Consider the following 72,089-nt stretch of genomic DNA (forward strand, 5'->3'; position numbering starts at 1 on the left):
TCCATTTCCTGCCTTTTGTATAATGCTTAATTCACTTGATGATGAGAAACCTGTCCATCTCAACTCTGAACAGCCCAGCCTCATCAGCAATTTCAAAGATTCATTAGACTTGGAGAGGAACACATTCCAGGTCCAGTTTGACAGTCTGTGTGAAGGTGCACTTAAGCATTCTCTTAATGTCAGTGCATCCTGCAATGCAGGCCTGTGCTTCCTAAGCATACTCCAAGTGGATCAGAGGAGTGCCATGATGTCATGAAAATATCAGAAGACAATGCATATGGACAAGGGATGCAAGAAGCTGATGCCTGGAGATCATGCCCGGAGATGCTGTTTGGTGCTGAACAACAGGGCAGACATTTGCAACCAGCGATGACATGAATTCGTTAGGTCACCACTCTGACATCCATGTTGAGAACTCTAGGTGTTGAACTTCATGGAATACTTACAGAATGGAAAAAGGCCCTTTGACCCAACAAGTCCATACCGACCCTCCAAAGAGTATCTCATGCAAATCTATTCCCCTATCCAAACGCCACCCCTTCAGGTGGTATCATCATGATATTATCACTCAATTAGTAATCCAGAGACCCAACCCAATTCTCTAGTGACATGCATTAAAATCCGACCATGAAAAAGCAATCCTTCGTGCGAGTCCAGACCCACTGATTTGGTTGACTCTTAACATCTGTCTAAATGGCCGAGCCAGGCAGTACAAAGGCAGTTAGGGATGAGCAACAAATGCTTACCTTGCAAGTGTTGGCAACATTGCATGCAAAAATATTTTAAGAAATCCTCTCATTAAATCTGCCACACATCAATCCATTTCACCAACTTATGTCGGCTTGAGCAGAAGCATTATCTTCTTCATAGTGCACAATGCTTCCAATTGTAAATGTGGAAATTGTGTTCAGTACACCCAATTTGTAGTCATTAACATATAAGAAAAACATCTGTCCTTGTACTGATCAATGGGGAATCCACTTGTATACTTTGCTTCCATCAAAAAATGGCCATTTACCGCACTCCGTTTCCTGATGAGGAAGGCTTTCTCACCCAGAGGATTATGGAAATCTGGAACTCCTTATCTGTAAGAACAGCAGAGCAGAAACCCTCATAACAATTAAGTAGTATTGATATATGCACTTGCAATAGCAAGGCATCCAAGGCTATGGGCCAAGTTTTAGAATGCAGATTGAAAATAGTTATATAGCTGTTATTGTCCAGCGAGACACAATGGGCCAAAAGGGCCTTTCTTTTGTACAGCAGACCTCTAATGACACTATGCCACTCAGGCTACGTGATGTCAGCACTACCGCATTCTACTTTATTGCAGGGGTTTCAGCTTTAGTACCAAACTGTCAGACTTGGGCAAACATATCTTGGAAATCCATATACATTTTTATAACACCATTTGCATTTCACAAGTCCATCTGGGTTTTCCTCAATGAGTATACGCTTGTCAAAATAATGGTTAATTTCATTCCAAAATTATCGTTTCTGATAACTTACTGCAGGCATGAAGGAGCAAATTACTGCAGCTGCTGGAATCTTACCAAAACCAACAATTGCTGGAGATGACAGTGGGTCAGGCAGCATCCATGGAGAGATAGCAAGCTAACATTGAGTCTAGATGACTCTTCATCAGGATTGAAGTGAAGTGTGGAGGGGCAGCATTTATGCTACTGTTGCAGGGATTGGGGGGGGGGGGTGTCACAGTGGGGATGGTGGTCTGTAGTGTTGGTGGAAAAAAAGACGCTAATAGTTCAGATTAAGTGATCAGGATGTGAGAATAGCAGAGCAATAGTGTATTGAACTGCCAAACTTGAAAGAGCAGACATTCCACAGGAGTGAGGGGAGGAGGGAGAGGACATGGTGACAGAAAATGTAACTAGTAAAGCTAAAAGGGAAAAAAAATGGGAGCTGGTTCACAATTTGAAAGTGTTGAATTCAATATGAAGTACAGAAGACAGTAAAATGCCTAGTCTGAAGATGAGATGTTGTTCCTCCAGTTTGTGCTGTGATTCATTGGAGCACTGCAGCATACTGAGAACAGACAAGTGGCCATGCAAGTAGGGCGCTGTATTAAAATGACCAGCTACAGGAAGATTGGGGTCATGCTTGCACATAGACTAGTAGTGTTCTGTAAAGTAGTCCCCAGTCTTTGTTTGGTTTCTCCAATGTAGAGTTGGCCACATTTTGTATAGGTGAGTGCTGCTTCACCTGTTCAGGCCCTTAGATGTTGAGCAGGGAGGAGGTGAAGGGGCAGGTGTTGCACCTCTGCAGTTACATGGGAAGGTGCTGTGGAGAGGGATGTTGATGTTGGTGGTCATGTAATAGACTCTGGTGTCCTGGAAGGAACAATCACTGCGAAATGCAGACGGGGGAAGTGAAGGGAAGATGCCCTTGGTGGTAGCATTTTGCCGGAATTGCCTGAAATGGTGGAGAATGATCCTTCGAATGCAGACATTGGCGAGATGAAAAGCGAGGACAAGGGGGACCTGAGTGAGTGATGGGAACGATGGGAAGGGGCAAAGGTGGAAGCACGGGTGATGGGTTAGATGTGGTTGAGGGCCCTGTCAACCACATTGGGTGGGAAATCACAGTTATAGAAGATGCAAGCCAGCTCAGTAGCACTGTTTTGGAAGGTGGCATCATCCAAACAGATGCAATGTAGTGAATGAAAGAGGAAAATTGGATGGAGTCCTTGCAGTACATGTGGTGTGAAGAGCTACAGTGAAGGTATCTATGGGAGTCAGTGGTTTTGTAGTGGATGGCAGCAGACAGTTTATTTCTCAAAACAGAGACAGAGAGGTCATGCAAAGGAAGGGAAGTGTTGGAAATGAATGATGTAAAAATTATAGACGGGTGGAATTTGGGGGCAAAATGAACAGATCTTTCAAGATCCTGGCAGGAGCATGAAACAGCACTGAAGCAGTCACTAATGTACTGGGACAAAAGAGTTGTGGGAGGGGGCCAGTGAAGGACTGAAACAAGTATTGTTCCACAGGCATGGAGCTGACAGTCCATGGAGGAATTTTTGCTCTTGGTCCTTCATAATTGTCAGGACCATTATAATACAAAAAAAACCCCACAAAACCTTCGCTTAAAGTTTCTGTCATTTATTTTTCACCCCATGATAATTTAACCTGTCTCTTCCTGTAATGGAATGACATTTATTTTCACTAATCTCTTCCTATTTACATACCTAATAAATTATTTACAATCTGTTATGATGTTGCTTGCCAGTTTTTAACTAATTTTCTTCACTTTGTGCTTAATTTTTTTCATTGTCCTTTGCTGAATTCTAAATACCTCCCAAATGTCAGGCTTACTACTCTTTTTGCCCATGTTATATTCATCTTTATTCGCTATTTTATTTAGTATCATCCCTAATAACTCTTTTTAGCCTCAATCCAATGACTTCCATGTGGGTATTATATTTTAAATTAATGCATAGTTGTTAAAAATGGTGTATTAATTCTTTCCAGGCTATGTTTATTGCCAAAACTGCTCACAGAGACATAAGTTTGCAGCCAAACTGAATCAGAGTCATGATTTGGAGATGCTGGTGATGGACTGGGGTGTACAAAGTTAAAAATCACAACACCAGGTTATAGTCCAACAGGTTTAATGGGAAGCACTAGCTTTCGGAGCACCGTTCCTTCACAGGTGGTTGTGGAGGACATAATTGTAAGACACAGAATTTATAGCAAAAGTTTGCAGTGTGATGTAATTGAAATTAGATATTGAAAAATACCTTGATTGTTGAGTCTTTCATCTGTTCGAATACCATGATAATTTCACTTCTTTCAGATGTGAATCACAATTTTTTTTTGAAGTTACTAATTGTTACAGTTAACCTGAGAATCTGTCAGCCGGATAATATAAGACCATAAGACATAGGAGTGGAAGTAAGGCCATTCGGCCCATCGAGTCCACTCCGCCATTCAATCATGGCTGATGGGCATTTCAACTCCACTTACCCGCATTCTCCCCGTAGCCCTTAATTCCTTGTGACATCAAGAATTTATCAATCTCTGCCTTGAAGACATTTAGCGTCCCGGCCTCCACTGCACTCTGCGGCAATGAATTCAACAGGCCCACCACTCCCTGGCTGAAGAAATGTCTCTGCATTTCCGTTCTGAATTTACCCCCTCTAATTCTAAGGCTGTGTCACGGGTCCTAGTCTCCTCGCCTAACTGAAACAATTTCCCAGCAGCCACCCTTTCCAAGCCATGTATTATCTTGTAAGTTTCTATTAGATCTCCCCTTAATCTTCTAAACTCCAATGAATACAATCCCAGGATCCTCAGCCGTTCCTCATATGTTGAAGGTCTTAGCTCCCTGTGTTTCCTGTCTGTGCCATAATGTTTAGACCTTTTCTAATCTAAAAAAAAGTGAGTAAACAGCCTTACATGGATTCATACAGTTTTTGAGCTAAGTACATGTGTGCGTGTGTGCGCGCGCACACGTGCGCACTCGCGAGTGTAGGAGTGCGAGTGTCTGTGTGCGTGGCTGTGTCTGTGTATATAGGAATGCCTGTGCGCATGTGTGTGTGTGTTCTGTGTGCACGCGTGTGTATAGTGCAATGGTAGTCACCTGTATTGTGACATGAACCCAAGGTCCCAGTTGTGGCCCTCCCTATGGGTACCGAACTTAGCGCGCAGCCTATGCTTGGCTACTTTTCACTGCTGCCTGTCCAGAAGTCCGCCTTGGAGGATGGTCATCCAAAGGTCTGAGGTCAAATGTTCTGGAGTGCTGAAGCGTTCCCCAACTGGGAGGGAACACTCCTGTCAGTTGATTGTTGTGCAGTGCCCATTCACCTGTTGCAGTAGCCTACAACAATCAACAGTCAGGAGTGTTCCCTCCCAGTTGGAGAACACTTCAGTGGTCCAGGAAATTCAACCTCTGACCTTCAGGTGATCATTCTCCAAGGCGGACTTCAGGGCAGGCAGCAGGGAAAAGTGGCCGAGCAAAGGCTGATAGCTACATTCCATACCCACAGGGAGGGCCTCAACCAGGACCTTAGGTGACCACCATTGCACCACACACACACACACACACACACACACACACACACACACACACACACACACACACACACACACACACACACTCACTCTCACAGACACTCATAACCCTTCATCCCAGACACACACTCCTACATGCACCCTTTCTCAGACTTAGACACTCTACACTCACAATTTGGAGATGCCAGTGTTGGACTGAGGTGTACAAAGTTAAAAATCATACAACACCAGGTTATAGTCCACTACTTTTCGGAGCGACGCTCCTTCATCAGGTGATAGTGGAGGGCTCGATCGTAACACACAGAATTTAGAGCAAAAATTTGCAGTGTGATGTAACTGAAATTATACATTGAAAAATTGATTGTAAGTTAAGCCTTTCATCTGTTAGAATACAGTGATAGTTTCACTTCTTTCATATGTAAATCACAAAACCCTTTTTTTAAAAAAGTTGCATTCTTGGGTTAGCTGTTAACAATGGTGATAGCTAGACAATATGTTGAAGGTGTTAGCCCCCTGTGTTCTCTATCTATGACCTGATGTTTAGATTGATTCTAATCTAAAAAGTGAGATAACAGAGTTTTACATAAATTCATGCAGTTTTTGAGCTTAGAGTTCCACATGAATGCATGCAGTTTTTGAGCAAAGTGCAATGTAACTCTGCAAGTACAAATTCACCCGACAATATATATATGTGTGTGTGTCTGTCTGTCTGGAGTGTGAGAGAGACAGAGACAGAGACAGAGACAGAGTGTGAGAGAGACACAGAGACAGAGAGTGAGTGTGAGTGTGCAGAGTGTCTTAAGTCTGTGAGGGGGTGCACGTGCGAGTGTGGGAGTGTGTCTGTCTATAAGGGTGTGTGTGGGTGTCTGTGTGCGCCTGCGTCCATGTGTGTGTGTGTGTAGTGCAATGGTGATCACCTGTATTGTGACATGAAACCAAGGTTTTGGTTGAGGCTCTCCCTATGGGTACCGAACTTAGCTACCAACCTCTGCTCGGCCACATTCCTCTGCTCCTGTCCCGAAGTCCACCTTGGAGGATGGTCACCTGAAGGTCCGAGGCTGAATGTCCTGGACCACTGAAGTGTTCCCCAACTGGGAGGGAACCCTCCTGTCTGTTGATTGTTGTGCGGTGCCCATTCATCCGTTGCCGTAGCCTTTGCTCGGTTTCCCCAATGTACCATGCCTCCGGGCATCCTTGCCTGCAACGTATAAGATAGACAATGTTGGCTGAGTCACATGAGTACCTGCCATGTACAAGGTGCCTATTTACCCGATCCATGCCCCTCAATTTTGTAAACCTCTATAGGGTCACCCCTCAGCTTCCAACGCTTCAGGGAAACAGCCGCAGCCTGTTCAGCCTCTCCCTATAGCTCAAATCCTCCAACCCTGGCAACATCCTTGTAAATCTTTTCTGAACCCTTTCATATTTCACAACATCTTTCCACTAGGAAGGAGACCAGAATTGCATGCAGCATTCCAACAGTGGCCGAACCAATGTCCTGTACAGCTGCAACATGACCTCCCAACTCCTGTCCTCAATACTCTGACCAATAAAGGAAAGCATACTAAACATTAGATTAGACTTACAGTGTGGACACCTTCTTCACGATTCTTATCTGCCTGCAACTCGACTTTCAAGGAGCTATGAACCTGCGCTCAAGGTCTTTGTTCAGCAACACTCCCTAGGACCTTACCATTAAGTGTATAAGTCCTGCTAAGATTTGCTTTCCCAAAATGCAGCACCTCGCATTTATCTGAATTGAACTCCATCTGCCACTTCTCAGCCCATTGGTCGACCTGGTCAAGATCCTGTTGTAATCTGAGGTAATCCTCTTCGCTGTCCGCTACATAGAACATAGAAAAATACAACGCAGTACAGGCCCTTCGGCCCTCGATGTTGCGTCGATCCAAGCCCACCTAACCTACACTAGCCCACTATCCTCCATATGCCTATCCAATGCCAGTTTAAATGCCCATAAAGAGGGAGAGTCCACCACTGTTACCGGTAGGGCATTCCATGAACTCACGACTCGCTGAGTAAAGAATCTACCCCTAACATCTGTCCTATACCAACCACCCCTTAATTTAAAGCTATGCCCCTGCATAATATCTGACTCCATACGTGGAAAAAGGATCTCATGGTCAACCCTATCTAAACCCCAATCATCTTGTACACCTCTATCAAGTCACCCCTAAACCTTCTTTTCTCCAATGAAAACAGCCCCAAGTGCCTCAGCCTTTCCTCATATGATCTTCCTATCATATCAGGCAACATCCTCGTAAACCTCCTTTGCACCTGTTCCAGTGCCTCCACATCCTTCCTATACTATAGCGACCAAAACTGCACACAATACTCCAGATGCGGCCGCACCAGAGTCTTATACAATGGCAACATGACCCCAGGACTCCGGAACTCAATTCCTCTACCAATAAAAGCCAGTACGCCATATGCCTTCTTCACAGCACTATTTACCTCGATGGCAACTTTCAGAGATCTGTGTACATGGACACCAAGATCCCTCTGCTCATCCACACTACCAAGTATCCGACCATTAGCCCAGTACTCCATCTTCTTGTTACTCTTACCAAAGTGAATCACTTCACACTTAGCTACATTGAACTCCATTTGCCACCTTTGTGCCCAGCTCTGCAGCTTATCTATATCCCGCTGTAACCTGCCTCATCCTTCCTCACTGTCAACAACTCCACCGACTTTCGTATCATCCGCAAACTTGCTCACCCAACCTTCTAGCCCCTCCTCCAGGTCATTTATAAAAATGACAAACAGCAATGGTCCCAAAACAAATCCTTGCAGAATACCGCTGGTAACTGCACTCCAAGATGAACCTTTACCATCAACTACTACCCTCTGTCTTCTTCCAGCCAGCCAATTCCTAATCCAAACCTCTAACGCACCCTCAATGCCATACCTCCGTATTTTTTGCAGTAGCCTACCATGGGAAACCTTATCAAATGCCTTACTAAAATCCATATACACCACATCTACCGATTTACCCTCATCCACCTCCTTAGTCACCTTCTCAAAGAATTCAATAAGGTTTGTGAGGCACGATCTGCCCTTCATAAAACCATGCTGACTATCCTTGATCACATTATTCCTATCCAGATGTTCATAAATCCTATCCCTTACAATTCTCTCTAAGACTTTGCCCACAACAAAGTGAGACTCACCGGCCCCTAGTTACTAGGGTTATCCCTACTCCCTTCTTGAACAAGGGAAGCACATTTGCTATCCTCCAGTCTTCTGGCACTGTTCCTGTAGAAAACGGGGACATAAAAATCAAGGCCAATGGATCTGCAATCTCCTCCCTTGCTTCCCAGAGAATCCTAGGATAAATGCCATCAGGCCCAGGGGACTTATCTATTTTCACCCTTTCCAGAATTTCCAACACCTCTTTCCTACATACCTCAAAGCCATCCATTCTAATTAATTGTGACTCAATATTCACCGGCAACAATGTCCTGTTCCTGAGTGAATACTGATGAAAAGTATTCATTCAGTGTCTCCCCAATTTCTTCTGCCTCCACACGCAACCTCCCACTACTATCCTTGACTGGACCTATTCCTACCCTAGCCATTCTTTTATTCCCGACATACCTATAGAAAGCCTTTGGGTTTTCCCTAATCCTACCAACCAAGGACTTTTCATGTCACCTCCTTGCTGCTCTTAGCTCTCTCTTTAGATGCTTCCTGGCTACACATCCAATTTTGGGTGTCATCTGCAAGCTTACTAAATGTACCTCTTATACTCACATCCAAATCACTTATGTAAATGACAAAAAGTAGAGGACCCAGCATCAATCATTGTGGCACAGGCCTCCAGTCTGAAAAACAACCCATCAACACCACCCTCTGTCTTCTACCTTTGAGCCAGTTCTGTATCCAAATGGCTATTCCTCCTTGTATTCCATGAGATCTATCCCTGCTAATCAGTCTCCCACGGGGAACCTTGTCGAATGCCTTACTGAAGTCCATATAGATCACATCTACCGCTATGCCCTCATCAATCCTCTTTGTTACTTCTTCAAAAAGCTCAATCAAGTTTGTGAGACATGATGTCCCACGCACAAAGCCATTTTGACTATCCCTAATCAGTCCTTGCCTTTCCAAATACAAGTGCATCCTGTCCTTCAGGATTCCCTCCAACAACTTGCCCACCACTGAGGTCAGGCTCACTGATCTATAGTTCCCTGCCTTGTCCTTACTACCATTCTTAAACATGGCACCACGTTTGCCAACCTTCAATCTTCCGGCACCTCACCTGCGACTATCGATGATACAAATATCTCAGCAAGAGGCCCAGCAATCACTTCTCCAGCTTGCCAGAGAGTTACCAGGTACACCTGATCAGGTCCTGGGGATTTATCCACTTTTATGCGTTTCAAGACATCCAGCACTTTTTCCTCTGTAATCTGGATATTTTGTAAGATATCACCATTTATTTCCCTACAGTCTATATCTTTCATATCTTTTTCCACCGTAAATACTGATGCAAAATACTCATTTAGTATTTCTCCCATTTTCTGCAGCTCCACACAAAGGCTGATCTTTGAGGGGGCCCTATTCTCTCCCTAGTACCCTTTTGTCCTCAAATGTATTTGTAAAAACCCTTTGGATTCTCCTTAACCCTATTTACCAAAGCTATCCCATGTCCCCTTTTTGCCCTCCTGACTTCCCTCTTAAGTATACTCCTACTTTCTTTATATTCCAAGGATTCACTTGATCCATCCTGTCTATACCTGACATATGCTTCCTTCTTTTTCTTCACCAAACCCTCAATTTCTTTAGTCATCCAGCATTCCCTGTACCTACCAGCCTTTCCTTTCACCCTGACAGGAATATACTTTTTCTGGATTCTCGTGATTTTTATCTGAATCAGAGTCAGCTCAGTGAAATCAATGTAATAGATGAAGTCAGCAGGATGGGTGCAGGCATGAGCAAGGTCAGGGAGGGGTCAGCAGTGGGAGTTAACAGGACAAGAGCAAAGGATGGGAGTGGCCTGTAGCAGAAAGGGGAGAAGCTTGCAGCAGGGGGAGGGAGTGACCAAAAGCAGGAGGAGGAAAGCAGCCAGCAACAGGAGAGAGGATGGGCGAATGCAGTGTGGCAGCAGTTAGTGGAATGGTCAATGGTGTGGGCGAACAGAAGGCTGTGTCACATAATTGCTGCCCCTGTGCATGTGCAGGTGGTCAATGGCCACCTTTTTCAGTCATTTTGATGACCGCAGCACATACTCTATTTTTTACATGTTAGCCATTGCTTGTCAACCTTAGCCAACTGATAGCTACATTGGCTGCTTTGCCCAGATTGTACAATTTAGTGTCAGACTTAACAAGATCACTTCCAATCTCAGCAGAAAGTTCCATCATTCACTGGGTACAAATAGAGTGACTGGAATGAGATCTGGTGGAATGCTGCGCACTACCATTTCCAATAGCTGTTGGGAAGTTTTCATTTCCTAACACGTTGCATCATTTGTATTCTTTTTAAAAAACTGGGGCATGTAAAACTTTGTTGCACATCCTGGATCAGTTTTTTTTTGCACTGGGGAGAATACACGCACCATGTTATGCTAGATGGTGACTGGCGATAGCTTTTATTATTGCAGTAGCTTTTGTTGTCCCACAGAGAATCTATTTTGCAATGTTCACATTGGGAGACTCTAGCTTTATATGTTTTGTGAAGCAATCAGCAAATTGAATCAGTTATCCATGCTCTGCAATTGCTTGACTAAAAAATAATTCAGCATTTATTACTGTGAAATCTCAAGTCTCCTCTGGTGGGCCAACAAAATGCGTTATTGGCTGTTGCTGTCACAAAGCAAAACCATACATACACATTTCTTTTAACAATGTTTTTTTTCTGACCATGGAGTTTATCTCTATGCCTGGGAAACAACCTATCCTGAAAAATAGTTATTTTGTTATTACGTTTGTCTCTGTGTTTTTGTGAATGGGTCTGAAAAATCAATGTTTTGGGTTTAAAGCATAAACATTGATAGGACAGCATTGTGGTACAATGGTTGGCACTGCTGCTTCATGGTGCCAGGGACCTGGGTTTACTTCCAGCCATGAGTGACAGTGTGGCATTTGCACATTCTCCCTGTTTCAGTTTGGGTTTTCGCTGGGTTCTCTGGTTTTGTCCTACAGTCCAAAAACATGCATGTCATGTGGATTTGCCAGGCCAAATTGCCCTATTGTAGTCCAGGGTTGTCAGGCTAGGTGGATTAGCCATGATAAATGCGGGGCTAAGGAGGTGGGGGGTGGTCTTCAAAGGATTGGTACAGACTCTATTGTTTTCAAATAGCAGCTTCCTGCAATGTAGGGATTCCTTGATTAAGCAGTTTATCCTATAGCTTACTTTATTCTGTACTGAAGTTATTGTATGCTTAATAAATTGGTAGGTCGTTTGTTTAAGATACAAAACCAATATCTTTTATTCAAAAAAAAAGTCTGTGATTGGTTATTCAAAAGACTGATTAGGAACTATTAGTGTTCAAAGTTTGGGAAAAGATTTGTAGCTCGGGTGCTTTTTGTTGTGGTACTCTTCGCCGAGCTGGGAATTTGTGTTGCAGACGTTTCGTCTCCTGTCTAGGTGACATCCTCAGTGCTTGGGAGCCTCCTATGAAGCACTTCTGTGATGTTTCCTCTGGCATTTATAGTGATTTGTATCTGCCGCTTCCGGTTGTCAGTTCCAGCTGTCCGCTGCAGTGACTGGTATATTGGGTCCAGGTCGATGTGCTTGTTGATTGAATCAGTGGATAAGTGCCTTGCCGCTAGGAATTGCCTGGCTGTTCTGTTTAGTTTGTCCTATAATAGTAGTGTTGTCCCAGTCGAATTCAATAGACAATAGGTGCAGGAGTAGGTCATTCAGCCCTTCAAGCCTGCACCGCCATACAATATGATCATGGCTGATCATTCCTAATTAGTATCCTCTTCCAGCCTTATCTCCATAACCCTTGATTCCACTATCTTTGAGAGCTCTATCCAACTCTTTCTTAAATGAATCCAGAGACTGGACCTCCACTGCCCTCTGGGGCAGAGCATTCCACACAGCCACCACTACATTGGTTTTGCTCATGCTGGGTATCTGGTCCTTCGTCCTGGGTTTTTTGTGTGTGCTGGGGTGGTTGCTTTCATAGTTTAGGACTTGGTCTGTGTGTGTGACTTTCCTGTATACCTTTGTGGTGAATTCTCCGTTCGGTATTCCTCACCGAAGTTGCATCAAAACACTGTTCAAAAAGGGCCACAACACACTGCAGCACACCAGAACTGCAAAAAGAGGAAGAAGAACACCTATACAACGTATTCGCCAAAAACGGATACCCGCGCAATTTCATCAACAGATGCCTAAGGGAAAGACAACGGAACGAGGACATGCCGCAACCCAAAGGACTAGCCACACTACCATACATCAAAAACATTTCTGAACTGACAGCCAGACTACTGCGACCACTAGGACTCATAACAGCACACAAACTAACAGCCACTCTCAGATAAAAACTCACCAGGATGAAGAACCCGATACCCAGCATGAGCAAAACCAATGTTGTGTACAAAATCCCATGCAAGGACTGCACAAAACACTACATCGGACAAACAGAAAGACAGCTAACGATCCACATCCATGAATACCAAACAGCCACGAAACGACATGACCAGATATCCTTAGTAGCCACACACTCAGATGACAAGCAACATGAGTTCGACTGGGACAACACTACTATCATAGGACAAGCCAAACAGAGAACAGCCAGGGAATTCCTAGAGGCATGGCACTCATCCACTGATTCAAATCAACAAGCACATCGATCTGGACCTAATATACCGGCTACTGCAGCGGACAGCTGGAACTGACAACCAGAAGCAGCAGATACAAATCACTATAAATGCCGGAGGAAACATCACATAAGCGCTTCACAGAAGGCTCCCAAGCACTGAGGATGTCACCTAGACAGGGGACGAAACGTCTGCAACACAAATTCCCAGCTCGGCGAACAGAACCACAACACGGAACCATTGAAGTAACAATTGAGGGTCTTCAGTGTCTTAAATTTTATTGAGTTGAGAATACAAAGGTAGAAAAGCTGATTTGGTTTGGCTGTCTGTCTTGGTGTGGCAAGTTAAGAAATGACTGACTTCTTTCACTCAATCCACATAGGATGACCTAGCTGAGTAACTGTGCCCTTCCTGTCCCTTTCCTTCACTAACATGGAAAACAGTCACTCCACTTTAGCCCTTGATATCATCGCCTTTCACTAATGATCTTAGAGAGAGCCTAAGACTAGATCTGAGGCAATTCTTTTTTAGGAGTCTAATCTCCTACTTCCTCGACTACCATTTCTATGAAACTGCTGTCCATCAAGTTCTGATTCTGTCTCTTGTTAACTGAGATGCTAAGTAGCACTTTCACCTCAGATATTCTCACACTCTTTATGATTTCATGACTTTAAGAATGTAACCTTTAGTTTTAGAATTTTAAATTTTTCTAGCTGAGATAAATGAGAACTCCTCATCTGATCAGCCAGTTGCACCTCTGAATAGGAGTTCCATGGTTGCAGCTTTTAATGTAGTCTAATCGAGGAACCCTGGTTGACAGATATAAAGAGGAGTGTCCAAAGTTCTGTTTACTGAGAACTGGCTCTGAGGGAGCTGCATCAATGTCAAGAACTCTCCACATGTAATTTAGTGGGCGGCACGGTGGCACAGTGGTTAGCACTGCTGCCTCACAGCGCCTGTAGACCCGGGTTCAATTCCCGACTCAGGCGACTGACTGTGTGGAGTTTGCACGTTCTCCCCGTGTCTGCGTGGGTTTCCTCCGGGTGCTCCGGTTTCCTCCCACAGTCCAAAGATGTGCGGGTCAGGTGAATTGGCCAAGCTAAATTGCCCGTAGTGTTAGGTAAGGGGTAAATGTAGGGGTATGGGTGGGTTGCGCTTCGGCGGGTCGGTGTGGACTTGTTGGGCCGAAGGGCCTGTTTCCACACTGTAAGTCTAATCTAATCTAAATAAAGGGTGACTTGCTGACAGAATACTGGCCTCGGTGGAGTTAATTCTGTGGCGACAAGAAAAAAGTATGCTCCTGAAGAAATTCACTCAACAGCCATCTTTGAGGTGGATAAACATTTCTGGCATCATGCTATTATTTAAGAAGCTTGACTCATTAGTAATTATCATCAAAGACTAGGCCCAGTGGGTGGAAAGGATGTGTTTTTTTTTTCCCAGGCAAATGACATTGGGATAGATGAAAAGGAATGAGTAATTCTCCTTATGGTTTGTGGATCCAGAGCTTGTTCGGTTATTTGGAACCTAACTATCCCTTAGACACCTGCTCCTGAAACCTTTCAACAATTGATGGATTTAATTAAGGAATATTACGACCCTAAGCCTCCTCTCATTCTGAGATCCATTCAGTTTTACTCGGCAATTCAAGAATCAGGGGAGATGGTATTGGGATTTTTGACTAGGTTAGGAAAATTGGCAGAGGCATGTGACTTTGATTTACTCCTTAATAGGATGCTGAGACACCGTTTGGTATATGGGATTAATGATGTAACCATGAAAAAGTGCCTACTAGCTGAAGTCCAACTAGGCTTTAACAAGCAGTACAACTGGTTTTATCTTTGGAGCTTGCGGGAAGTGGAGCACGAGTTGTAGGATGTTCTGATAAAAGTGGACAACCTTGTCAGTCTGACTGAGCTTGGAGAATACCACTTGAGTGAAAGCAATTGCATGTCTCACTCAGAATATACCCTAAGTAAAAAATCTCGAAGTCACCCTACAGCAAATCCCCAACACAAAGTGAAGCCTCAGCCAAAACGGTTAAAAGTTTCTTCAGGATCTGGGCTAGCAAGCCATTGTAATTGCAGGCGGTATGCAGTCTTGAGACAGCAAAAGAGTCTCACTAGACCTAAGTTGAATAAGAGAACTCATCGGCCGACATCCAGAACAGTGTACATCATGGAAAGCCCACCTGCATGTGGGTTGGAACAGTTAAATTGCTCAGCAACACCCAAATCCAGACAAGTCAATATAAACACCTGGTCGTCCAGTTCTAATGGAGGTTGAGCTGGCATGGCAATTTCAGTGATCGCAGAACCACTCTTTAACAAAATTTGGTCTGAACTCTAACCCTTAAGTTTGGGTAAAAACTCAAATAGACTGAAAACCTATACAAGGGAAACTTTACAGATTCATGGTACAACTTGCATTCAGGTCTATTACTGATTAGCAATTGATCCAGTTACCCCAATTGTAATAAAAGGCTCAGGCCCAAGCTTGATGGGGTGAAACTGGTTGATAAAGATTCAGTGTTTGACTCCATATTTTTTGATTATAAAATGCCAGAGTAAAACTCTAATTAAGTGCCCAAAAGATTTAAGAAGTACTAGGGATTCACAAAGGAGCCAAAGCCACCAAGAAGCAATTGCACAATTTTGAAAGGCCTACCTAGTGCCATTTGCCTTACGAGCAAAAGTAGAGGCAGAAATCAGAAGGCTGGCAAGTGAAGGAATCATCAAACCAGTGCAATTTGTGGGATAAGCAGCAACTGTCTTACAGATTTGTGAAGCTCGATAGGTTGATTTGCCTTTCTGGGGATTTTTTAAAAAATGGCAAATCACCTTTCACGGCTGGATAAATATCCAATCCTTCACAGAGGAGAATCTACACACAAAGCTGGCAGGGAAACTGTCCTTCATGAAGCTGGACATGAGCCATGCATTACTTGTAATTGCAGTTAGATGAGGATTCCCAGAAGTATGTTACAATTAATACCCATAGTGTTGGCACCAATATATGAGACTAACTAGGATATCATTAACCTGTGCAATTTTTCAGCAGATGATGAATGACATTTTACAAGGTCTACACAAGTCATCATTTATCTAGATAGCATGCTAATAACAGAGTTCTAATACGGAGCACTTAGACATTTTGAAAATAGTGCTTAAACATTTCTCCCAGGTAGATGTACGCCTTAGAAGGGAAAAATAAGTGTTCCAGGAACCCCAAGTGACCTACTTGGGTACAGAATTGACAAGATCAGGTTACAAGAGTGATTGTCCGAAGTAAAGATCTTCCCCAGATACTGGCTGAACTCCACCAGGGTCAGCCAGGGGTTTCCAAAATGAAGGGAGTGTTGAGGTTATGTCTGCCACCAGGATTGGATGCAGCCATCGCTGTGTTTGTGGGTAGTGCTCAGAGTGCCAACGAGGGTAACAATTACCACCAGCAGCTCCTGCAAATTCATGGGAATGGCAAGGTTGACCCTGGACTCGATTACACAACAACTATGCTGGTCATTTCATCAGCGTAATGTTCTTAGTTATTGGGGATGCATACTTGGATCGGCTGGACATGCATGGAGTTCATTTGTCAAATACGGGTAAAATGATGGAAAAATTGTCCACATCTTTTGCAATACATGAATCCCCGGAAGTGCTGGTCACAGATTTGGGTCATTGTCTGTTAGCAGGGAATTTGAGTATTTCCTAAAGTCAAATGGGGAGACCATGGCCTAGTGGTATTATCGCTAAACTATTCATCCAAAGACTGATAGTAATGTTCTGGGACCTGGGTTTGGATCTTGTCATGGCAGACAGTGGAATTTGAATTCAACAAATATTTGGAATTAAGAATCTAATGATGACCATGAATCCATTGGTGATTGTTGGGGAAAAAAAACCTCATCTAATGTCCTTTAAGGGAGGAAACGGTCATTCCTACCAGATCTGGCCTACATCTGACTCCAGACCCACAGCAATGTGGTTGACTCCTAAATGCCCTCTGGTCAATTAGGGATGGACAATAAATGCTGGCTTAACCAGCAATGCCCTCATCCCATGAATCAATTTTTTAAAATTGTCATATAAGGACGGCTGGATAACATCCATCATTCAATGGTACAACAAAAAAAAGCACTTCAAACTTTGAAGATAGGCTTATAGAAACAGCTTGCAGCTTCACTAGATGCCAAATTATCCCAATTCCTGTCTGATCATATGACCACACCTCATACATTTACAGGGATAGCTCCAGCAGAGTTGCTAATGTGGAGAAGAATCCCCTCCAGGTTAAATTTGATCTTCCTGGATTGGGGTGAAGGAGAGTGATACAGCATCAGGAATGCCAATTTCAGACAAAACTCACTAAGCAAGATCAACAGTTTACTGTAGGAGATTAATTTCAGTGTGGGCACCATAGGAATGGCCCTGCAAGGGCGAGAGGCATGATTGCCGTGAGGTCAGGTCCAGTGACATATGAAGTTCAGGTAGATGCAATGGTTCTGAACAAGCATGTGAACCATAAGAAAGCTGCAAATTCATAAACAGTACAAGAGCACAACTCCTGCAGGTGCCTGGCTCCTCAACAGACTTTCTGAATGTTCCAAAACCTATGGGATCTCCCTCTTCACCAAGCATTGAAGATATTTGAGAATCTGAGATGGACATGGCAGATATCGTCACCTTGATGCCTTTACCACCTGAAGAGGAAAATAAAATTCTTCCAAGATGTTCAGGGCACAACAGGTGAGCTACTGTGCAGTATGCAGAGGCAGAGTTGGAGGAGCTTGACCCAGTGGTAAAACTCCCCAAGTTCCCTGATTGAGGCTATTAGTCTAGTTCAATTAGAGAGCCTTGGTTGACAAATTAAAACATAAGTGTCAGAGATTCTGTTCGCTCAGAGCTGGCTCTGAGAGAGCTGGATCAGTGTCAAGGACTCTCCTTGTATAAATAAAAGGTGACTTGGTGATGGGATAACAGCCTGTATGGAGTTATTTCACCCCTGTTGGGAAACCAGTAAACATACCTGAAATAATTACAATTCCTGGAATGACCTATGTTTACTTAAAGGGGTTATAATTACAGATGGGATAATAGGTCTCCTCAGTTCCATGATGCAGCCAGTCATCTGATAAGAATGCGGTTGCCCCATTAATGAAATACAGTACACATGTAATTTTCAATTAGATTTCAATTTTCAATTATCTAATAGAAGATTAGATAGCAGCTGGCAATCAAGGAAAGGTCTTAAAATATCCAAACACTTCTCACTTTTCAGACAAAAGAGTAGGTTTGAGAATTGAGTTAATGAATTGAGATTCCAATCCAGGACATGTCAGATATACCACATTGAGCTTATGTCGCAAAGTAATGTGTGTTTTATTTCTTTGGTTTACCTCTGATTTTGTAAAGAAACAAAAATACAGTAATTCCTTCATTTCCACAAGGCCTCTGAGAATCCCTGTTGATTGAGGAAATTCATAAGTGAGGAGCTCATTAAAGATAAGTTAAAAATAGATTAAAATTCTCGGATACATGAGTTTTGCCCATGGATACTGAATTTTGTTTTAGCTTATAAGTGGTGCAGACAGGTGAATTCACAATTTGTGATTTTGCACATACAGAGGATTTACTATATTCAATTGGAACCTGTAGACTAAAGAGGTAAGAAGAGAATTTTCCAGAAATGTAGATCAGAATCAGAAGGCTACCAGAAACCAAGAATGTTTTCTGTGTTAGAGTCACTAAGTTGGGTATTTTAAAAAGCATTAAAGGTAAACAAATCCCCAGGACCTGATCAAATTATTCCAGAATACGGAGAAAGACAAGGAAGGAAATTGATGGGGCTGGCATGAAATCTTTGCATCCTCTTTAGTCACAGGAGAGGTCCCAGGGGATTGAAGAATAGCTAGTATTGTTCCTTTGTTTACGAAGGGAGACAGGAATAATTTGGGAAATTATAGGGCAGCGAAATTATAGTCAGTTGTAGGGAAATTATTGGAGAAGATCTGTAGGAACAGGATTTACTCACATTAGAAAAATATGGACTTATTAGTCATCAGATTAAGTCACATGGGGGCCCATGGTGAACTGATAAGATGGATTCAGAACTAGCTTGGTCACAGAAGACAGGGAGCAGTAGTGGAAGGATGTTTTATGACTGGAGATCTGTGGCAAGTGGTGTTCTGCAGGGATCAGTACTAGGACCCCTCTTGTCTGTATAAAGGATTTGTTGGAAAATGTAGGTGGTCTGCTTAGTAAAACTGTAGGTGGTCTGCTTAGTAAAACTGTGGATAACACAAAGATTGGGGAAACTGAATAGCAAGGGTCGCCAGAGGATACTTTAGAATATAGACACTTGGAAGGAGAAATGGCAGGTGGAATTTAATGAGGTAATGTATTTTGGAAGGGTTAGTGCAGGAAGAAAGTATAAAGTAAATGGAAGAACCCTTAGAAGTATTAACATACCAAGGGATCTAGATATACAGGTCCACAGTTCCCCGAAAGTGGTGATACAAATGGATAAAATGGTCAAGACAACTTATGGCATGATCACTTTCACTGGTCAGGACAGAGTATAAATACCAGCAAGTCATGTTGCAACTGTAAAGAGATTTAGGTTGGCCATGTTTGGAATATTGCATTCAACTCTGGTCATCACATTACCAGAAGGATGTGAAGGCTTTGGAGAGGGTTCAGAAATGGTTTACCAGAATGATGCCTAGTTGGAGGAAATTAAATATATGAGGAGAGATTGGTTGTTTTCACTTAAATACTGGAGGCTGAGGGTGATCTTATAGACATTAGAAAACTCTGAGAGGCATGGACAGTCAGAGTCTTTTTTGAGTGGTAGAAATATCAATTACTAGAGGACATAGTTTTAAGATAAAAGGGGTAAGTTTTAAGGAGATGTGAGACGCAAGTTGTTTTTTTTTTACAGAGAGGGTGATTAGTACCTGGAATGCAGTGCCAGAAGAGGCAATAGAAAGAGATACAATGGTAATATTTAAAAGGCATCTTAACAGGTACATGGATAGGCAGGGAATAGAGATAAGAAGTTTGTGATTTAGAAAGATTTGTGCGTTGATGCAGGTTTGGAGCGCTCAAGGAATATTTTGTGTGCTGTACTGTTCTTTGTTCTTTCGAGTCATAGAGATGTACAGCATGGAAACAGACCCTTTGGACCAACTTGTCCATGCCGACCAGATATCCCAACCCAATCTAGTCCCACCTGCCAGCACCTGGCCCATATCCCTCCAAACCCTTCCTTTTCATATACCCTTCCAGACGCCTTTTAAATGTTGCAATTGTACTTGCCTCCACCACTTCCTCTGGCAGCCCATCCCACACACTGACCACCCTCTGCGTGAAAAAGATGCCCCCTAGGTCTCTCTCATATCTTTCCCCTTCACCCTCAACATATGCCTTCTAGTTCTGGACTCCCCCAGGGAAAAGACCTTGTCTACTTACCCTACCCATGCCCCTCAATTTTATAAATCTCTATAAGGTCACCCCTCAACATCCAATGCTCCAGGGAAAACAGCCCTGGCCTATTCAACCTCTCCCTGTAGCTCAAATCCTCCAACCCTGACAACTTCCTTGGAAATCTTTTGTGAACCCTTTCAAGTTCACAACATCCTTCCAATAGGAAGGAGGCCAGAATTGCACACAATATTCAAAAAAACTGGCCTAACCAATGTCCTGTATAGCCACAACATGACCTCCCAACTCCTGTACTCAATACACTGCCCAATAAAGGAAACCATACCAAATGCCTTCTTCATTATTCTATCTATCTGTGACTCCACTTTCAAGGAACTATGAAGCTGTACTCCAAGGTCTCTTTGTTCAGCAACAGTCCCTTAGACCTTACCTGTAAGGTGTATAAGTCCTGCTAAGATTTGTATAAGAAGAAATTTCTTCACCCAGAGAGTGGTGAGCTGTGGAATTCCTTTTTTTTTACAGAAAATGGTTGAGGTTAAATCATTGAATGCTTTCAACAAGGGGATAGATATATTTCTTAATGCTAAAGGGATCAGAGTGTGGGGATAAAATGAGAACAGGGTATTGAGCTGAATGATTAGCTGTGATCATATTGAATAGCGGTGCAAGCTCAAAAACTGCATGCCAATTTCTGCTCCTTTATTCTATGTTTCACCTGGGTGTCAAGAGATTCTTTGATAATTTGATTTCCCATTTCATACACTATTTTCTACAGTCTCTCCATGATCTTCTATCCAAATTAATCACTACATTTTACTTCACTGCCACCTGTACTCCCATTTTGCCAAATTGCCTAAACCCTTTAAACATTCTACATTATCCACTTCACTTTTCACAGAATTCAGATTGTGACTTGAAATGTTAAACCTCAATATATAATTATAAAAGGTAGTTTGTATTCCTTGAATTTAGAAGATTAAGGTATGATTTTATCAAAATGTTCAAGCTATTAACCAATACTAGAACAAAGAAATCTTGCTACAATTATACAGGTCTTAGGTAGACCACACCTGAAATATGCATTAAGTCTCCATATTTAAAGGAATGATGCATGTTTGCTGTCAGGAATAGTGAAGGGTCACTAGATCCATGTCTGGAAAGAGAGAAATATCCTGTGATGGAGGTTGAGTAACTGGAGCCTAAACTCTGAACTTTCAGACAATAAAAGGTGATCTCATTAAAATGTTCAAAATTCTGAAGGATCTTTTCTGGGTAGATACCAAGAGATTATTTCTCGAGCAGGAGAATCTAGAACACCAGAGTACATTCTCAGGATAAGGGACTTATCAGAAACGAGGAGAGATTTCTTCACTCAAAGAGCTGTGAACCTTTATAATTCCCTACTCCAATGGGTTTTGGTTGCACAATTCTTTGGTTACATTTAAGGCGGAAATAGACAGATGTTTTTAGTCCCTCAGGGAAATAAAGGAACATGGGAAGCAGGAGAGTAAGTAGAATTGAAATTGAAGGCAAGCCATTGAACAGCAGTGCTGGATTGACTAAGACTCCCGGGTCATTTCCTCTGCCCTGAAGCTCTTCAACCATGTCCTGAAACAAACTCGCTACCACAGCCACATTTGCTTCCTCAGTGCCTGCCTCCGCAACCAACTCATCCTACACGGACTCCGGACCACCTTTAAACCAGCAGAGTTTGGACCCAAACAGGACAAACAATACAGACTACAGATTCAAAAACACCAGCAACAATTCTCCCTCCGGATCCTCCGCTCCACGCTTGCAGCAATGCGCTGGCACCTAACTTCTCTACAGTCAGCCCTGCCTCAGCTGAGGGCCACACTCTCTCAGAATTGCAAAGGACCCACTCTGTACTACATCCTCAGGAGAATTCATACTCTCAACAAACACTATTTCCTGATGAAGGGCTTATGCCCGAAACGTCGAATTTCCTATTCCTTGGATGCTGACCTAACCTGCTGTGCTTTAACCAGCAACACATTTTCAGCTGTGATCTCCAGCATCTGCAGACCTCATTTTTTACCCAAACAGTATTTCAACTCCATCTCAAACATCAAAAACTGTAAGTACAACAAACTTTTATCTACCGACCTCCATTACCAGCGCTCCTCAAACATTCCAGAAGATTCCCCCGGCCTCTGGAACTACATAGATGCCATTAGCCATGCGGCTGGTGCAGCTGCCACCCCCACGATGATTGACGATGTAACTTCCACCCCCATCATGGCCACTCCCACTACTACTTCCACCCCTCAATTCCTCATGCACCACACATGACATCACTTCCGCCCTTCACATCATCACTGATGTCACACGCTCAGCTGACATGCCCCCCACAGATCCCACTGTCACCTCAGCAAGGGACTCGCCTTCATCGCCCTCCAACCATGCATCAATGAATTTAATACACGCCGTGACGTCGAACACTTCTTCCGCCGCCTCCGCCTCAGAGCTTACTTTCACAACCTGGACTCCCGCCACCTTCCCAGGACTCCTCCGCCCACCTCCAACACACTGCTTCCACCTGGACACCCGTACTGGCATATTACCCGCCCTTGACCTCTTCATTTCCAACTGCCGCCAGGACATTAACCGCCTCAACCCGTCTACCCCCTCCCCCACCCCAACCTCTCACCCTCAACGCGCAGCCCTCCAATCCCTCTGCTCCAATGCCAACCTCACCATCAAGCCAGTAGATAAAGGGGGCGCAGTGGCAGTCTGGTGCACTGACCTCTACACCGCTGAAGCCAAACGCCAACTCGAGGACACCTCTTCCTACCGGCCCCTCAACCATGACCCAGCCATCACCAAACCATCATCTCCCGGACCATACAGAACCTCATCATGGTTGGCTACGTAGAACAGTCAATCTTCCGTAATTACAACGTAACCACACCCCACCTCTTCCTCTGCTACATTGATGACTGCATGGGAGCACGAGGTGGCACCAGCAAGGAGGTTGAGCAATTCATCAACTTCACCAACACATTCCACCCTGACCTTAATCTCATTAAATATCAGAGTGGGCTCACATATCTAAATACTCCTACATTTTGATTACATTGGCCCTTTGAGCAAATTGGAAAAACCCTGACTTTTAATTCTCACAGTAAAGCAAGCTTGAGAAAGAATGGTAGCCACGATATCGAGATTCCGATGTTGGAATGGGGTGGACAAAGTCAGAAATCACATGACACCAGGTTATAATCCAACAGATTCATTTGAAATCACAAGCTTTCGGAGCATTGCTCCTTCATCGGGTGTTGTGTAATTTCTGAGAAAGAATGTCACTTACTCTTCAAAAAAAATCTGCCAATGAGACATCATTCCGTTATGCATACAAACAGGAGAAAAGAACTCGGGAAGTGACCATCAGGCCCCTAACAGTCTCCACATTCCAGTAGAATTGGGTAGAATGTCTTTGGCCACTGCCATGGATCTTGTTCCCTAATCCTCTCAATGCGAAACTGTCTAATGTGAAGCTAATTCTATTTCAGCATTGGTGTTGTGCTTGACCCAAGATGAGCTTTTGACTCCATATCTGACCCATTATCCAACACTGTCTACTGCCACTTGTGTTCTATTGACCAGCCGAAAGCCTGTTTTTGGATCATCTGCTGCTGAAACTCATTCCCATGCTTTTGTTGCCTCTGGATTTGATCAATTCAAGGCTCTATGGGTCAGACTCATATCTGTCACTATACATAAACATTTACACTTCCTTCATCTTGTATAATTTCCTCATCTCTTTCACTTTACATAAACACCATCACCTCCTTCACCTTATACAAACTTCTTCACAACATTGTCATCTTTGTTCTGAAATCTTTCGAATGTCTGCATCTTTCCCTATTTCTGTAACCTTCTCCAGCCCTATTTCACTCCATATCTTTGTAATCTCTTCCAATCCTCAAATTATTGTCTCTGTACCCTCCTTCAATTCCTACATAGTTCCTGATCGCTGTAACGTCCTCCAACCCGATTTCACTCCCTATTTTTGTGACCTCTTCCAGTCTAAACACTCCTCCCTATCTCTCTAATGTCCTTGAACTCAACAAGCATCCAATCTCTGCAACCCCTTCAGCCTTACAACCCTACCCATCCCTGCTTCCAACCCCCCAACCAAACCTTTTCAGTTCTGCATCTCTGATTTCAAACAATCCATTATTGTAGATGTCCTTTCAGATTCCAAGGAAATTTTGGAATTCCCTACAAAACTTCTTTGCTTCTTTACTTCTCTCTCATCTTTTAAGACACTGCTTAAGTCCTATCTCTTCAACCAAGCTTTTAATTATTTGTATGAATATCAATTTGTTTTTATTAATTACATTCTTATTAATTTTCTTTGGCTGTTGCACAATATTAAAAATGCTTAATAAACATTAGTTTTTGTTGCTGTAATAATCCTGTCACTTGAAAATACAAAGAAAGGGAAAGCTACCATCTTTTCAAAGAAAAACTCCCCTTCTTAACACAGCCATACAATACAGACTCATTGTTCATGAAGTATGGACAGTGTTGAGCAAATCATGCCAGAAATCAACTAAGTTGTCATTTTTATCAAGTTTCATTGACAATTTCTGTCTAAAAGGCCGACCAAGTTTTCACATACTATCATTCCAAATTCACCTCATTACCTCAGTACCATGCACCAATAGCGCCCTGCTCATCCAACTTTAAGCAGTTTCTCACTTGTCTTGGATGGAGTACACAGCAATGATGCGATATCCCAGGATTTCTGGCGTCATAATATCTATCAAAGGCTCGGAACAAATTACTGCAGATGCTGTACTGAAAACAACAAATGCTGAAGATCACAGCAGATCAGACAGCATCCGTGGAGAGAGAGCAAGCTAGTGTTTTGAGTCTAGATGATTCTTCATTAGAGTTGAAGTGAAGTGTGAAGTGGACAAAGTTTATGCTATACTTTGTTGGGGCTGGGGTAGTGAGAAGGTAGTGGGTATAGGGTTCTAATGGAGAAAATATGTTGATAGTTTAGATTAAGTGATCAAAACGTGAGAAAAATCACAACACCAGGTTATAGCCCAACAGGTTTAAATTGGAAGCACTAGCTTTCAGAGCACCGCTCCTTCATCCCACAACCACCTGATGAAGGAGCAGCACTCCGAAAGCTAATGCTTCCAATTAAACCTGTTGGATTATAACCAGGCGTTGTGTGATTTTTAACTTAATTATGTCCAGAAGGCTGTAAAGTACCTAGTCTGAAGAGAGGATGTTATTCCTCCAGTTTGCACTGTGATTCACTAGAACTCTGCAGCATGCCGAGGACAGAAATGCGGCAATGTAAGCAGGACACTTAACATGAGCAGCAACAGGAAGGTTGGGGTCCTGCTTGTGCAAAGCAGTCACCCAGTCTGCGTTCAGGTTCTTCAATGTAGAATAGGCCACATCGGATGCATCGAATGCAATACATAAGATTGGAGGTGGTTCAGGTGGATTGGTGCTTCTGTTTTGGCCCTTGGATGGTGATCAGGGAGGAGGTGAAGGAACAGGGTTGTAGGTTACATGTTAAGGTGCCATGGAAAAGGGGAATATGGCGTTAGTGGTTGTGGAATGGACAATGGTGTCCCGGAGGGAACGATACCTGTGAAATGCAGAGAGGGAGTGAGGGAAAGAGGTGTTTGGTGGTGGTGTTCTGTTAGAATTGTCTGAAATAACAGAATAATCCTTTGAATGCAGAGGCCGATGGGATGAAAAGTGAGAACAAGGGGAACTCAATCATGTTGTTATGAGTGTTGGGAAGAGGCAAGGGCAAGGGCAGAAGCACAGATGATGGGTTGAATGCTGTTAATAGCCCTGTCAACTACAATGGATAGGAAATCATGGTTATGGATAAGGCAAGCCATGTCAGCAACACTGTTTTGGAAGGTGGAATCATCCAAACAGATGCAGCATAGGTGAAGGAACTTGGAGGCAAGTGTAGTGAAGGGAGTTTTGGGAGTCAGTGGCTTTGTAGTGGATGGTAGTGGACAGTTTATTCCCCAACAAAGATGCCAAGATGACAAGACAAAGATGACTCAGCATTTTACATCTTCTGGACTTAATATGGAGTTCAACATCATTAAATTGTGAACCATTTCTTCCTTTTTTTTAAAACTTGTTATCATGTGCTTCCCTCCACCCGTCCCAGTTACTGCCCTTTCAGGTCTGGCAGGAGACACACTATTGTTCTGCCATTCTCACATTCTGATAACTTAATCTGAACAGTCAACAACTTTTCTCCACCAGCACCCTATATCCACTACCCCACACACCCCCACCCAAAGTACAGCATGAATACTGTCCCCTATACACTTCACTTCAGCTCTGATGAAGAATCATCTAGACTCAATGTTAGCTTGCTCTCTCTTCATGGATGCTGTCTGACCCACTGTGATCTGTCAAAAGCTGTTGTGCATCCAGTGCTGGCAGTCTGAAGCAGTCCTGCATGACTTAATGACATTTACCATGGACATGGCAGACAAGTGGCAATTGGTGTCTCACTTTGTAGAAGATATCAGAAATCCTTATGAATGCGTAGAACAAGATCTTTCTCTTCCCTCACAGCTAGTAGAGGGGATCACAATTCTGCCAGCCTGGTCTGAGTTCGCTACACAGGTCCATGTGGTCTCAATCATCCAAAGGGACACCTAAAACTGTGGGAAAAAAGTCAATTAGTCAAAGTAAGTGCAACCATCTTCTTTCTGATATCTCATTCTCACCTTATCCCTTGCACTCCACCTACCTCCAACAACATCAATGATCTACCATTCTGATGATGACATGCAACACCTTCCCTCACATACTTTCGCCTATCCAATTATTCTATTCTATAAAACTTCCATAGTCTCTATACTTTCTACTCACTCACCAAGGACATCTCACCTCTTTATCCCCACCTGCACATGCACCAACATTAACAGCGAAACCAGCAACTGTCATGTAACTTAGAATAAGGGAAAGGGAGGCACTAAGAAAAACAGCCCGCATTCAGATAGAAAGAAAAGTCAAGAAGAGTGCTCAACTTTTCTTTCTTGCTCTCCACAAGGAAAGGATTTTGTTCATTACCACCCAAAGTGATCAATTGACTGTGCTCAAGCCTAAGTTACCAATTTCCTGAGATGGGTCTCCTGATTGAAAGGTGTCTCCCTTGACTTGACTGAGGACCATTTCACTTAGACTGTGAGACATAGCTGTTTGTTTGAATCACATGCAGTGTGTTTGCTGTAAAATTTACTGGCACTTGGTACAGGTGTGAGACTGACATAGTATAATGGAGAAAGTGAGGACTGCAGATGCTGGAGATCAGAGCTGAAAAACGTGTTGCTGGAAAAGCGCAGCAGGTCGGCAGCATCCAAGGAGCAGGAGAATCGATGTTTCAGGCATAAGCCCTTCTTCAGGCTTATGTTCGAAACATCAATTCTCCTGCTCCTTGGATGCTGCCTGACCTGCTGCGCTTTTCCAGCAACACAATTTTCAGCTCTGACATAGCATAATGCTATTCAGGAACATGTCCATCCTCTTGTCTGTTAACTAAGGCAACTATGCCAAGCTGCCTGTTTTTCTGTCTGCACTAAAAGACAAAGCAAGACAACAGTACTGTAAGCCTGCTGGTTCTGGCCGAGGGATACACTGTAAAAAGGCAAAACATGCAAAACTAGAGTTGATGTGAGCAACTGGGGAATCACAAAGTGAATGAGTCATTGGTGCCAGAAATCACAGTCCTGCAATGCTTGAAGACTTCTTTTCAGGAAAATCAAGTGTGACAATAGGTTTTGGGTTTTTTGAGACAAACGTATGTCTTTCGTAATCACCGTTTTGAATGTGCATCTGTATGTCTGTATCTGTCAATGTGAGTGCATGGCTGGATCTATTTGCAAATACATTCTGTTGTTGAGTAATAAATAACATGCCTTTTGTTTTACAAAAAGGAAACGTTTTTGAGTGTTCCTGAGAGCTACGGCATTCACTAGTGGAAGGGGATAGGTTAAACATTTTAACTTTGAAGGCATATCTGTCAGTGGTCAGCCAAGAGTTGAAGTAAAGAGAAAACCACCCAGCAGATCCCCCTTTGAACATAAGAACTCAGAACAGCAGTACACAATTCAACCCCTCATGCCTGCTGTGCCATATGACAATCATGACTAATCTAAACCTCAACTCCCTTTTCCTCCCTGCTCTCCATAGCCATTCAGTCCATTACTAAATTAAAAATCTCTCTCCTCAAGTTTACTCAACGTTCCAGCATCCATCACAAGTTGTGGTAATTATTTGACAGATTCATAATACTTCGAGAGAAGTCATTTCTCCTTACCTCTGTTTAAAATCTCCTACTCTTATCCTAAAATTATTACCTTATATTCCAGATTTGCCAATATAAGGAAACATTCTCTTTATATCTACTTTGTCAATAGCCTTGAGCATCTTGTATGCCTCAATTAGATTTTCTCTTATTCTTCTAAACTCCAGACAATATCACCCTAAGCCAATCGTCAGTCTCTCGTCATAAAGATAAATCCCTCATCTGAGATCAATCTAGTGAACCTTCTTTGAACTTTCTCCGATACAACTAATTCCTTCCAAGGTTTGGACCAAACTTTACAAAATATCCAGGTGCAGTCAGAACTGAATGACATCACAGATTCTAAAAAGAGACATTTCCCTCCCAGATCATCTCAGCGCCTTCTATGCTCACTGTGAGCAGAATTACGGCAGAGAGTCATAGAGATGTACAGCATGGAAACAGGCCCTTCAGTCCACTTGTCCATGCCGACCAGATATCCTAACCCATCAAGTCTCACCTAGCTGTACCCAGCCAATATCCCTCTAAACCCTTCCTATTCATATACCCACCCAGATGCCTTTTAAATATTGCAATTGTACTAACCTACACTACGACCTCTGGCAGTTCATTCCATACATATACCACCCTCTGCATGAAAAAAATTGCCCCTTAGGTCTCTTTTATATCTTTCTCCTCTCACCTTAAACAATACTTTGTAGCTCTAGGTTCTGTCTGAACATTTATGATTTTAGTTGGTGTCCAGTGTCTCGGAAGCATTTTTTCAAGTTTAGATATCAAAAATTATTTTTAGCCTTTGTAATGTTAACTAAACTATAACATCTTGCATTTCTTCTCAGAACAGTTTAATTTTGTATTGTTTATCTTAAGACTTTGTTTAACTGCATCTTGTTTTCAAGTTTCTCACCTTTACACAAAGTGATAAAAACGTTCAAGCTGCTGCCACGTGGAATGGCTATCTGGAGGGTGTCAATAGCTTCATGCAAATTTGATTGACAAAAACAACCTGTCCATTAATGCTGAAATCCGCACCAGGATTGCCAACATTGCATCTCAAATTTGTGAAGTCAGGTGTGGACTATATAACGTTCCTACACACCAGGCTTGTGTACCCTCCCTTGCATAAGGGAAGGAAGGACAATTAAAGCATGCAAAGAAACAAAATTGTACAAGTTCCATCTCCAATCAGACAAAATACTGCACATTTCCTGGCAAGGCACAGTGCTGAAGTGCACCAAGGAATTCCCTCTGTAGTCAGTAATGACTCCCTTGGCTGAGCCATAGGAGCCATTCGAAAATGGCTTTATTCACAAAGTCATGCTGAATACTGAGCTTGAGACCACATCTGTGATATAATGATGTCACAAGTTAGAATCAATAATGATGGAGGCATCACTGGCCACTTGGAAAACCTCAGGGTAATGCGGAAGAGTCAGTTTGCTTTATGAAAAGGAAAATCAAGTTTAACCATGATATTGAAGGAGTAACATTCACTAAAGGTTCCTGTGCAAAGTAGGACTTCATGGCATAGGAGATACCATTTTAGCAAAGGTTCATACTAGGCCCCCTGCTTTATTCAATTTATATCAATGACTTAGTTGAGAGAAGCAAAGGCATGGTAGCTAAATTCGCAGGTGATACAAAAATAGGTAGGAAAGTATGTTGTGAAGAGGACACGAGGCTCTGGATAGATATAGATAGGTTGAACAAGTAAGCAAAAATCTGATAGATGAGTATTATGTCAAAAAATATATTCTGGTCTCCTTCCTCTCGGAAATATATTGCAAAACTTGAAAGGGTTCAGAAAAGATTTACAAGGATGTTGCCAGGGTTGGAGGATTTGAGCTACAGGGAGAGGTTGAATAGGCTGGGGCTGTTTCCCCTGGAGCATCGGAGTTTGAGGGGTGACCTTATAGAAGTTCACAAAACCATGAGTGGCATGAATAGAATAAATAGACAAAGTCTTTTCCCTGGGGTGGGGGAGTCTAGAATTAGAGTGCATAGACTTATTCCGACAAGTCCAGATGAACTTATCCCAACAGTCACTGCATCAGAGGTCAGATCAGTTTTTCTTCGCTTGAATCCAAGGAAAGCAATAGGATCAGACGGAGCACCAGGCCATACACTCAGAGCATGCGCAGATCAACTGGCAGAGTTCTTCTCGGACACCTTCAACCTCTCCCTGCAGCTGTCTTTGCCGGTTTCAAGAGGGCCAACATCATCCCTGTGCCTAAGAAGGCCCATGCAGCATGTCTCAATGACCACCCCCCAGTGGCCCTAACTTTGGTGGTCATGAAGTGCTTTGAATGGCTGGTCATGGCATTAATCAACTCCAGCCTCCCCACTATTCTTGCCCCACTCCAATTTGCCTATCGGACCAACAGATCCATGTTAGATGCCATATCACTTGTCCTTCACTCCTCCCTGGAGCATCTTGACACCAAGAACAGCTACGTAAGATTCCTACTCATTGATTACAGTTCAGCCTTCAACACTATTATCCCCTCAAGACCTATGACCCACATTAACAGTACAAAGATGTAACGGTCACAATCCGCAGGGGGAGCAATATCGCAGCAGAGTTGGAGGCAAACCTGGGGCTGATCGAAACCATTTCGGGGTATGTGAAAATCCGCCATTCGTACGCCCTGGTCTTGCTTTCCTTCTTCAAGAGTCTGCGTTACATCAATGGGGAGGATCAGCTGGAAGGGTGAGTGCCTTACTGCGGGAGGGGGTGGGGGGGGGGGTGGGGGGGGGGGGGGGGGTGGGGGGGGAAGATGCCTGCCCTTGCTCCGTCTCAGCTGCACTGACTCTGATGAGACCCCTTAAAACTAACAGCAACAGCTCCTCTCCACGTCGCCCATCCCTCAGCCCTGAGCGCCCTCTCGAAATTCTCCCCACGTTTTGAGGAATTCTGGCCTCCCTCCTGTAGGGAAGATGTTGTGAAACGCGAAAGGGTTCGGCAAAGACTTACAAGGGTGTTGCCAGGGCTAGAGGGGTTTTAGCTGTAGGGAGAGGCTGAACCTGGGGCTGTTTTCCCTGGAGCATCGGAGGCTGAGGGGTGACCTTATAGAGGTTTATAAAAGCATGAGGGACATAGAACATAGAACATAGAACATAGAAAGATACAGCGCAGTACAGGCCCTTCGGCCCTCGATGTTGCACCGACCGAATCCTACCTAACCTACACTAGCCCAATAACTTCCAAATGCCTATCCAATGCCCGCTTAAATGACCATAAAGAAGGAGAGTTCACCACTGCTACTGGCAGGGCATTCCATGAACTCACAACCCGCTGTGTAAAGAATCTACCCCTAGCATCTGTCCTATACCTACCACCCCTTAATTTAAAGCTGTGTCCCCTAGTAACACCTGACTCCATTAGCGGTAAAAGGTTCTCAGTGTCGACCCTATCTAAACCCCTAATCATCTTATACACCTCTATCAAATCTCCCCTAAACCTTCTTTTCTCCAATGAGAACAGCCCCAAATGCCTCAGCCTTTCCTCATAAGATTTTCCTACCATTCCAGGCAACATCCTGGTAAACCTCCTCTGCACTCGTTCCAATGCCTCCACATCCTTCCTATAGTATGGCGACCAAAACTGCACACAATACTCCAGATGAGGCCGCACCAGAGTCTTATACAGTTGCAACATGACCTCAGGACTCCGGAACTCAATTCCTCTACCAATAAAGCCCAGTACACCATATGCCTTCCTCACAGCACTATTTACCTGGGTGGCAACTTTCAGAGATCTGTGTACATGGACACCAAGATCCCTCTGCTCATCCACACTACCAAGTAGCCTACCATTAGCCCAGTAATCCATCTTCTTGTTACTCCTACCAAAGTGAATGACTTCACACTTAGCTACATTGAATTCCATTTGCCACATTTCTGCCCAGCTCTGCAACTTATCTATATCCCGCTGTAACCTACCACTTCCTTCCTCACTATCCACAACTCCACCGACTTTTGTGTCATCCGCAAACTTGCTTACCCAGCTTTCAAGCCCTTCCTCTAGATCATTTATAAAGATAACAAAAAGCAATGGTCCCAAAACAGATCCTTGTGGTACACCGCTAGTAACTGCACTCCAAGATGAACATAGTCCATCAACTACTACCCTCTGTCTCCTTCCAGCCAGCCAATTCCTAATCCAAACCTCTAATGTATCCTCAATGCCATACATCCGTAGTTTTAGCATTAGCCTACCATGGGGAACCTTATCGAACGCCTTACTAAAATCCATATACACAACATCTACTGCTTTACCCTCGTCCACTTCCTTAGTCACCTTCTCAAAGAACTCAATAAGGTTTGTGAGGCACGACCTGCCCTTCACAAAACCATGCTGGCTATCCTTGATCACGTTATTCCTATCCAGATGTTCATAAATCTTATCCCTTACCATTCTCTCTAAGACTTTGCCCAGCACTGAAGTCAGACTCACTGGCCTATAGTTACTAGGGCTATCCCTACTCCCTTTCTTGAACAAGGGGACCACATTCGCTATCCTCCAGTCCTCTGGTACTATTCCCATTGACAATGACGACATAAAAATCTAGGCCAATGGCTCTGCTATCTCCTCCCTAGCTTCCCATAGGATCCTAGGGTAAATTTACATGGATAGGGTAAATAGACAAAGTCTTTTCTCTGGGGTGGGAGAGTCCAGAACTAGAGGGTATGGGTTTAGGGTGCGAGGAGAAAGATTTATAAATGACCTAAGGGGTGACATTATCTTGCAGAGGGTGGTATATGTATGGAAGTGGTGGAGGCTGGTACAAATACAGCGGTTAGAAGACATCTGGATGGGTGTATGAATTGGAAGGGTTTGGAACGGTTTGGAAGGATATGGTGCTGGTAGATGGATTACATTGGGTTGGGATATCTGTTCGGCATGGACGGGTTGGACCAAAGGGTTTGTTTCAGCGCTGTGTGACTCTTTAACTTTTAAGTCTTAGTCAACATGTATCCCTCTAGCAATGTGACCAAAACTAACATGATTTGATCAGACTATCACCTTGCGTGCCATTGTAATGCAAATGGAGCTGTACAGCGCTCAACCTGTTTGGCACCTGAATGTTTTCAGCTCGTTTAGTAGGGAATTTTAATAACCACCATTGTAGTCTTAGCATAACATTACCTGTTGCAGTGACCTTGACTGGGTCCCTAAGGTAAGGCATGAACCATTCTCCAAAGCTCCCGGCCAGTAGTTCCTCCGCCCTGAACACCCTTTCAGTATTCACCTCCTAGTCATCATGGATCCCTCAAACATCTCACCCAATGATCGGTGGTTTGGTCATTTTATCACACTGCTGTGTGCAGACCTTTCCTCTCTGCAGGTTGGTGACTCTGTTTGTCTGTATATCTTAAGGGGTGGTAGGTATAGGACAGATGTTAGGGGTAGATTCTTTACTCAGCGAGTCGTGAGTTCATGAAATGCCCTGCCAGTAACAGTGGTGGACTCTCCCTCCTTATGGGCATTTAAGCAGGCATTGGATAGGCATTCAAGGTTTGTGCGAAGATTTGTAGCTCGGGTGCTCGTTGTGGTTCTGTTTGCCGAGCTGGAAGTTTTTGTTGCAAACGTTTCGTCCCCTGGCTAGGCGACATCATCAGTGCTTTGGAGCCTCCTGTGAAGCGCTTCTTTGATGTTTCTTCCGGTATTTATAGTGGTCTGTCCTTGCCGCTTCCGGTTGTCAGTTTCAGCTGTCCGCTGTAGTGGTTGGTATATTGGGTCCAGGTCGATGTGTTTGTTGATGGAGTTTGTGGATGAATGCCATGCCTCTAGGAATTCCCTGGCTGTTCTCTGTCTGGCTTGCCCTATGATAGTGGTGTTGTCCCAATCGAATTCATGTTGCTTGTTGTCTGTGTGTGTGGCTACTAGGGATAGCTGGTCGTGTCGTTTCGTGGCTAGTTGATGTTCATGTATGCGGATTGTTAGCTGTCTTCCTGTTTGTCCTATATAGTGTTTTGTGCAGTCCTTGCATGCAACAAAAACTTCCAGCTCGGCGAACAGAACCAAAACATTGGATAGGCATATGGAGGAAAGTGGGCTAGTGTAGGTTAGGTGGGCTTGGATCGGCGCAACATCGAGGGCCGAAGGGCCTGTACTGCGCTGTACTTTTCTATGTTCTATGAGTGGAGTGTGTCAAGCTCCTGGGAGTGGTCATCCACAACAAGCTTCCTTGGACTCTTCATGTGGACGCACTGGTTACAAAGGCCCAACAACCTCTCTTCTTCCTCAGGCAGCTGAGGAAATTTGGCAAGACGGTGAATACCCTTGCCAACTTTTATAGGTATGCCTTCGAGAGCATTCTGTTTGGATGTATCACTACTTGGAATGGCAACTGTACCATTCAAGATTGGAGACAGTTAGAGAGTGGGGAACTCGACCCAGACAATCACAAAAGGCCAACCTTCCATCTATAGAATCCATCTAGCAGCCCCACTGTCAAGGTAAGGCCACCAGCATTCTTAAAGATCCATCCCACCCTGGCAATGTTTTTCTGCAACCTCTACCTGGAAACAGGATTATGACTCTTCAGAACTGAAGGTAGAAACATGAGCGTTTATGGCAGAGAATGGGAGGAAGAACAACAAAAGGTCTGTGATAGGGCAGAAGATGGAAAAGATAAACTTATACAATATATTAAATTGAAAGAAGTGTACGTAATGGCTGCTTCAGTTGGAAGGATTGTTGGGGACTGTGAGGACAAAGTAAACCTTGTTGCTTTTCTGAAAGGGAAAGAAATGGGCGGGAACTAAAGTATGGGCAGTGTATTGGAAATGATTGAGGTCAACCATAGTAGAGGAAATTCTTAGTTGTGTAAAAAGGAAGCCATATCAATACTGTTGTGAAAGGTTTCATCATCAAAATATACAATGGAGACAGTGAAAGTAGGAGGATAGAATGGTGTCATCACAGGAGGCTACAATGTTCTCCATTTAATTCAGTCCAGCTTGCATGGGTGTGCTTAAATTAATCCAGCCAGTAGTGTCCTGCACCTAGTGTTGAACATGCCAGAATTGGTGTATGATTAGCTCACTGATATAGATGAATTTTGCACTGCAATGTATCAAGGTGAGAGGAAGCTTATATGAAACATAAATACTGCTCTATATCTGATGAATGGTAGGTTGATTCTGCGATTCATTCTATACAACTATATAATATGCATTTCGTAACTTAGCTCAGGATGCTGATTATGTAGCACCTTGTTCACCTTAAACAGGAAGCCAAAGAGAGAGGTAAAGTTGGTTGCAAGGGAATAATATTTGAGCATCGAATGCAAAAACAGTACCTTCTTCTCAGTCAATAGAACTGACAAATGGAATAGAGTTCAACAATATAATATTTTGGGAAAGTGAGGATTATTACCCTTGACATCAAGGCAGCATTTGACAAAATGAGGCAGCAAGGAGCCCTAGCAAAACTAAATTCATTGGGATTTCGGGGCAAATTTCTGTGTACTATGTATGATTCCAGTCAAAGGAAGATCGTCGTGGATACTTCAGGTAAATTCTCTCATCTCCAGGATATTAATGCAGGAGTTTCTGTCCTAGGCCAAACTATCTTTGGTTGCTTCATCAATGACCTTCGCACACAATCATTAAATCAGAAGTGGGAATATTTAATGATGATTCATTTGTCCATGCCCAAATGCAGTAGATTCAAGATTTGGACTGAGAGTCATAGAGATGTACAGAATGGAAACAGATCCTTCGGTTCAACCCGTCCATGCCGACCAGATATCCCAACCCAATCTAGTCCCATCTGCCAGCAGCTGGCCCATATCCCTCCAAACCTTTTCTATTCATATACCCATCCAAATGCTGCTTCCACCACATCCTCTGGCAGCTCATTCCATACACATACCATACTCTGCGTGAAAAAGTTGCCCCTTAGGTCTCTTTTATATCTTTCCCCTCTCACCCTAAACCTATGCCCTCTAGTTCTGGACTCCCCCACCCCAGGGAAAAGACTTTGCCTATTTACCCGATCCATGCCCCTCAATTTTCTAAACCTCTATAAAGTCATCCCTCAGCCTTCGACGGTCCAGGGAAAATAGCCCCAGCCTGTTCAGCCTCTCCCTGTAGCTCAGATCCTCCAACCCTGGCAACATCCTTGTAAATCTTTTCTCAACCCTTTCATGTTTCACAATATCTTTCCGATAGGAAAGAGACCAGAATTGCAAGCAATATTCCAACAGTGGCCTAACCAATGTCCTGTACAGCCGCAACATGACCTCCCAACTCCTGTACTCAATACTCTGACCAATAAAGGAAAGCATATCATCGCCTGCTTCACTATACTATCTACCTACGACTCCACTTTCAAGGAGCTATGAACCGCACTCCAAGGTCTCTTTGTTCAGCAACACTGCCTAGGACCTTACCATTAAGTGTATAAGTCCTGCTAAGATTTGCTTTCCCAAAATGCAGCACCTCGCATTTATCTGAATTAAACTCCATCTGCCACTTCTCAGCCCATTGGCCCATCTGGTCCAGATCCTGTTGTAATCTGAGGTAACCCTCTTCGCTGTCCACGACACATCCAATTTGGGTGTCATCTGCAAACTTACTAACTGTACCTCTTATGCTCGCATCCAAATCATTTATGTAAATGACAAAAAGTAGAGGGCCCAGCATCGAACCTTGTGGCACTCCATTGGTCACAGGCCTCTAGTCTGAAAAACAACCCTCCACCACTACCCTCTGTCTTCTATCTTTGAGCCAGTTCTGTATCCAAATGGCAAGGTCTCCCTGTATTCCATGAGATCTAACCTTGCTAATCAGTCTCCATGGGGAACCTTGTCGAACGCCTTACTGAAGTCCATATAGATCATATCTACTGCTCTGTCCTCAACAATCTTCTCTGTTACTTCATCAAAAAACTCAATCAAGTTTGTGAGACATGATTTTCAACGCACAAAGCCATGATGACTATCCCGAATCAGTCCTTGCCTTTCCAAATACATGCACATCCTGTCCCTCAGGATTCCCTCCAACAACTTGCCCACCACCGAGGTCAGGCTCACTGGTCTATAGTTCCCTGGTTTGTCCTTACCACTATGTGGCAAGTAACACTCATGATGCAGCAGTTCAAGAACATAATTCACCACAACCTTCACAAAGGCAATTAGGAATAAATGCTTGCCTCGCCAGTGATACCTGTATGCCTTGATGGAATAAAAAAAAAGTCTTGTGAAGAATTGACTTGATCCAAACTTTGTGGAGGTTTCATTAGAAGAAATAATCAACCATGTAATGAAAATAATTCTTGTGTATGGATTATATTTGACTTCAGTTTTTCCTTTCAACAGAACACATGAGCCTAAATCAAATTACCTTTGCTATGCTGTTTACATTTAAAATTACAAATGCTATTTCACAATGCACAGACCTTCCACACTTCATCTGCACAGTGCAATGTTCTAATCAGTCATAAAAGTATGAAGCTGTCAGTGTGTAATTAACTTTCTCACGAGAGTTGATGATTGCTACATTTAACACAACATTGGTAATAGTGTTCACTTTAACCACTGTGTTGAGTCTAGCATAAAATAATCTTTATCTGACAGTATAGGGTGATAGAGTCATACAGCATGAAAATAGACCCTTTGGTCCAACTATCCCATGCCAACCATGTTTCCCAAACTAAACTAGTCCCATTTGCCTGCATTTGATCCATATTCCTCTAAACCTTTCCTAAACATGTACCTATTCAAAAGTATTTTCAATGTTGTAACTGTACCTGCATCTACCATTTTCTCTGGCAGTTCATTCCACATACCAACCACTCTCTGTAAATGTTGCCCCTCAGGTCCCTTTAAAATCATTCTTCTCTCACCTTAAAAACATGTCCCCTAGTTTTGAACTTCCAAACCCTCAGGAAAAGATCTTCGCTATTCACCCTATCCATGCCTTTTGTGATTTTATAAACATCCCTCAACCTCCTACTGTCCAGTGAAAAAAGTGATAGCCTATCCATACTCTCCTTATAACTCAAACCGTCCATTCCCAACAACATCCTGGTAAATCTTTTCTGAATCCTCTCCAATTTAATATCCTGCCTGTAGCAAGGTGACCAGAACTGTACATAGCATTCCAAAAGGGGCTTCACCATCATCCTATATAATCTTAACCCTTTCTGTACTTCAGTAATGCTACATTAAACTTTTTAAAAGTCAATGCAAATTAAAATATTAAAACAAAAATTAAATAATTTAAATTTAAAATTAAAATTAAAGTTTAATTAGAACAACTTATTCCAAGTTTATTTTATATTTGTCAAGAAAATCTAAAGCAGGGTTTAGATTTAAGTCAACAGAAGCTGCGTGTACTGAAAACCTGGTAATTAGGTAGAACCTATTCGAGTGTGTAATGGCAAATATAATGGCAAATTTCTTATGACTATCTCCATTCATGGGTGGTAAGTTTACATAACCAATCATAAAAATAGATTGTTTTCTTGTTTGATACGCATCCAGTTTTCTGATCAGATTCTCTCCTGGTGTTAAAGTTAAATACCTTGAATAAATTAGAGAGTTAGAAGAACGAGAAGTGATCTTATTTTAACACGCACGCACGAGAGAATGGCAGAGACCTTATCTGAGAACTGAATTTCTCAGATCCAGTTTCACCTTGCTCTGACATCACCATCATCAATAACATAGTTCCTAATTATCATAATATTCCATCACACTACACCTCCCTCTAAGTCATTCATTGAATCTTTTGTAACCATTTACTGTTAAAACTTTGCATTTAACTATTAACATTTCCCCCTTCACTCCCATTTACACCCTCAATCTCCCCATCCATTCTTCCAGGGCCACTGGACTTGAAATGTTAACTCGTTTTCTCTCTTCACAGATGCTGCCAGTCTTGCTGCGTTTCTTCAGCAATTTCTGGGGTTTTTTTTGGTTCAGATCTCCAATAGCTGAGGTTCTTTGTTTTATTATATTATTAATAGTCTTTAGGGTTTGCTTGGTTTGACTCCTTTATATTGAAAATATATTTTGTTTAAACGATGTAATACTTTGGTTTCATTATTTCAGTAAATAACTGAGCTTTCAGATTTCATCCTCAAGATGACAAAAAAAGTGTTGGGCCTCAACTGAAAGAGTAACACTAGTCTTGTGGCCTGATTGAAGAAAATATTTGTTTAGTAGAAATTAGTACGTTATTGTATGAGGAAACGATAGTTCAGGGCATGAACCAACAGCAAATCTATAAAAGGAAGCATCAAGAGTGCTGTCAAATGGAGTTTATACAATAATAATCTATTTACTGAAATTTGGGTTCTACAAGAGCTACTCAGCTCTTAACCTCATTTCAAAAGGACGCAAAATGAATAAAAGAACTGATCTCCAGAAGTAAATTGACAGTGACTGCACGTAACATCAAAGTCACATTTGACCAAATTGGCATCAAGCAGCCCTAGATTAGATTAGATTCCCTACAGTGTAGAAATTGGCCCAACCAGTCCACACCAACCCTCTGAAGAGTAACCCAGCCTGACCCATTTCCCTGACTAATGCGCCTAACACTATGGGCAATTTAGCATGGGCAATTCAACTGACCTGCACATCTTTAGACTGTGGAAGGAAACTGGAGCACCCGGAGGAAATCCATGCAGACACGAGGAGAATGTGCAAACTCCACACAGACAGCCACCCGAGGCTGGAATCGACCCTGGATGCAGTGCCTGTAAACAGGAAGGTGGCTTGAAGTGTGTATACTTCAATGCGAGAAGTATACGAAATAAGGTAGGTGAACTTGCAGCGTGGGTTGGTACCTGGGATTTAGATGTTGTGGCTATTACGGAGACATGGGTAGAACAGGGACAGGAATGGCTGTTGCAGGCTCCAGGTTTAAATGTTTTAGTAGGGGCAGAGGTGGGGGTAAAAGAGGGGGAGGTGTGGCATTGCTTGTCAAAGATAGTATTACAGCGGTGGAAAGGACGATGGATGAAGACTCGCCATCTGAGGTAGTTTGGGCTGAGGTTAGAAATAGGAAAGGTGAGGTCACCCTGTTAGGAGTTTTCTACAGGCCTCCTAATAGTCCTAGAGATGTAGAAGAAAGGATTGCAAGGATGATTCAGGAGAAGAGTGAAAGTAATAGGGTGGTTGTTATGGGGGACTTTAACTTTCCAGATATTGACTGGGAAAGCTATAGCTCGAGTACGTTAGATGGTCGGTGTTTATCCAATGTGCGCAGGAGGGTTTCCTGACATAATATGTAGACAGGCCAACAAGAGGTGAGGCCATACTGGATTTGGTTCTGGGTAACGAACCAGGCCAGGTGTTAGAATTGGAGGTATATGAGCACTTTGGGGACAGTGACCACAATTCGGTGACTTTTACTCTAACGATGGAGAGGGATAAGTGTGCACTGCACGGCAACAGTTATAGCTGGGGGCAGGGAAATTAGGATGCGGTGAGGCATGACTTAAGATGCGTGACTTGGAAAAGTAGGCTTCAAGGGAAGGGTGCAATCGATATGTGGAGCTTGTTCAAGGAGCAACTATTGAATGTCCTTGATAAGTATGTACCTGTCAGGCAGGGAGGAAAGGGTCATGTGAGGGAGCCGTGGTTTAATAAGGAATTGGAATCCCTTGTTAAAGGGAAGAGGGCGGCCTATGTAAAGATGAGGCGTGAAGGTTCAATTGGGGTGATTGAGAGTTATAAGGTAGCCAGGAAGGATCAAAAGAGAGCTAAGAGCAGCAAGGAGGGGACATGAAAAGTCCTTGGTTGGTAGGATTAGGGAAAACCTGAAGGCTTTCTATAGGTATGTCAGGAATAAAAGAATGACCAGGGTAGGAATAGGTCCAGTCAAGGATAGTAGTGGAAAGTTGCGTGTGGAGGCTGAAGAGATTGGGGAGACACTGAATGAATACTTTTCGTCAGTATTCACTCAGGAACAGGACATGGTTGCCGATGTGAATGTTGAGTCACAATTAATTAGAATGGATGGCTTTGAGGTAAGTAGGAAAAAGAGGTGTTGGAAATTCTGGAAAGGGTGAAAATAGATAAGTCCCCTGGGCCTGATGGCATTTATCCTAGGATTCTCTGGGAAGCAAGGGAGGAGATTGCAGAGCCATTGGCCTTGATTTTTATGTCCGCGTTGTCTACAGGAACAGTGCCAAAAGACTGGAGGATAGCAAATGTGGTTCCCTTTTTCAAGAAGGGGAGTAGGGATAACCCTAGTAACTATAGGCCGGTGAGTCTCACTTCTGTTGTGGGCAAAGTCTTAGAGAGAATTGGAAGGGATAGGATTTATGAACATCTGGATAGGAATAATGTGATCAAGGATAGTCAGCATGATTTTGTGAAGGGCAGGTCGTGCCTCACAAACCTTATTGAATTCTTTGAGAAGGTGACTAAGGAGGTGGACGAGGATAAAGGGTAGATGTGGTGTATATGGATTTTAGTAAGGCGTTTGATAAGGTTCCCCATGGTAGGCTACTGCAGAAAATACGGAGGCCTGGCATTGAGGGCGAGTTGGAGGTTTGGATTGGCTGGCTGGTAGAAGACAGAGGGTAGTAGTTGATGGTAAAGGTTCAACTTGGAGTGCAGTTACTAGCTCCATTGCTTTTTGTCATTTTTATAAATGACCTGGAGGAGGGGCTAGAAGGTTGGGTGAGCAAGTTTGCGGATGATACGAAAGTCGGTGGAGTTGTTGACGGTGAGGAAGGATGTGGCAGGTTACAGCGGTATATAGATAAGCTGCAGAGCTGGGCAGAAAGGTGGCAAATGGAGTTCAATGTCGCTAAGTGTGAAGTGATTCACTTTGGTAAGAGTAAGAAGATGGGGTACTGGGCTAATGGTCAGATACTTGGTAGTGTGGATGAGCAGAGGGATCTTGGTGTCCATGTACACAGATCTCTGAAAGTTGCCATCCAGGTAAATAGTGCTGTGAAGAAGGCATATGGTGTACTGGCTTTTATTAGTAGAGGAATTGAGTTCCGGAGTCCTGAGGTCATGTTGCAATTGTATAAGACTCTGGTGCGGCCGCATCTGGAGTAATGTGTGCAGTTTTGGTCGCCATACTATAGGAAGGATGTGGAGGCACTGGAACAGGTGCAGAGGAGGTTTACCAGGATGTTGCCTGGTATGGTAGGAAGATCGTATGAGGAAAGGCTGAGGCACTTGGGGCTGTTTTCATTGGAGAAAAGAAGGTTTGGGGTGACTTGATAGAGGTGTACAAGATGATTAGGGGTTTAGATAGGGTTGACCATGAGAACCTTTTTCCACGTATGGAGTCAGCTATTACGAGGGGGCATAGCTTTAAGTTAAGGGGTGGTAGGTATAGGACAGATATTAGGGGTAGATTCTTTACTCAGCGAGTCGTGAGTTCATGGATAGCCCTGCCAGTAGCAGTGGTGGACTCTCCCTCTTTATGGGCATTTAAACGGGCATTGGATAGGCATATGGAGGATAGTGGTCTAGTGTAGGTTAGGTGGGCTTGGATCGGTGCAACATCGAGGACTGAAGGGCCTGTACTGCGCTGTATTTTTTCTACGTTTCTATGTTCTATGCTAACCACTGAGCCACTGTGCCGCCCCTTAAGTAAAACTGAATTCAATGAAAATTGGAAGAAAGCTCTTTACTGGTTGGATTCATACCTGCCATATATAATGATGGCTATATTGTTGGAGTTCAATCATCTCAGCTCCAGCACATCACTGCAAGTGTTCCTCAGGTTCGAGATCTCGGCTGAACCATTTTCAGCTGCTTCACCATTGACCTTCCCTCTAACATAAGGCCAGATGTGGGGATGTTCAAACAATATCCAAACTTGAGCCGATATGTCGCAAGTACCATTCACATCACACAAATACCATGCAATGACCATCTCCAACAAGACAGAATCTAACCATTTCCTCTTAATATTCACTGGCTGAATATCTCAATTCAAACAAGAAAGTTAATCTGACAAGCCACATGAAAACTGTGACTACAAGAGGTGAGAGGCTGGGAATTTTGCAGTGAGTAAACAACCTCCAAATAACTGAAATCTGAGTAATTCTCCAAATCCTATCTAATTTTGGCAAGGAACATGCAGCGATGTGATGGAATCCTCTCCAACTGTTTTGACGTTTGTGGGCCCATTTGACACTCGAAAAACCCTCTGAACAATTGAACCTGCCATGGTGCTATAGATATGCTTTTGGGCACAGTTGCCAGAGGAAAAATTACATGCAGCAATATTCCGAATTGGACACTGAGAAGGAAGAGAAATGAACAGTGGGGATTCTTGCATGATCAGCTTTGTTTTTTTTAATGCCCAACTGCAGCATCATACCTAAGGTTAGGGATCTTTTGCATTGTGCAAATATGAACTTGAAGTAATACATGGACCAATAACTTAAAATAATCAATTCTAAATATAATAATATTTAAAACATAATATAAACTGTCAGACACACAGCAAAAGCTTGGGTTCAATAGCTGCCTGGTGCAGTCACCGTGGCAATGCCTTGACCATCCTGCCAAATAATTAGCATATATTTTCTATGCCCGATAAATTGCTGCTCTCTTTGAAGTTTTGCATTTGTCTATCTGTCCTACTGAGTAGGAGTTATTGAATTATATAACAAAATCCTGTCTAAGATCAGCCAATGGGCAGAACTGCAATAAGAGAGTTGAGAACTGCTTTCAGAATGGAATCGTGAATGAGAGACACAAGCATTCAGAAAATAAATATAGTTTTGTTGAAGAGACACTGGCAGTGCAAAAGTGCTGAAATCATAAAATGAGTTGGAGCTCTATCTCAGAAACCTGAGAGTTTTGAAGGGTTCAGTGACTGAAATTAGTGCTGCACTTGCTAAGTAGACTCCCCAAGTTGCCAGTAAATCCGAGAGCTCTCTCTGCTATTTAATGTGATATTTGTAGCTCATATTGCCTGTCAATTCAAATACAATTTAGCTTTATTTTGATTTAATTGTTAAAGTAAAAGTTATTTAAAAATGTAATCATGTCCATTTGCTCTTCCCGTTGGGGTTTTTTGTTAATTTTGATTGTTTCAGTAATTCGTCCCAACAGGGATCGGTAACAACTCTGCAGCCTGCTTTATGTTTTTTTCCTCATTCTGACCAGGGCTGGCTTTCACTTTTTGTTATTTATTCTGTTGTTATTTGAACTGGCAATATTTCTTAAAAGAATCTTCACCACTAATCAATTACATTAGTACATTACTTTAAACTCAGAAACTGCTCTGCAAATTCATTTTAGTTTAGTTATAATATTTCTTGATCAGTATTTCAACCATCAATAACATTCTCTGGAGAAGTATTCTTCATTGCAAGTTGTGCAACTAATTCTTGATAGAAAATAACTTGATTCCTATCATATTATTTCTAATACTTCACATTTCTCAAAGCAGCACTCAATTAGATTCTAATTACAATAAAACTACCAAACTTTTTTCAAATAATATTCTGCAGTTAATGTTGAATAGGAATTTTTGAGCAACAACAGTATAGGACAGTAAAAATTAGAGAACTGTCCTTAGTTTAAAAAACTATAAAACATTTTAAAAACATAAATGTATAATTTAAAAACAAAATTAGAAAAATGAATCAGCCATAATTTGCAGTGAAATATGAAGGACGTTTAAGGTTAACCGAGATAAATCAATGATTAGTATCCTTGTTCCTCATATAATGAAGATTGAGAAACATTCCTTTAGACTCAAATGTGGTATCTAAGTGATTATGAATTTTCATAATTTGATTGTCCTCTCAACAAATTTGTGACATGTCTGATCGTCACGGTAAGTATTGTAAAGTCAGAGATGAACAGCATGGAAACAGACCCTTCAGTCCAACTTGTTCTTGCTAACCAGATATCCCAAATAAATCTAGTCCCATTTGCCAGCATTTGGCCCATATCCCTCTGAACCCTTCCTGTCCATGTAGACATCCAGATTCCTTTCAAATGTTGCAATTATAACAGCCACCACAACTTTCTTTGGTATCTTACTCCATACATACACCACCTATTGCATGAAAAAGTTATCCTTTAAGTCTCTTAAGTCTTTCCCCTCATCTTAAACCAATATTATGTGGCTCTGGACTCCCCTTCCCTGGAGCAAAGACCTTGTCTATTTACCCTATCCATCCCCCTCATGATTTTATAAACCTCTATAAGGTCACCCCTCAGGCTCCAACTCTCCAGGGAAAATAGCCCTCCAGCCTTTTCATCCACTCCCTATAACTCAAACACTTTGTGGAGAAAGTGAGGACTCCGCTGCTGGAGAGGACTCCCAATAGCTCAAACGCCCCAACCCTGGCAACATCCTTGTAAATCTTTTCTGAACTCTTTCATGCTTCACAACATCCATCCTATAAATTGAACACTGCATTCCAAAACTGGCCTAACCAATGTCTTGTACAGATGCAAATGGACCTCCAACTCCTGTATTCAATGTATTGACTAATAAGAAGACAAATGCTTTCTTCACTATCCTATCTATCCACAACTCCACCTTCAAGGAGCTATGAACCTGTACTCCAAGGTCTCTTTGTTCAGCAGACTCCCAAGGACTTTACAATTAAGTGTATATACATCATGCCCTGATTTATCTTACCAAAATGCAACACCTCACATCTGTCGAAATTGTCTCTCCTTGGCCCATCGGTCTACTTGATCAAGGTGCTGTTGCGCTTTGAGATAACCTTCTTAGCTATCCACTACATTATCAATTTTGTTGTCATCTGCAAACTTACTAACTATAACCTCCTATATTCACATCAAAACATTGTTATAAATGACAAAAATAAGTAGACTCAGCACCGACCCTTGTGACATTTCTGATCACAGGCCTCCAGGCCTCGAAAAACAATCCTCCACCACCACTCTTTGTCTCCTATCTTTGAGCCAATTATGTATCCAAATGGCAAGTTCTCCTTGTATTCCACGTGATCTAACCTTTCAAACCAGTCTACCATGCGGAACCTTGTCAAACCCCTTAGTTTTGAGTATTTTGGTTTTCTATGTTCTAGTGTAAATAAGAAGTGACACAAAAAGTGAGAGTTAGTCAAAGAATCCCTGTAGCGTGGAAACAGGCCATTTAGACCAACAAGTCCACACCGACTCTCTGAAGAGTAACCCACCCAGACCCATTCCCTACATTAACCCCCACTCATGAACCTCACCTACATATCCCTGAACACTATGGTTAATTTAGCAAGGCTAATTCACCTAACCTGCACATTTTTGGATTGCGGGTGGAAACTGGAGCACCCGGAGGAAACCCACGCAGACACGGGGAGAATGTGCAAACTCCACACAGAGAGACAGTCGCCAGAGGCCGGAATTGCACCCAGGTCTTTGGTGCTGTGAGGCAACAGTGGTAACTGAGCCACTGTGCAGTCCAAGTTACATTGATGCAATACCACCAAATCACCAACTGACCCTTCCAGAGTTTCAGTTTCCCATGTTGAATATCTGGACAATTATGAATATAGATAATTTAATTCTCTTGTAGACAATCGAGTTTCCTCTTTCAAATCATTCTTTTGTATTGGAAGTGAAAGCACAGTGTTGTGCATTCAAATGGACAGTCAAATATGGGAAGCAGACTTTAGGAGTGAAGGCAATGGAAAGAGGGGACTAGCCATTTATGAGAATGGTCCCAGGGAAGATGAATTCAAGTGATGAAAACAGATTAGAGAAGCTGGGACTGTTTTCCTTAAAGAGAAGGTTGAGAGGAGATTGTTTTATAATTCAAAAACTTCAGAGATCTGGACAAAGTAAAGAAGGAAAAAAAGTGTTTCATTCAGGAAAAGAAAGACCACAGACTTAAAGTTATTTGTTAAAGAAGTAAAACGGAAATCAGGAAAAGCTTCTTCATGCAATGAGTGCTTAGAGGCTAGAGTGCACTATCTGAATGTGCAATGGAGGAAGGTTCAATTAAGGTAAAACGGAATCAAATGTAATTTGAAAAGAAAAAAGATGCAGGGTTACAAGGAGAGGACTGCTTTCTTGAACTATTTCAGTTTCTTTTGCTGTAGATAGACCCACAATGCCTTCAGTCAGGGAGTTCCAGGATTTCGGCCCAGTGACAGTGATGGGTGAGTGATGAGTGATGTATTTCCGAATCAGGATGAGGAGTGGCTTGGAGGGGAATTTGGAGATGTGCTGTTTCCATGTATCTACTACCATTATCCTTCCAGACAGCAGTGTTTGTGGGTTTGCAAGGTGCCTCAAAGAAGCCATGGTAATTTTTTGCTGTGTATCTTGTCAAATTGGTACACACTGCTGCAACTGAAAGTCAGAAGCAGAGGTTGTAAGTTTTTATGGACTTGGTGCCAATCAAGCAGGATGTGTTCTCCCTGATTTGATTTTCTATGTTCTAGTGTAAATAAGAAGTGTCAAGCTGCTGGAGTGTTGTTGGAGCTGCACTTATGAACTGTGCCATCTAGATGGTTGACCAGCTTTGGAGACTGTAGGGAGTGCTGGTTGCTTTATTGCACATGAGCTTCCTGATTCTGACACTGGACTTATTGAATGTGGAGAAAAATACAGGAGACAGATGCTTCAGAGGCAAAGGAAACTGACTTTATTAAAACAAGCAAAATTGAAAATATGTATAATAACTGAAGAAAATGTATACTTCAAAGAATCCAACATCACGGATCAACCAACTTGGCACTGTGTGTTGTAAAATTACAGAGAGCCATTAATTACTGGGTGTCAGGAGGAAGGGGAGAGGGAGAGAGAGAGAGAGAGAGGGAGGAGAGAGAGAGAGAGAGAGAGGAGAGAAAAATCCTGGTTCCCTTTCCCAGGGGTGCCCTGCACTGTCAGCTCCACAGTCCACCATTCCTACCCTATCTAACGGAGCTCGGACAGAGGGTGTTGATGACTTTCTGCTCACCCCTGAAGCGGGTTATTCGGTGGTGGATGCCACTGGCCCTGACCTGGTTGGTGTCTCGGCTCTCCAGTCACTTCTAGTTGGTACGTGGAGGTTCATGGATGAACCAGAGTCTGTGATGGTTACGGTCGGTCACTCACTGTGACTGGCTGTGGCTGATTCTCTCAATTCTGTCCAAACCGAACCTCCCTTAGAGATGGGGGTTCCTGAGGTATAACAACTGTCGGTTCCTCTTATCTCCTGCCAAATCTGGATTTGATTACTGAGCGGTTGCTCCTCTTCTCCAGGAGCAATGAGCCTCCTGAATATTAGATGAGGTGTGAAGGGTTCTCCGATAAAAATGAATGGGTTTCTGATTGTTTTGAATGTCCAGTATTCTCGTGGATGGATGTATGTTAAAGTTTTACTGGTCGTGTAAGGCCTTCACATTCAAAGGCGAACAGATTTGCATGTAGTACAACAGTGTGGAATGTTCAGTATCTGTATGCACCAGCAAACTGATTAAGAATTGAATGGCTTTGTGTTTGTAGACTCCAGAATGTCTCAGTTGTTTGCTCTGTAGGCTGGTCTTCATTGTCTTTAGCTGAAGCATTTGTGGGGGTTTTCCTTCAGCATTACAGGCCAAACCCATGTTCCAGACAGCTACCCCTAGGCTTGCTTAATGCCTGGTCTCTCTCAGCCAGAGAGGTCAGTGAGTCTTAGTTCAAATGTGAATTCCACAAACTCATATCCCAAGTTCAGAGGGTAGTAGTCCAGGGTATCTGATATGGAATTTTGCTCCACCTTTCAAGATTCAGGAGGTGAGTTTATTGGTGTAGGATTCTTAGCCACTGACCTGCTATTGTCGTCAAATATTTATCTGCTCAACCAGTTTTCAAAGTTTGGAGATGACACTTGCTGAGTGGGCAAGTGAAGAATGACAAAGGAGAGAAGATAGCCTTCCATCGCAACACACAAGTTACATAAATAATAGACAAGGTAAATGCAGGTAACATGTTTCCCCTCGGTTGGGAGTCTCAAACCATTGACACAATTTTCAAATAGGGGACATGCTACTTATCCTTGAGAAGAGGTAACATTTTTTGACTCAGTAAGTTGTGAACTTACTGGAATTCTCTACTACTAAGGGTGTACAGACTCAGTCTTTGAATATATTTAGAGACTTTTAGATTGCTGACTACCAGAGGTAGATAGGGTTGTGAAGATAGTGCTAATAAAAGGATTTTTTAAAAAAAGTGTCTGATCAGCCATAATAATAAAAGGTTGAATGGACTCGACAGCTGGATGGCTTACTTCTGTTCCTCCTTTCCTACATTGCTGTCCTTATCTGAGCATTAGCTATCCTTTCCGTAACACCCACAATAGCAGTAAATTTTGGCATGATTGAATCAGGGAGCATCAAATGTTATGGATGATTCCAGTTAATTTTCATTGATCTTTCTATGAGGCTCTATGCTGTTCAAAGTGTTTAGCTGCACTTACACAGTTGCATTATACAGGATGTGCTGGTCTGAGCAGCATTAAAACATTTAGAGTTAATGAAAAATGACTTCACAAAAGTCAGATCCATTGAACAAGGTTCAAATGGAAGTCCTTCTTGCTGTGCAAGTCATTCTGTTATAACGCACATTTCATTAACACCAATTCACTAGAGCAGAATTGACGAACTGGGAACACAGTTTCGAAAGCATGAGCTTTTAAAACATGTATTGGCTGCAACGCAATTACATTGCCAACACTTTAAACACTGTTTCTAGAACGTGATTTTTTGATAACACAGGATTGCACAAGAACGCAACCTTATTATAGAACAACGACTTGTGTCTTGATCCATCTGAAGAACGTTCTCATGTTCTTACTCAGCACAATGCTGCAGTTCTTCCAGATTGCCATCGTATATCCCATCACGTCAGTGATTTCTCCAGTCATCTTGTAACACTGATTGAGGGTCAAGCATGCTTTCTGTCTGGACAGTGAAGCTCATGATGCAACCTGCATAGAAACCTACTGTAGAGGGGCTAGCCTATATTGGTCCCAGTGGAAGAAAGCCTTGCCTTGCAGATAAACTAAACATCACCACATTGAATTCACACTGCCAAATCAGTTCAATAGTATGGCACAACTGCCCCTCTCTGATCTTCACAGTACTTCAGAGAAGACAAGAGATTGTCACTTCATGAACCTTCACCAAATCAAACTCCTATGGTTGGAACCTTGACAGTAGGAGGTGACTGCACATGCATGGGAGTTTAATGCTGCTCCTGGGCTTCCAGACACATGGGTTTCTTATCCGTTGTGGAGCAGCAATTAAGACAGCAGACACAGGAACAACCAGAGCTTCTGTCTGGATCCATTGGAGTTGGTTTCAAACAGCCAAATAGGTAATGTCAGAAACAAAACTGCCCCTTGGTGATGTGAACATTCACCAGTGGCATCCGCATAAATAAAAGTTGAATGACATCTTCCAAACATTTGGACATGGAGATCCACAACAAAAAGGCCACTGGAATGCCTCAACATGGACTTGGCACATTGTTGCCCTCATCCAAGCATCTGTTGCTCAAACCTTTTAGCACCATGACAATGATAGACAGTACATGTCAGCAACAATGAGGATTTCTATCCCCACTCCAACCTCTACAGTACTGAAGAAAGGTAGCATTACATATAAAATAATGGACATTTTAGTGTGACAGTGAATAGCTGTTGGAAGATAATTGCTATTTGGACAACAAGAGTCAATCTTAGCAAGCCATAAGCATTAATAGAGGTAATTTTTAATGTTGAATGATGCAGTCAAAAGGTGTTTGCAGCTAAAAGTTCTATTCCACACAGTAAGTCAATGTGCGATGTTCACATATTGCATTTTGTGATCTCAGGTATCTGTCATGTACTGTTTGATGCTATAGGTCTTTGAAGGGGCTCGATGACCAAAACTTAACACCTCCCCTCCATCAGAGAAAACACACTTACTACCTCCACTCCAAGTGCAGCCGTTTTAGTTTCCAATAAACTCAGCCTGCAAATTTTCATGTTCCTTGTTCAGACCTGCAGGACTGACAATGACCAACTTCGCAAACTGTAGAAGCACATGCACACCGACCCTGGCAGTCCTAAGTGGTGAATTGGTCATTTCCGAGCCCCTACGCTAATATCAGATGATGTTGTGGACTTACTGTGCTGGTGCCCCTGGTGTACAGTACTACCTGAGTGTAGGCTACTCCTCTTAGACATGGAGACATGGCTATTTGGTTGATGTAGATATACTGTGTTGCTGCTGCATTGTCAGTACACGGTGTAGTGTAACATTGACGTAGCACAATGATATACATCAACATGTTTACCCCCTTGACTGATGACTGCTGACAACCAGAACAAACTGACTAGCTTTGTGCCTGCACTGAAAGGCAAGACAAGACAGAATAACCGCATGCTCTAAATGAGTTGGTGAATCATAAAGAGCCAGGGAAAGGCAGCAATGCTGTGAGGCTCAAAGTGAGTGAGCACTGAGAAAGCAAATGAGGAGTCCTGAGACACAGGTGTAATCCATAATTGGTTGCCTGCCCTTGCATACAAAAAGTGTACTGGCAGCAGCAACAGGACGCAAGGTGCTGGTGTGCTTCAAAGTGTAGCATTGAAGAACTGTCTGGTAAAGTAAGTCACAGATGTGCCATGATGATATGGTGAGGTGCCTGATGCCAACCTCCATGGAGAGGATGCATGCAGAGAAATTGGGGCCTATTGTCCAAAACTGAAGTCCAGAAGTGCAGGTGGTGAGCTGGAGCTGCAAAGTTCCTGCTCGGATCTTCACATCAGGAATACCACTATCTAGTTTCTCTCTGGCATGTAGGACAGTAGGAAACTCCATGAGGCATTCAAAAGAGAGAGGAAAAAAAAAGTGAAAGATTAGAGAGAGAGAGAGAGAGAGAGAGAGAGAGAGAGCGAGAGAGAGAGAGAGATCAGAGAGAGAGATCAGAGAGAGAGATCATCAGATCTGAAGAAGATTCACACTGACTCGAGGTATTAACTCTGTTTCTCTCCACAGATGCTGTCAGCTCTGCTAAAATTTCACCAGCACATTCTATTTTTATTACCAGCAGAAGAATTTCAGGGTTTGTGTTGACCGCCTTAGCTACCTTCCTCAGCCATTTCTGAGGGTTGTCCTTGATGGCTCCTGCAGTGATAGCCACAGCATGTTTCCTTCTGCCCATCTTTACTACTAAGGCCTCAAGTGCAACAGGTGTGACACAATAGGCAACATCTCATTGTCCCTGAATTCCTCCTAATGTTCCATTATTCCTTTTAGAAATAGTGTACAGAAAAAGCATCCTGTAATTCCCTTTAAAAGGCATAGGCTGCCTTAAAAGCTAGAAGCCTGATTGCAACGTGTGCTACCAGTATAACGTGACTCAGCATTACATAGAACATAGAAGAATACAGCGCAGTACAGGCCCTTCGGCCCTCGATGTTGCGCCGACCGAAGCCTACCTAACCTACACTAGCCCAATAACCTCCATATGCTTATCCAATGCCCGCTTAAATGACCATAAAGAGGGAGAGTCCATCACTGATACTGGCAGGGCATTCCATGAACTCATAACCCGCTGAGTAAAGAATCTACCCCTAACATCTGTCCTATACCTACTACCCCTTAATTTAAAGCTGTGTCCCCTAGTAACAGCTGACTCCATTAGCGGAAAAAGGTTCTCACTGTCAACCCTATCTAAACCCCTAATCATCCTGTACATCATTGTGGGTCTACATACAACAACGAATGCAACAGTTCAAGAAGGAACCTCATCACCACCTTCTCAAGGGCAACTTGGGATAGGCAGTAAGTGATGACCAGCTAGTACCTGTAACACCCATATCCCACAAGTGAATAAAAAAATGCTCCCGATGAGTTTTGAGTCAGCCAATAACACAGGAGGTACTCAACCCCACACAGCTATCATGTAAGTTAGGTGGGAGCACCAAGTTTGCATGATGCCCTCCTCTGATGCAGCTAGAGTGGTAAGATTACAATTAACTTATCTTTGATTCAGAACACAGATTATATTTTGGCAAAAATATTTAAAGTGTTCGCTCTCTGAAGCTCTTTCACCTTTGTAATTATGTCAAAATGTATCAGTAATTTTGAATCAATTTTAAAAGTATTTTTACAAGCTGCCCAATTTGCTTTTAATTTTCAAACAGTCCATGTGTTTAATGGTTCTTCATAGTGTAAATCTTTCAACTAATTCAGTGAAATGATTTATCAGAGATGTTAACTCTGCTTGGGTTTTTTTTATATCTTTAATGCACTTACAGAAGGAAGAAGAAGAATTTGTTTTCTGGTCAAAAACATCTTTAAATCCTCAAGGTGAACTGAATCCAATAACTTTGCCTCGATACTATGACTGTCAACAGTTCCAGTTGCAGTTTGACTGTCAAAACAACATTGGAGTCTTACGTAAGACTACGTTGCACTGAAGTTCAGTCATGCCCAGTACAGGATGAAGCACTGAACATTTTACCATGAAAACTACCCTAAATTGATTAATTAATCTGAATGGCTGGAATAGAGGACTAGAAGTTATGGGGATGAGATGCAGGAGTGAAGTCCTTGCCTATGTAAAATGCCTGACAAAATTGACTAAGAAAGATGGCTTCCCCACAACATTACTGCATTGCTGTTTACATTAATTGGGAGAGGCAGACTGGGAGCCTTACCCTCGAAGATTGCCAGCTGTCAGCTCCAGCAATTCTGGTGGTGCCAACAATACAGGAGTGGAAACTGAGGTACTTTAGGCAGGACCACAAAGGAGGCAACGATGGCCTCTGGACCAAGGTAAGTCAAAAGTATTGGCTGGGGAGCTTTAACTAGCTTAAGGATTGGGTTTTGGAGAACAGTGTAGAAAATTGGAGGGGAATACCATGTTGGGATGGGAATGGTCTGGCAGCAACACTGCTCAAAGGTTGTACCACTCTTTCCTTGCAGCCCTTTTAAAAACACATTGTAGAAAATGAATTGCCTGGCGAATTCTACTTTGGCTATTTTCTTTGTCAATATGTGCCAAGCTACAATTTTCAGCAGCCACTCATCCCTCCAGTACCATGGGAATTGGTTCAGGGTAGAAGGTGGTGTTTGGGGCTCCCAACCTATTATAAGAGCCCCCTCCACTTTCCACTCACCAGCTTCTGCCCCATTTAAGTGGGAGGGACATTTAAACATGCAGATGGGTTTTGAAAAATTCAGACTGGTGACCGTTTCAATTGGCATCCATTTCAATTAAATTCACAGGTGACTATCCATTACAGTTTCAGAACTTTTCATTCGACTGATTCAACATTGGAACTCCTGATGATGTTTGAAAAGCTCAGTAGAGTACCAAAACAGATTTAATTTACTCACTACATAACAATCATATGAGAGATATATCCCATTAGATTTCACTGAAAAACATTGAGAATAATTACCTCGTTCATAAAATATTTTTGCAGTGACTAAGAAGTAAATTTGATTACATAAGCCTCCAAATGATTTAGAAACAAGTTCACATGAAACAAAACAGATTGAATATTGTCAAAATTCTGTATGGATTCAGCTTGCTGAAAATTGCCCTTGGATGACTGAAATGTTGACAAGAGAAAAGAAACATCTTATGAAGGCTGTGGTTGCTTTTGTTTATGACTGTGTTTGTCTGTTTTGGACTAGATACTCTTCATACCACAAGCTGATTATAAGAAAATTGATCAAAGCAGTCACTAAGTTGAAGGTAGAGTGGAACACAAAAACATAAAACACACTGAAAATATTTTTTATATAATAAGTGTGAAATAGCTAACATTGAAAATGATACAAGCATTACTATCTGTCTCTGCAGGTTTCCCACTATGCGAACATCGATTATATGGCATTTCTCCTTGATTTTATATGCTTGACAAGATAAATTTGTTAATGTTCCTTTCCCAACATTCTAGCGCACTCTCAGCAAATGAAAGAGGAAGAGATGAACACCATAATTATTGTGCTACATGTAACTTAATGCATTAACTATATTGCTTACCCATCTGGAAAGAAACTGTAATATTTACAAGAACATTGCACAGAATCTTCCAGAGGATTTAGAAGGGCAGGAAGGGGTAGTTTAATAGGATGGGAGGCCAAAATTCAGATTCCCAATGGCAGATTAACATTTCAACATTAAGTGCTCAAACTCTTTCAGCAATGCAGCCTTAATGGTTAGGAACCACTAAGAACGTCATGAATACTTGTCAATATCATAGCCCACTGGAATTACATTCAAAGTCACAATGCTGATATAACAAGAAAAATGAGTGTTCGCAAATCTAACCATTTACACAGTGAAGGTTGCTGGTGGAATAGGCAACTTCTTGGAAGATTTGATGAGTATACAATTCTTCAGTAGCATGGGCCATTCATAACCAAGCTGTTTTTTATTTAAACTGTTGTAAAGTAAGGGATACAGATTATACGACCCACATGGTCTGCCCAAGTGAGGGAGACACAACACCTGACCTTAGCAAAACTGGAGCAAGAATCACAGGCTGACAGAAAAGGGTCACAGCAGGAAAGTTACAAAAAAAAATGCAAATGTATGGCAAGGAGTTAAAAGGTAAAGCATTTAGTTGCTACAGGTGCCAGAAGCATCTGGGAAAATAGGATTTGCAATGAAGAGACATAGTTAAGAATTGTATTGATAGGGACAAGGGGCATCCTGATGAAGGGCTTATGCCCAAAATGTTGATTCTCCTGCTCCTTGGATGCTGCCTGACCTGCTATGCTTTTCCAGCACCACATTCAAAAAGGGACATCAAGGAAGGGTACAACTTGCATATTGCAATTGGAGAATACAATGTGGTCAATGAGAATCTTGGTGAATGTGAAGGAGGTGGTAAACTGAATAAGGGGTGGGCAAGGTAAGACTGGGCATGCGGAGGGTGTGGGCTCAGGAAGGTGGAGGGAAATCATGAGTGGGGCCACAGTGACAGAGGAGATTAATGTATGACTAACGTGATGCCACAGGGAAGGAAAGGGGCATCTGCAGAAACAGAGGAACAGTGTAGTTTAGAAGGGGATGATCTATAATGAAAGAAAAAAGAAAAAAAAATGCACCATTCTTTTCTTCAACTGGGTTAATAATATGAACCTTGCAGAGAAAGCACATTAGTAATGGGAACAGCCTGAGATCTGCTTGCACAAGTTCTTGTGGAACTGAAACTTCTAAATGTTATTGAATCAAAACAGAAACTAACAAAACAAATCATTCAGTTACAGACTGTACACTGAAATGAAGCACTCACTGTCGCATTAATGTTGACATACTCTCGCCATTCATAGCTCTTTCATTGAAGCAGGTCCCTTAATGTACTAAACTCTAAGATGAAGGACAACTCACACTCAGCAACATCAGTGGTGGTGGAGGAGGAGGGTTGGTCTATTTGAAGTCACATAGGAGCCTTCATTAAACAAGGTATCTAAATCTCTGGATATGGGGATGAAGCTGTAATACATGCTGTTGATTCAATTTTGCAGGGCGATCTCACAGGATTTGATGAAGGCCACTACGTCAGCAAGAGCTATGTTCAAATGCACAGAAAGCATTTTAATGCTCAAGGCCACAAATTCCATGCCCACAGCTGAATGAGGAAGAGGACAAACTATCATGGATTAAGCAAGATGGACATTATCACACTGATTTAGATGCAGGAGAAAGTGAGGACTACAGATCAGTCGAGAGCATAGTGCTGGAAAAGCACAGCAGGTCAGGCAGCATCCAAGGGGCAGGAAAAAAAAAATTCAGCATAAGCCCTTCATCAAGAAGGGCTGATGAAGGGCTTATGCTGGAAATGTCGATTTTTCCTACTCCTCGGATGCTGCCTGACCTGCTGTGCCTTTCCAGCATTACACTCTGATTTGGCTGCAGGGCTGGTTTTTGCTTAACTTAAGAGCAGCCTGATAATGATACAAAGGTTAAAGTGATGAAGGCAAGTTCTCAAAAGGAAATCAAACACCTCTTTCCTGCCTTTTCTCCCCCCACACATCCTTATTACAATGCAAAATGTTTGGTCAGCTAAACTTGCAGCTCCACTGGTATTGCTTTGTCTGCAGAGAAAGAGAAAGAGGTGATGAAGAATAGATTAGCATCTAAAGCACCAGAGACCTAAGGGTCAGGAAGTTCCCACTCATAAAAGGGAGAAAAGGAGAACCTGGATTTAAAGTGATGTGCTTGAGAAGCAATGGTGATGTGAGGAAAAAAAACTTGCTCACTCTGTGAGAAGTTAGGATATGAAATGTACTGCCTGTAATTATGATGTACAGGCATTCAAAATACCATTAGATCATTATTTGAATAAAAATAGTGTGCAAAGGTTTGGGGATAAAGTAGGAGCTGGACACTAAGTGATGCTGCTTATTTTGAAGACGCCATTCAGGCATGAGGAGTCAAATGGCCTCTTTCTGCACTATAATAGTTTTGTGAATCAACAAACAGTGCCTGAAAAGACTAACCAAGGTTTTCAATACCATAGAGGAGTAAGTCATGAGGTGTTTCACTGAAAGATTTACAGCTGCTACCTGCAGAGGAGTGAATGTCAATTGTAGACTTCTTTGCACATCTAGAATGTTATTGTTAACGCTTGCTGATTCTACAGGAAGATCTGGTGTTGAATGGCTTGGGAGGAAGCACTTGTGCCTATGGTACTGAAAGTCATGGTGAAATCTCAACTAAGGATTGGCCACCAAAAAAAACATATGCATGAGTTCACCAATATCCTTCTCAGGAAATAGCAACTTTCATTCAGTTGACCATGGACCCAAAGAGACAAGCTGCCTGCATCATTGGATTTATAGCAAACTTTGGGCTCTCTCCTGGACAAGGATCCATTGACTATATGATGCCCTCAGAGCTCCCTCGCTTCATTCAGCTGTATTCCTGAATAGGGAGGGATTTTACTCTTGCAATGTGCAGTTTGTTTTTGCTACAGCCACAATTCCTGCAATGTGCCTCCCCCATCCAGAAAGATCATTTATGTTCTGCACAACTACCAAGTTTGTCAGATGTTTACTCATTTGCATCATCTTTAGGGTCAGCACATGGATGACAAGGAGGACCCTCAAAAGAAATAATTATAATAATCCCTGTGAGTAACCCTTAGACTGACGATGGACAGTGCTACAATGTCGCCCATGTGTCCATTATTGAATAGACAACCGGTCTTCTGAAAATGGAATGGTCATCAGAAGGAACATGGCCTTACTCATCCAGACAGGGTTTCTGGGCTAGTGAAAGTTTACTATGTATTACATAACCTGATTCAATGATGGGGTGAGAATTAGAAAAAGGAGAGTCTGACAAAGATACTGACGCAGGTGAAGTAAATGAAACTGCTGCTGAAGCTAAGGCAGCCATGAAACATGATAATAAGACTGAGAACCTAATAATGTCTTTAATTCATAACCTGTGGAGAGAGGTAGAAGCCAACAGTGCTGAGACGCCTTGCTGCCTTGAAGGGAATATTTGATTTCTAAATATTTACATTTCAATCACTTTTGTTTGGCATTCAATGAAAGTTAGTTTAGGAGCTTTGTTGCAATGACCTTTTGCTAAATTTCTGTCCTAAACCTTCATTATGACATTATGTAGGGATACATGGGGACTGCATACATATTAGTAAGCTTAGATAGTCATTTTTTTTGTAAATTTAATCATTCACAGATAAAAACTTACTGAATAAGCTAACAAGGCAAAGTATACTATCTTGGAAGTATCATTAATGTTTGAGAACTCTATATATTGTTATAATGAGAATAATTTAAACAAGCTGGCAACTGGTGATTTCAAGACAGTAAAACTCATTTCATTCTAATTGAAGCAATTAGATAAACCAATAGTTATTTTAAACTAAAAGGATTTGATAAAACTCATTAAAGTCTTATTCTAAAGAAATGCATGACTCTGCAACTACATGCACCCTAACATGGTTACAACATATTAAAAATAAAGTTGGCATTTGCTTGTAACCATAGCAATGTCATTGGATACCAACCGGAACAAAAAGATAAAATTGATAAACTAAGTTTCAGATAACCAAATATTTGAAATATTACTAATTAGTTATATTATTAAGGACTGACTTTAAACCCATACAGCTTTATATTAGGTGTTATCATAAGCTATTTTATGCTAAAGATAGGTTTAAATACATTTGAAGGCTTTGAAAAAAAATTTCCATTTCAAGTTTGTATCACAAATAGCAATGAAGAAAGTATATAAACCAAACTGTATTAAAACACAAATAATTGTACACATCTTATAATTTGTTTATAATGTCAGATAATGGAAATGTATTGCATGATTTATTATCATAGATTATCATAGGCAGCATGGTGGCACAGTGGTTAGCACTGTTGCCTCACAGCGCCAGAGACCCGCGTTCAGTTCCCACCTCAGACGATTGACTGTGTGGAGTTTGCACGTTCTCCCCGTGTCTGCGTGGGTTTCTTCCGGGTGCTCCGGTTTCCTCCCACAGTCCAAAGACGTGCGGGTCAGGTGAATTGGTCATGCTAAATTGCCCGTAGCTTTAGGTAAGGGGCAAATATAGAGGTATGGGTGAGTTGCACTTCGGCGGGTCAGTGTGGACTTGTTGGGCCAAAGGGCCTGTTTCCACACTAAGTAATCTAATCATATATTCACCTTATTTTCAAAGGTAGCAGGACAAAGTGAGCTAAAGCTTCTTGTGCTTAATGTTACAGAGTGCTTTGACAAATATGATTTACAGGATTGTGCAAAAATCCCCATTTTCTAAAATACTAGGCAAGACCCTGGACTTCTCTAACATCTAAAACCCTGAGCTCAAGCTGCAATAAATACACACAGAGCCAGAGTGATTTTGATCTGGAATTCAGCCTGGAATTCTAATTTCCATCACCACTCTAAGAATAAAAAACAATCAACCAAATCTAATAGTCTAGGCCGAAAAAACTTTTACACCTTGGGCTACCCAGCACACAGTGTGCTGCTTTCACAAATACCGAACATTCAACGTTAAATGGAGATCCATTCACAGACATAACAGACATTCAACTTCGAATCAAAATATATTTATTTTGAATGTTACACCTGAAAAAAAGAATCAGAGTTTGGGCGTTTCAAAATAACCTGATGTGGTGTGATTTTTGACTTTGTCCAACCCAGTGCAACAACGGTACCTCCACAACAAAAATACATTGACCCACACTTTTAACTATCGGGAAGCGAACTAACGTCAGAGAAAACACCAGAAACGCAGTGGCAAGCACAGATTTGGCACAAAGATAAGGGGCCCACAATCAGTACAATTGCAGGCTGAAAGCAGCGATGCCTACAGGAGGCGTTCCAAGTAGTTTACCCTGGAATAAGAATCCCTGCAGCTATTTCCAAGAGCTATCTCTAGAAGCAATCCCCGAGGCCAAACCCAACAGCTACCGACACAAGCCTGTCCCGACCAGCAGACCTCAGAACCAACAACCTCCGAAAACACGGACCTGACCGAAATATCCTCAGGTGAAAACCGAGCTTGCAACACCACCAGAAGGTAAATAAAGCCAGGTGGCTTACCCGATAGGTCCATTACTACATCAGGGAATTCCCCACAGACTGAAGGCCTAGTAATCTGATGTCTTCATCCAGGCACTTGCTATGGCAAGGGCAAACAGACAGTCGTATTTCAAAATTGAGTTTCCCTCCATGGTGAGTTTAAAATCCCAACACCCCAAAGTTTCTGACCTAGCAGCAGGGAGGGGAAGGCAAATGGTGACTGTGCACAGGATCCTGAGGGTAGGAAGTATGATTTTTTTTGTATCTGATTAAAACTGATGTTTAGGTTCCAATAGTGTTTAATCCATGTTTAATTGAATAGTGTATTTAATTACTGTCGTCTGTGTAAGCGATAATGTGAATTTTACTGTTTGACCTTGTTTTTTTTTATATTATGCTTACCTTTTGTATTGAAATAATTGCAAAGTTTTTTTTGCCATGAAACATCTGTCTACTGCTTTCTTCATTTCACATTCTCTAAATAAGTCCAGTGTCCAGAACCAGGGATCTGGGGGTGATTTGAATCACCTAAAATCAGAAAAATTACTGTTTGCAGATCAGAACATTGCACATTGTATTATGTATGATTGTACCCAAAAAATTGTCAGAAGAAAAATCTGCAGATTGTGAAACTGATGAAAAGGAATATTCAATGATCATGGGCGTATCCTTGAAGTTTAAGAATGAAAATTGAGAATGACAAGTGGAAACTGAATCAGTTCTTTGTAGAATTTTTGAAAGTAACAGAAATGTTGTGGGATCATTGGTATTGATTAGTAATGTTAGAGAGTAATTTTGAGAGAGTAAGGGAAATTATGATTATGAAAGTGTTCAGAAATATCATTCTTACAACCTAGAAATTTTTTAGACAAACAGAGAAGTATAAAAGATTTGGGGCGCAGAGTTTTTGGCAGATACCTCTGATTATTTGAGGTTACAAGAATCTCATTATACAAATAAAGGCAAAATCAGACTGAAAAAAAATTGTCCAACACTTTTTAGTAATGAAGAAGAATCATTTGAAACATTAACTCTATTTTTCTCCCCACAGAAGCTGTTAGAGACTAAAGTCAAGACAAAGTATTGTGAGGCTTTAAGCTTGGGCTGAAGGGGCAAAGCTCAAAGGGGCAAGATGAGGCCAATCAGAGATGCTGAGAGGATCCAAGCAGATGCAAACTAAGCAAGTGCTGAAAGCGCAAGCGAGAATCTATAACATGCACTCTGGTCCAATCCCTAGTCTCTGTGAAGTTTCCTGGCAGCAACCTTACAATGAAAATAGCAATAGGACTGGAGGATGGCAAATGTTATCCCCTTGTTCAAAAAGGGGAGTAGAGACAACCCTAGTAATTATAGATCAGTGAGCCTTACTTCAGTTGTGGGTAAAGTGTTGGAAAGGGTCATAAGGGGCAGGATTTATAATCATCTAGAAAGGGATAAGTTGATTAGGGATCGGCAACACGGTTTCGTGAAGGGTAGGTCGTGCCTCACAAACCTTATTCAGTTCTTTGAGAAGGTGACCAAGTGGGTCAATGAGAGTAAAGCGGTTAGTGTGATGTATATGCATTTCATTAAAGTGTTTGATAAGGTTCCTCATGCTAGGCTATTGCAGAAAATACGAAAGCGTGGGATTAAGGGCAATTTCTCAGATTGGGTCAGAAATTGGCTAGCTGAAAGAAGACAGAAGGTAGTGATTGATGGGAAATGTTCATCCTGGAGGTCAGTTACTAGTGGTGTACCACTAGGATCTGTTTTTGGGGCATTACTGTCTGTCATTTTTATAAATGACCTGGATGAGGGCAGAGAAGGATGGGTTAGTAAATTCGCATATGGCACTAAAGTTGACGGAGTTGTGGATAGTGCTGAGGGCTGTTGCAGATTACAGAGGAACATAGATAAGCTGCAGAGCTGGGCTGAGAGGTGGCAAATGGAGTTTAATGAGGAAACGTGTGAGGTGATTCGGTTTGGAAGGAGCAACAGGAATACAGATTACTGGGCTAATGGTAAGATTCTTGGTGGTGTAGATGAGCTGAGATTTTAGTGTCCATGTACATAGATCCCTGAAAGTTGCCATCCAGGTTGATAGGATTGATATGATGGCAATACGGTGTGTTAGCTTTTATTGGTAGAGGGATTGAGTTTCAGAACCATGAGGTCATGTTGCATCTGTACAAAACTCTGGTGCAGCAGAAGTTGGAGTATTGCATACAGTTCTTGTCAACACATTATAGGAAGGATGTGGAAGCTTTGGAAAGGGTTGAGAGAGGATTTATTAGGATGTTGCCTGGTATGGTAGCTGGTGCTCAACAATCATGATGGTGCCATAAAGGAATGCCTCACAAAGATTCTGTATTGATTACTGCAAAGCAACACTGCAAATAAAGTAAGGTCGGAGGACTACATTGAAAGGAGTTAGACAAACACAATTTGCCACCAAATTTAACAGTTTGGATCTTGAACTCTGCTATATTTTGCAAATGGAGGAAAAGAATAACGTTTCTGTTGCATTTTCTCTACATGACAGCCTTGTCATAAATTCCAATTAGAAACGAACGTAAATGCTAAATAGCAGTAAGTAGTGTTATTACCTTCTTACATGCATTTATTATCTCTGTCATATTAAAACATACTGAAATGAAAATTTGAGTTTTAACATCCAATACAATTAATATCATTTTTGGGGATATTGGTCAGAAAATTCTAAAAAGATTGATACTGTTTTAACACCCAAAGCTGTTAAGAACAAGAAAAATATACATTTTAAAGAAAATTAAGTCAATTTATACTTGCATGGTACATATTCTCTGTGTATCCATTTTAAAAATCTGCTGGATTAGTATTGTAGCATGCACTTTACAATTCATGTGTGCCCAGCCACGTTAAAACAGAGTCAACATTCATTTTTTTGCCTGCATATTAACCTGATAGAAAACCCCCCATACATCCAAGAATTTAAAATTAATTGAATTATTTGCAGGACAGGCAGTGCAGAGGAAAATCTTCCCTTAGTTTTGAGACAGTAATTGTGGTATTTTGATATCTATGAACCTCTTACACTTCCAGCTCACTCCCCGTGGCTTTGCTCCAGTTCACTGCAGAATTCATTTAGATTAGAAGCAGCTTTCTCTTCTCCTCCCATGTGGCGACAATCTCCTTTATTCCCTTGCAGCCTGCTTTGATTCTTCCAGTACCATTGCATGTGGAGAAATCCCATCAGAAAGCTTAACATTTTTACTGGCTCTGTTTTGTTCATCCTGCATCGTCCAGTTCCAATAAGTTTGCATAAACCTTTTGTGTAACCCTTTTCTTTTAGTTACATTATAAAGAATATTTCTGACATGTTTCTCATCTTTAATTCAACAGTCATCGCACTAACTCTGTTCACATTATCATTACGAAGTTGCTTCTGGGTCCTAAAGCCAATACACAACACCATCCCCCTCACCAACACCCCCACAATAAATATGTCTTTCCCAGTGATAGTTACACCACATCACTGATAAAACAATTAATGTTTCTCATTGCTAATTGCATCTTGAAGAGTGTGGTTCTGACATAATACTGCAACCAAGGATAACTTTGGAGAACTTCTTGAAAATTAGTCATTATGTTATAATAGGAAGAGGATAGACATTTACTCCTGGGACCACACCGAATGAGAATAAATTAATAACTGTTTCAATCATGAGGATTCTGTAAATGATTCTATGAACTCTTAAGGGAGTTTCAGCTGCCAGGACCATAAATTGCTACAATACACTCGACCTATATTTTTAAAATATGACTTTTAAACTTTCAACTGATTGAAACTATTGCGAGTTGAATTAGAGCAAGACAAACTGCTTAAAAATGCAGAATCACCTCCAGCTGGAAGTGAGTGAATGAGTGAATTGCCCTTGCATGTATGGGTTTGAACAAATGTGGAGCTCCTTATAATTCAACAAGCTATAAAAACCTATCACAGTCTCAGGAAGTAAATGACGAGTGCAAAGTATTGGAGTTTGATAGCATGACTGTCACAGGTAGACATACCAATAAACAATCTCTTGTTCTTGCAGAAGATGCACTTCGATTCTTGATTAACAATAGAGCCAAAGATTATCAGGGTGGGAAGGATGTGTGTTGAGATCATCAGATCACCCATGGTGTTGTTAAATGGTAGCGCAGTCTCAAAAGGCCAAACAATCCATGATTGCTCGGAATTCTTATGTTCATATGAACTGTACACTCGACCCAATATTTCAAGGGAGGCTTCAAGATCTTCCATCCATTACTGAAAGGGAACTTGCTATCTTTACTTTCTCTCTCTTTCTCTTAAAGAAACTGGCTCAGCATTCATGACAATAATCACAGAGTTGAAGCATCATGGAGCTGAAAACTCTTAAATATTGTAACATTTATTGCTGCTAACTGCACCCAGGAAACCAACATATCCACCTTGGAATCAGGCTTGAACCTTGTTCCTTAAAAATAAACAAAGGTCTCTACACCAGATAACCACTTTATTTTTGTCCATGGACAATATTGTCCTTGTTAAATTTTGTACCTACATGTCCGTCTGAGGGTACAAGAGACTAAAAAAAATCTACATATTTGACATTTTGTCTTTATTATTTTCTTGGGCTTAACAGGTAATAAAATTACTCTTATTTTCACTCAATGTAACATGTGATTGACTCCTCATTACTTACAATAAAAATTGTTAATTCCATTTTAATTGAAGATAGTTATAGCCATGTGTTACAAAGAACATACATTTTGTTGTGACAAACTGAGGAAATTGAAAAGTGGAGAACCAATTCACTCCTCCTCACCCAGCTATTAAAGTACCATGAAATTGCAAGGATGCAATGATTTTCCAACTGTTAAAATCAGTGATACACATTATATACACTGTGTCAGCCTTCCCTAAATCAGTCAGGATTCCAACAGAATCTGGCAATGACATATAACTGTAGCTATTGAAAAATTATGGCACCACTACAATTAAAGCCATTTCTCTTTATAGTTAATAAAAAAAGGGGGGAAATTGAACTGTGAAAGTTCCTCTGTTCTACCAGACCAGCTTTGTGTTTCCACATTAAATTCTCCTCTGGTCTAGGCAGCAATCCCTGAAAAATATTTTCTTATTTTGTTTCCATGGAGATAATTAGGAGAACCATATCTTTTAATGTTATTTGTGTTGCTTTGGTTTCTGCCAAAGTTAATGGAATCTCTCATCTAAACCAAGCCTTGTGACAGTATTTTGAAGTAGATGTCTGTACTTTATGGTCCTGACTTGTGCCTATGAAGGTTTGGAAGAGAGAGTAGCAAGTAGTACATTAGAGAATTTAACTTGATACCCAGCTATTCATTCACACCCTGTCTGAATCTTTACAGTGGGAAGGAGATGTTTCAAGTACCCAATGTCACCTTGGAGCTATTGATGCCCTTAAGTGACCAATGAATGGCTACATAAGGGTATAGGAGAAAGTGAGGACTGCAGATGCTGGAGATCAGAGCTGAAAGTGTGTTACAGGAAAAGCGCAGCAGGTCAGGCAGCATCCAAGGAGCAGGAGAATTGACATGCTGCCTGACCTGCTGCGCTTTTCCAGCAACATATTTTCAGCTACATAAGGATATAGTCCTGTAACTGATGACATTTTATCAGTAGCAGGAAGGACTACTTCATGCAAAATTAAAGGCAATGTTAGATGTTTATACTGGTGTTGGATTAACAGAAGCATACCATTTTTTTCCCTGGGCCCATCAGAGGCAGCACTAAACCCCCTCAGTGTGCCCCCATATCATTCCTTCTTTAAGCCTCTTTCCATCTCTGAAACTCAGCATGTACGCACATGCACTCGCACATACACACATGCTTCCCCTGTCTCCTAGACCCCTCTTCCTGAATATAACTCTGAATATAACAGGCGGAACTGCCTAAAGTCCCATCAGTGACCAATGTTCCCAAATGATGCTGCTGGAACAGTGGAGATGTTAGCTATTTGGTTACCCAGCAGGTATCTAAGGTGTTAAAATGTTGGGCGGCAGCTGTTACTCCCACCACCTTTTAATTTAGAGTTTGGATGAACAGCCATAGTACTCTGTGAAATCCAACAGAGCATGTTTTGAGTAACACCAGTTACAAGTAGAGAAAGAGTTAAGATGTATTTTCCAACATTTCAGTGACACAATGCAAGAGAATTAAGGTTATTGTGACGAACATTTTCCTAAACTGGATATTATTACTCAAGCAGATTAACGGTAACTATGCTGTGAAAACAAAACCTGCCAGTGTCAATGAGGGAAACCTGACAGCACCACAATGGAACACTTGATAGAACACATTGAAAGTGGAGTCGTAGGTAGATAGGATAGTGAAGGCGGCGTTTGGTATGCTTTCCTTTATTGGTCAGAGTATTGAGTGCAGGAGTTGGGAGGTCATGTTGCGGCTGTACAGGACATTGGTTAGGCCACTGTTGGAATAGTGCATGCAATTCTGGTCTCCTTCCTATCGGAAATATGTTTTGAAACTTAAAAGAGTTCAGAAAAGATTTACAAGGATGTTGCCAGGGTTTTGAGCTAGAGGGAGAGGCTGAACAGGCTGGGGCTGTTTTCCCTGGAGCGTCGGAGGCTAAGAGGTGACCTTACAGAGGTTTACAAAATTGAGGGGGCATGGATTGGGTAAATAGGCAAAGTCGTTTCCCTGGGATCAGGGAGTCCAGAACTAGAGAACATGGTTTACGGTCAGAGAGGAAAGATATAAAAGAGACCTAAGGAGTAACCTTTTCATGCAGAGGGTGGTACGTGTATGGAATGAGCTGCCAGAGGAAGTGGTGGAGGCTGCTATAATTGCAACATTTAAGAGGCATTTGGATGGGTATATGAATAGGAAGGGTTTGGAGGGATTATGGGCTGAGTGTGACAGGTGGGACTAGATTGGGTTGGGATATCTGGTCGGCATTGACAGGTTGGACCGAAGGGTCTGTTTCCATGCTGTACATCTCGATGACTCTATGACAAGAAGCTGGAGTAGCATCTGATTTCTTTCTCTCGCTTCAGCATCCATCTTCAAGTACCACAGCCCTCTCCTTTCACCTGGAAGTGGCTACAGAATGGCAAGAAAATTGTCTGCCTCCCCAAGACTTTGTTGAAGCAAAGTGTCTGAATAACACTCTTCCCTAGATCTCTGCAATGTTGGAATTCAAACTGCAGCTTAACAGCTCTGAGGTTCTATTGCTCAAGCTGCAGATGTTTGCTGCAGGTACACTGGTGTGGAGCTCCAATGCATTCCACAGATTTTTGCACATTGTACTCATAGTCACTGTTGTGCCTATCTAAATGTGTTAATTTAAATAATCTGTTAGTTAATAATTCACATAGTTAAAATATTGACAACTCTTCGAGGAGGACAACAAATGGCACTCATCAGCTACTGAAGGTTGAAAAATATATAAAAGGCTGCACCTAATAAGCACATAGACCTGGACCCAATATGCCGGCCACTGCAACGGACAGCTGAAACTGAAAACCGGAAGCTTCAGATTCAAACCACTACAAATGCCAGAGGAAAGATCACAGAAGCGCTTCACAGGAGGCTCCCAAGCACTGAGGATGTCACCTAGACAGGGGACGAAACGTCTGCAACACAAATTCCCAGCTCAGCGAACAGAACCACAACAACGAGCACCCGAGCTACAGATCTTTTCATAAACTTTGAACCTCTTTTCCCTCAATCCCCTGCATCCATATCAGATTTTTAATTTAGCACTCAATCTTCTGATTTGATTTGATTTATTGTAGTCACATGTATCTAAGTACAGTGAAAAGCTTTATTTTGTGAGCAGTACAGGCAGATCGTAACAAACAATGATGTACAGATCATAAGCTGCTTAGACAGACCGAGGCAATCAAAGTTTTGGCTGCACAGCAAGATCATTCATTATTTGAAGTTAGCAAGTCCATTCATCTATCTAAAAATGGCAGGGAAGAAGCTGTTCTTGAATCTGTTGGTGTGTGTATTCAAGCATCTAGTTCTTCTGCCTGATGGAAGAGGTTGGAGGAGAACATTACTGAGGTGGGAGGGGTCTTTAATAATGTTGCCAGCCTTTCCATGGCAACGAGAAATGTAAAAGGAGTCCGTGGATGTGAGATTGGTTTCCCTGGTGGTCCCTGGGCTGTGCACACAATTTTCTGTAGTTTCTTTAGTCCAGTTGTTGTACCAAGCCATTATGCACCTGGGTAGAATGCTTTTTATGGTACATGTGCAAAGGTTGGTGATAATCCTTATGGGCATGGTGAATTTCCTAAGCCACCTGAGGAAAAAGAAGTATTGTTATGCCTTCTTGACCGAAGATCTACATGGGAAGGCCCAGGACAGCTCATCAGTTATCATACTCCTGGGAATATGATGCTGTCAACATTTCCACCTCAGCACCATTGATGTTTCTCGGGGCATGCCTTGTTCTTTCTTCCTGAAGTCAATGATCAGTTATTTTGTTTTACTGATATTGAGAGAATGGTTGTTAGCTGAAAATGTGTTGCTGGAAAAGCGCAGCAGGTCAGGCAGCATCCAAGGAACAGGAGATTCGACGTTTCAGGCATAAGCCCTTCTTCAGGAATCTGAAGGTTGTTACCATTGCACCATGACACCAAGTTTTCTATCTCCTTTTTTGTACTCTATTCATTATATTTTCCCAAAAATATATATTCATAAAAATTGTAAACAAAGAAAATTGCAAAACATTTGATTACAGAATCAGCAACAAAATTCAACTTGCCCAATACGGAATGTTCCATTCTTTATAATTGTAATAGCACTTAGTCCTTGTATTTTTATACAGTGTATTAGCAAACCTTGTCTTCTTTTATAGGGAGCTAATGACCCACACCATGTTGCAACTGTTAAGTCAGCCTTTCTGTCGCAGTAATCAATATTTATTCAGGAAACCACTTGCAGTTCAATGCACTCAATAAAACATTTTGCTCAATATTTTGTTTTAAATTTGCCCTCTCATGTAAAGAAATTCTACTGAGTATACAATGTACTATATATGCTCAAAACTCACAGTGAAAATTCAACTGGCCAACTCACAGATCTAAAGCTGACTCCTTCCTGATAAGAATGCATTAAAATAATAAAAAGAAAAGTTGTTGGTTAAACATGATTAAGTTATGGTTTAACCTGTTTTCATTTATTTTTAAATCCTTAGTTGTGACAAAATAGCTACAAAATGAAAAATGAAAAAAAAAATGGTGTTAGTGATTTGTTGGAACTTGGGACACAAATTATTTAAATGGCATAGAATTTTGTTAGGCAAAAACCATAATAAATGCAGACATAGTTATTTATTATGAGAAGATTTATCGAACTGTACAGTGGAGAAGGAAACTATTCAACTCATCCCGTTTGTGCTCGTTTTTATATGAGTTATCACATAAATCCTACTCCTAAATATTTTCCCATGGTCCTGCAAATTTGTTTTCTTTTTAGGTAATATCCATTTCTTTTTAAAAATTAGTTTTAAATCTGTCTTCATGCAGTGAATTCCAGATCATAATTCACTTTGTTAAATAAAAGTTAGCAACAGTAGCAGTTATAGAGACAGGAAGCTTGCACACATAAATGATACTAACATTAGCTGTTCAATCACTTTAATTATGCATTTACCTTGCAGATCTTGCATTAACTCAACACAAAATGAGTGGTATAGCATTGCTAGTGAAGAAAACTCTGTGCATCTATTTAAGTACACATTTGTCGAGCTCAACTTTTGATTATAGGGTGAGACAACCAGGTAGTACAGTTAAGTGTTGTCCACTCCCACCATTCTAAAAATGGCACTGTAATCATGCTAGTATCATCAGTATAATTGTAGCATCCCTGTGCAGTTCTGAGAGACTCTAGAATTATTGCTTCAAAATTCAGAATCATGTCTACAGCTTCATGAAAGAAACAGAATTTTCTTCCTGTCATTATTGTATACTGTTTCAAAGAAATTTAACATATTTGCATTAAAAATGTTCCAAATTACTCCTCAACAGTTCTCCAAAGCAGAAACAGCAGACAGGTTTCGGTGCTTACATACCCTTTTACATTTATGTTTTATTTTATGACTATTTAAACTGACAGTTCAAAGGACCTGCTTTTAAGAGAAAGTGTATTGATCCTGGAGGTAAAGACTGAGAAATTGTTTGGAGCTGCTTCTTCTCTGCTAGCATTTCATAATGGAGGTATGGCATTAGTTGTCTGCAAAATTCTGCAAATGCTGGAAGTGAGCAGTACATGATGCATGGTCTCATCTTGATAACAGCTAGATTTGTGTCTGATCATTCCACCACATCGCCTGAGAGCTGATGTCTGAGCAAGACATTTGGAACCCCCGTTAAATATATTTATAATAAAGGTGATTAATATTTTTGCATGTTGTAAACAGAGTGCAAGAAAGTGCTATTTATGGAGTAGTACCGTACTTTAATTGTGAACATTTTCCAAGCTTGCTGGAGCAGATATGTCACATTGATATTTGTGTGAATACAACTTACAGGAGAAACAGGCTCCCAATGAAGAAGAGGACAATGATCAGTGGTGGCCTGCTGATGTTAGAACTCTTCTCCAAAATTAATATTATATACAACATTCAGTGGGGTCCAAATATATGGTCAGGATGAATTTTCTCTATCTCCTCAGATCTGTCAGCATTTGTGTATTGAGAGCACTCTTTAATTAGGCATTGCTATTGAAAATAGGCTCCCTGTCCCCAACACTAAATTTTGATGTAACTTGCCTCTGCTTGGTTAGTTTGACCACCAGCCACTGAACAACATCTAAACCTTTCATTGGCATGATGTATGATTTCCACACCTCCACCCCAAACACCCTTCCCAACACTCTGGCCCAGTCAGAGAGGAGGTCCCCATCTGACAGATGTCAACCAAACTAATGGGTAAGTGGTGACCAATGCTGAGATTGGGGGAAGTCCAAAGGACAGACACTGACAGCCTTGACTTAAAAGTAAGAGTGAGGCATCGTT

This window comes from Hemiscyllium ocellatum, chromosome 6 (assembly GCF_020745735.1).
Source record: "Hemiscyllium ocellatum isolate sHemOce1 chromosome 6, sHemOce1.pat.X.cur, whole genome shotgun sequence".
Classification (NCBI taxonomy): Eukaryota; Metazoa; Chordata; class Chondrichthyes; order Orectolobiformes; family Hemiscylliidae; genus Hemiscyllium; species Hemiscyllium ocellatum.